This window comes from Schistocerca piceifrons, chromosome 4, assembly GCF_021461385.2.
Source record: "Schistocerca piceifrons isolate TAMUIC-IGC-003096 chromosome 4, iqSchPice1.1, whole genome shotgun sequence".
NCBI lineage: Eukaryota > Metazoa > Arthropoda > Insecta > Orthoptera > Acrididae > Schistocerca > Schistocerca piceifrons.
This window is the reverse complement of record NC_060141.1, coordinates 85,402,344-85,474,432: the sequence shown is the minus strand read 5'-3', so window position 1 is coordinate 85,474,432 and position 72,089 is coordinate 85,402,344. Positions and strand designations below refer to the sequence as shown.

Here is a 72,089-nt window from a genome sequence, read left to right as displayed (position 1 = left end):
GTGTGGATAAATCATTTACCTTCAAAAAGGACTAAAATAGAATACAGTAAATGTTGAAACAGCTTTTGACAATTATGGTCGAAACATATTTTTTTCAAAATAATGAAGGCACAGATGTCATTACAAGGAGCGAAAAATTTTCTCCAACTTGTACAGATACAAGATCCCAATCATAAGTCTCGAAGGAGATGAGAGGAAAGTAGTAGTACAGGCAAGACAGTAGCCTTTCGTTCATGTTATTAAATCTGTATATATCAAGAGCAGAAGAGCAGAAATGTAGAGGAAGAATTACCGTTAGCCGATAAAGGACTTGATACATCAAATGGGGGGAACAAAAGTAAAACACGGGTAACCGAATTTATTCCAGTCAAATCAGATGAGTTCGTGTGCATTGCACTAACAAGTGAGACACACTATTTTTGCTATTTGTAAAGCAAAATGACTGATAAAAAGCATTTTTGCAACAACAAGAAAAGATTTCCTGAATCAAGTCTTTTCTGAAAATAATTTGTCTCCAGTTAGCCATATTTTCATGTGAACCGTGAATTGTAAACAGTACATGCTAGAAATTATGTAATTTTTCTAGATATGTTCATACAGTACGATGAAGATTACGTAAGTAGATGAAGTGAGTAATGAAGAATACTCAATCGAATCCATTTACGAAACGCTTTGTTGACCTAGACTTGAATAATGTTCATTAGTCTGAAGCATTTCACCGCACGCCTTCATGGAAGAGATAGAGAACAGTGAAACGAGAGATGCACGTTTCGTCAGAGGTTTCTTCGTTCCGTTCGAGAGTAATTCATCTTGGACCCTACATTCCAATAAGATCAATGAAACATTTTACATACTCGTTTTACTCTGCGCAGTTACTGTTTACGATGTATAGGGTGTCCTTCCTAATAGTCGTCATCTGCATTTTCACTAGAGTATCGGCAAATGTTTGCAATTTCGTTTTGTGCAATGTGTATTTGCAGTGAGCCCAAATAAATACTGCTTATCGCGTCTTTCATGCGACGTCAAGGGTAGATGAAAAGCGTCGGTTAGTTTCCCGTTACTGTTTCATGCGCCGGCCAGAGTGGCCGAGCGGTTCTAGGCGCTTCAGTATATATATATATATATATATATATATATATATATATATATATATATATACCGCTTATCACAGATGTTTCATGCAAAGCCAGGCGTCGAGGGAAATAAGAAATACAGGAAGACCTCCAGATGATCGACGACTAGTGCAGAATCTTGAAGTTGACACTGACTGTAAATATAAGTCAGGCAACGTGATCTATTACTTTTCCGTCATTTTATTAGCAGCAAATGACTGTAAACAGAACGTACGGTAAAACATCTGGAAATAGCCGCTCTCATGTACCTAAAGTGAAATGAACATTTAAAACTAGTTGTAGGAAAGCGATTATGTCAGACTGAGGTTCATTGGAAGAATCTTAGGGGAACGTAGTATATCCAAGAAAGAGGTGATTTACAAAACAATAGTACACGGATTCTTCGCCAGACGGGGACTCTTACTGGACGGAGTTGTGGGGACAGATAGAGAAGATTCAACTAGGACAGACCCGCTTCGTAAAGGAATCGTTTAGTTAGCGAGAGCGGACAAGGTCAACAAGCTCCAGTGGCAGACATTGACAGGGAGCTTTACTATGCTAATTGTTGTGTTGGCAGAAGAGCCAACACCGTGTTACTAGAGGAGGCCGAAATGCACGCGTTTTAGCTCAAGCAGGCTGGCGTGAGGTCTGGAATATGACAAGGAATTAGAATTCAGAAAGCGGATGTAATTAGTTTGATACTTAACTTTAATCCATTAATGATGAACGTCGCTCTTGACGGTGCATGATTCACAATATTATCAGTTCAGAATACATTATTGAAGAATATGGCGCCTTGCTAGGTCGTAGCAAATGACGTAGCTGAAGGCTATGCTAGACTGTCGTCTCTGTAAATGAGAGCGTATGTAGACAGTGAACCATCGCTAGCAAAGTCGGCTGTCCAACTGCGGCGAGTGCTAGGGAGTCTCTCTAGACTAGACCTGCACTCACTGATAGTAGCGACACGCGGGTCCGACGTATACTAACGGACCGCGGCCGATTTAAAGGCTACCACCTAGCAAGTGTGGTGTTTGGCGGTGACATCACACTAATACCGAGTCGGTACGTTCCAAGAAGGGCCGGACAACACGTTACTTGGTCCCGCATAAGTCTCACGAAATTATCACGACGAGAAGATGAGAGAAACATTGAAGCTTATAGTATTACTCGCCCTGTCCACAAACCGAAAAGGAACAGGGTAGGGTACCCTCCGTAGGTGTAGTTAGCGATAGCACGCCGCCGGGCTTCGAACTACGAATGTCGGAAACCGCTACCCCACTGAGCCACAGCGGCTGCTTACCTTCATGTCTGCGTCTGTTGTGATGGGACTCGTGCCTTTGCCAGCGGCTGGCGGCGCTTTTATAGGCGCCGGAGAGAGCAGCCGCGGACCCCTGAATGAAAAGTGAAGGTGCACAGTCTCGCCCCCCCCCCCCCCCCCCCCCCCTCCAGCACGCACTCTCGCTCTCGGCGGGCCCCGGGCCCCGACGCCGCGGGCACTGCAGACGCGCCGGCTCACGGGTCAGCGTAGGGTCGATCCTCCTGCCCGCCGAGCACTTCTCGCCGACAGCTGGCAGTGCGCTGCTCCTACCCGAGTACCGGCGTCAGCGTGCGGTGGTCTCCGGCGCTCCCGTCAGTCGGTGGCGTCAGCCGAGACAGACCGTCACCCTACTCGCCTCGCGCAGCGTTTGCTGCCGTTTACGTCTAGCACTGTGACTGTGACCGCCGATTAAAGTTTATCATCCCGCCGACGCCGATGTTATTGCAAACGTGACACACGCACGGATACGATAAGCAGCCACCACCATATTTTCCTGAAGCAACTTGTGATGGTGGACTGACATCTGGTAAATTACTACGAAACACCGGTAAATACACAATGCTTTTTATTTCTTCTAGGCGCTGTCACAGGACACGATGTCAATCGTGTTTGTTTTGGCCGTACATTGCCCGCTCTCAGAAACTGCAGTGAAACCAGGGAAAAGAAGAGTACTTTAAAATCTTATTTTGTCTAAAACTGACATGGTGAGACCGTGGCTGTGTACAATTAACGTAGGTTAATTGTTACAAAGAAGAAGACAGCAACCAGCCACTATTAATACTGCTGTTTATTTAGGTATCGAACTGGCAAGTTCATCATCAGACGGTTGTCCTGTCCACATGATTTTCAAGATACGCTTTACATTTTCGATTTTTATTCTTCCACTGTGGCGAAGTATTTTTGATGTGTTGTTGCCGTCGAACATTCCGCGCGATTTTGTTGCGAAGTTGCAGGATTGTATTTTTCGCATATTCCAAAATATCGGGTGATCAAAAACTCAGTATAAATTTGAAAACTGAATAAATCACTGAATAATGCAGATAGAGAGGTACAAATTGACACACATGCTTGGATTGGCATGGGGTTTTGTTAGACAAAAAAAAAATACAAAAGTTCAAAAAATGTCCGACAGATGGCGCTTCATCTGATCAGAATATCAATAATTAGCATAACAAAGTAAGACCAAGAAAAGACGATGTTCTTTACAGGAAATGCTCAATATGTCCACCATCATTTCTCAGTAGTAGCTGTAGTCGAGAAATAATGTTGTGAACAGCACTGTAAAGCATGTCCGGAGTTATGGTCAGGCATTGGCGTCGGATGTTGTCTTTCAGCATCCCTAGAGATGTCGGTCGATCACGATACACTTGCGACTTCAGGTAACCCCAAAGCCAATAATCTCACAGACTGAGGTCTGGGGACCTGGGAGGCCAAGCATGACGAAAGTGGCGGCTGAGCACACGATCATCACCAAACGACGCCATCCGTCAGACATTTTGTGATTTTTTTTTATTTTGTTCTAATAAAACCCCCATGTCATTCCAAGCATGTGTGTCAATTTTTACTTCTCTATCTACATTATTCTGTGGTTTATTAAGTTTTCAAATTTATACTGACTTTCTGATCACCCGGTATATCCAGCACTTATGTAGTTTGTACATCAGCATATTGTGCAAAGCACCACAATCACACACACACACACACACACACACACACACACACACACACCAAAAAGAATTTGCTACATGTGAAGTTATCACAAAGACTGCACATTTACAAATACAACAGTGTCAGAGACGTTTTCTCTCAGTCACATCACATTGACCGTTTCTACTAGGAAGTGTCGTAAGAAATTAAACATTAATGTTTAATTTATTATCACAGGAAATAAATTCTCGATATGAGTCCGTAATCATGACGACTTTCTTACGAAGTTTCGACATTTGGCAACATCAAGCATCAAAAAGCTTTCAGCTTGAGAAATGTGCGTCAGTGTCAATATTAAATGTTTAATACTGGCAGTGACCCTTGTTTCTCCAGTTCAAAGTTTTTTCGATATGTTATAATAGCAAATGCCGAAACCGTAATAAATAAAAGCTTTTATTTAGCTACCTAGACTGTATTTTATTCATAAAATAAATACCATTTTCTTTGTGGTCAGCCTTACGGCAGGTCTTGTCATGTGGGAAGCCTCGTCAGAAAGGTCTACCGCATGCCCGTTGCCTTCTACTGATGATGATGAAATGATAATGAGGACAACACAACACCCAGACCATGAGCGGAGAAAATCTCCGACCCAGCCGGGAATCGAAACCGGGTCCCTTGGCGTGACAGACCGCCGCGCTGACCACTAATCTATCAGGGCGGACAAATAAATATAAAAGCATTCTGTATCTGCAGATCTAAGGCAGGATGAGGTAACAATGCCCACAACACGCGCTGTCGTACTACAGTATCAGATTCTGTATTGATGTAATAGGGGCGCGCTCACCGAATACAGGAAATGAGGTTCAGCACCATTTCGTTTCCCTGCTTTTAGTCTATGTTATAACTAACGCTCTGTTCACCATATCGCACCCCGACAAGACCAACGACACAACTCAGAAATGCAATGCTTGAGAACATGCACTACGAGAACAGAACTACGTGTCCATATTACTATTGACTATGTGTCCACATTACTATTACGTAGAATATAGTGAAATGTACTGCCAAAAACACTTAACAGAAATTAAAAGGAAGCTGAAGTTGTGTAGAATTATTTGTGTTAAAAACCATTCAAAAACCAAGATCGCACAAAACATTTTTTATTGAAGACGACCGGTTTCAGCAGACTTATTTTTAATCTTCAGGTCTTAAACATTTTACAGAACTAAAACATGTTCATTTTACGTTGAACCTTATTCACAAGATATCAAGAGGATAAAACGCAGCACATGATAAAGGTTTATCATCGTTAAAATATTTAAAAACACACAGCACATCGTAAATAAGGCCTTGTACGTAAACAAACTGCTCACAGAGGCTTGTTACATGATACAAATACGGTACACGCTGTACTGTATTTCTACCATGTAACAAGCTTCTATCAGCAATAAGTATACGGAATGGCCTTTAAGACCTGAAGATGATATCTATTGAAACCAGTCGTCTTGAATAAAAAGTATTTTTGCGCTCTTGGCCTTTGAATGGTTTTTAAAATTAAAACAGATCGCTCTTCAATACTCTCATCAATAAGAAATTCAATCAAATTATTTATGTCGATTTTTCTTACGTACTGTATTTTGTAGTTGTGTCACTGCTCTTGCCGAGGTGCGATTTGTTATGATAGACTTGCGGCTGTGAATTGCATTTATTTCTAATTTCACTTTCAAACAGTGGTAAATACAGAATGGAATGTAGCAATATTATGAAAAGGAAAGTTGCTACTCACCATATAGCGGATGAGTCGCAGGTAGGCCCAATGAAAAGACTGTCGCAAATAAGCTTTCGACCAGCAAGCCCTTCGTCGAACACACAAACACAGACACACACACACACACACATACACACATACACACACACGCACACACACAGTAAAACGCAATTCACACACACATGATTACAGTGTCTGGCAACTGAAGCTACACTTCATTTGCCAGTGTCTATTTTTTACGAAGGCTTGCTGGCCGAAAGCTTATTTGGGACAGTCTTTTCGTTGTCCCTATCTGCGACTCAGCATCTCCTCTACTTTTACTTTTTATCACGTGCAAGCTGCTTCAAAATTCGGAATATTTTAAAATTAAATTTCTCTCTTATATCAATTGTAGTTTCCGAAAATGTCCAACATACGACCGAAACCGGCCACTACTAGAATATGCGCCTGGAAGAAATGAAAGCAAGTATTCAGGGTGAACCGGAACTTCAGAACTCCGCCGAAAAGCTTTCAGAGGTGATAATAAGGAAAAGCAAGATAAAAAGCCTAGTAAATATGGGCTCTGAATGCATACCTTAAGCTATCGTGAAACACATCTCTTCTACTGCAACCTTTTTGCTTTCTATATTTAGAGAGGTAGCAGTACGGACCAACATAAGAAAAAAGTGATCAGTAAACATGGGCTCTGATGTCAATACCTCAAGAGTTTTGAGAACTTGTTCATTTTGGCTCCTATGAAACACATCTCTTCTACCGTACATGTGTTCATAGCTCTTAAGTTATCCACTTTAGAGCTCATGTTTACTGGAAATTCTTATTTGGATTTGTCGCTACTACATCCTCCCGATGTACGGAAAGCGAATCAGTTGCGTTAGAAGATAGGTGTCTCAAAGTATCGACGATGAACAAGTACTCATGGCTCTTAAGGTAAACATTTTCGGGCCCACATTTACTAGACACTGTTTCCTTTCTTTGGTTCACACTAAAACGTCTGAAAATTTGTCGGTGGAGCCCTTGTTCAACCTGTATAATAGAAGTCTGACACTTTTCTACAAAACGTTTCTTTCCAAACATCGGTAAACTTAGTTAAGTCGTATGTATGTTTCTATGAATAAATCTTTCAACTATTTTGTCCAAATAGCCAAATAAATGCAACCCAAAAAATGTTTCTCGTTAGCTGTTTACAAGTACTCGAAGCCACTCGTTTAATAGAAATAGATCTATAAGAAATCGTTGCATCGTGGTGCGATAATACATTTTATTTCAGGAACAAAAATGCCGCCATGATACAGTCTAAGGTCATTGATGATCTTTAGGCTGTAGCAAAAGACTCAAGCCGTTTATTATTATGTAAATATATTTGAAGGTGGGCGTAAGGATAATGAAAATTTTGCGCGTTCCATGTAACGTGTGAGACTCCTTGTCAATAAGTAAAAGATAAATTATGAGGTTGGTTACCGACTCGAATGAATGGGTGTATCATATCCGAAATGACATAAGCACACAGTGGGTACCATTCCTTGTCTCCTGACAGTGGCCCAAACGTGATTCATCGTTAGTCTTTGCCCGTTCAGGTGTTCTTATTGCCTTGATGATGAGTTACGTACCGCATCTTCTTCGGAGAAAGGAATACATCAACCACCGACGAAACCGTTGGTATTTACATATGATGTTAATGTGTTTTTACCTGAAGGAGCGTCCGTGGCGAGTTTCCAGTATGGTCTCACCTATTAATGGTAATAATACTCGTCGTAGTACGAGGCACAGAAGTGAAAAGGAGCGATATCTTAAATTCAGAGTCGAATATGTAAGTGAAGTTTCTCTTCACTTACATATTCGGTCAATCAGGATTTATTTATTACTGCAAAAATCTCGTTGTCAAAGGTTTCGAGTGTGAAATAATCTAAATGAAGCAAAATAATTGTATGATTTTATAAACCTTCTGCTTCAGGAGCTTCGGATTATTCACCTGTAGATGAACGGAAGAGACATACCCGAAATTGGTAAACAAAACAAAGGGATATAGCTTTACATGTTCACTTACTATCTTTTTTGGAAAACAGTGCATAATGAGAAACTATTTATTTTAGGCTTGATCATAACAAGGTTAATGTAATATTTTTTATGAAAATTCTGTATTTTTTCAGATATATTCAGTTTGAAAAATGTGCTGCTCACTGAGTTATCTGTAAAAAAAATTGAACAGAAACGTCATGCCTGATGATTATGTTCTACACCACGGCGAGCGAAATGTATTAAGTGGTAGACTTATTTCATTTCGTTATTTTCCGGAAGGTGTCATTGACAAAAACTTTCGAAATTGTTTGACATTATGTGTTAAGTTTGTAGCAAGTCACTGATTGCTCTCATCCTCAAATATTCGATGACTATGTCTAATTAATTTTGACCCTCTGAGTTACACAGTCTCAAGATATATTCACAGTTTCTGTCTTTAATGCTTATATGTTTTCATGAGCATAATTTAAAATTTTTAAATTCCATCAAGAATTATATGAAGTACATGAATCTGAAAGAGTTTTGTACCCATATGCCAGTAATTTTAGTCCAACAACAGTGTGCAGGTGGAAAACTACGGAAAGCATTTCTCACGCGAGGAATTGTCCACCACGGACACATATATTTTCGACAGTTGATAAGTAAACAATGATTTGTGGTTTATACTCAAATGTGGCAAAAAAGTTCTGTTTGTTGCATAAGCCGTGTGCTGCTGTAATAAATTTTAATAGTCATGTGAGGTCTTCAAATCTGACCTGAGGATAGTTCATATAGTGTCCAAGGATTTTAGTTGCGAGAGTTTCACATCCGCTTTTATTTCAGACTTCGCCTGACGAACGGGATACGTGCAAAAATGTTCTATAATTATTGTTTTAGATGCCGTTATCCAGGTAATTGTGAACCTAACATATTAACAAAAAGCATCTGTAGACGGAGGTAGCACACACAGACACACATGTATATTACTGAGATTAGAAACAAGTACAACATCTATCCCAATCGGTTCTATTCAAATGTACCACTATTAACGTAATTAATCATGAATCAAAAGTCTACTAACGTTATTTTCTGCAGAAGATGAGGATAAGGAAAGTTACTGCAGTCCAGCTTTAAAACAAGTCACTCACAGAATGTTTTTGCTATTTTTCAGAATTTAAGTATTATAATTATTTGCCTGAACTGGGTTTGGATCAAGAAATCACTTGGTGTATCATTTACAAATAAAAATTATTAGTTTTGACCGAAAGTGTAAAATTGTACAAATAATTTACTGAATCAACTCACCCGTTTGCCTTTAGTGTGTAAAGGTTGGTTCTCGCTACAAATGCTTTCTGTGATGTGTGTTTGTGAGGTGCTTTATAATGATTTCAGGTGTCTACATTAATTACATAGTTAATGATTAAAGTACAGACTTCTACCTGGTTCCGACGTCCTGTGCTGAAGTAGTTTGAAATTCTGCATCGACTGCATACAACAGAGAATTTTATGTGTGACGTGATCAAACTGATGCGCTTCAACGTAAGTCAATTACCACACACGAGTGTGACGGATTAACGGAGCGAAAATAATATTATGTTACTGTGAACTACGTGTACCGTTGTTTACCAATAAATTCTAGTGTAAAGGGCGTATACACCAAACAAAGGACTGGGCGTGTGTATTGGATTCACTCACATACATACACAGCAATAAACCTACTCACTGTGTCTGTCATGAAATCAAGAAATTAACAGCTAAATAACAGTGATGTCAGAACTATGTTTGCTTTCAGTCTTAAACCAAATGAAACATTACACATACACGTTGTGAGGAATAGACATTCCAAGCTGCAGAAGTCAGAAGGTAATTGAAATTATATCACAATGTTGAGTCGTAGGGAGATTACATTGGCACTCAATAACTAGTAACTGTACCTGCATGAAATGATTTCAGGTTGAAAGTTTGAGAGAGACAACTATCTGCTGTAGTATCCTTGTAACACAAAACTGTACGGCTATTACCATGCCTCGACTCAAAGGCTGAATTACTTTGATTAATGTGTTTCGCACTGACTGGAGCGACAGATTAGGAAAGCATTTGGGGTACACCATTTCAAGTTCTCTCATATGTAGAAACCACGCGAATGCTTTTGAAAATTTAACTTTCTTCTGCGTTCACTTCTGTCGCTGTACATGAAAATGATAAGGAATCTGTTCTTCGTAATTTGCTAATTATTTCTATATTAATTGTGTGTCCAGAGCCGCTTCTGTATCTACAGGTCACCAACTGTAATACTGGATGGGGTCATTTGCAACATGTGTCTGTGACTCGCGTTTTTACAGTACCTGTACAACGTTTCAGAAAAGGGAATGAAGAACAGGATAGGTAATATGCCTTATGAACGTGGAAAGGAGCCTCCAACACTCAATCCGGTTAGGTGACGTAGCTGACTGTTGTTCCGTTCTTCAGCCCTACGAAGGATTGAACGCCATCCTCCATTTCTGTCGTTTGGCTCCTGTTTTCTTCATTTCACCACAACTGCGACAACCGTTGTCATCAACAATCTTAGTTATATAGTGTGTGTCATGTATCTTGATCACCTAAAACAACTTTCTGTCCAGAAGCACAATAAAAAATATCTTAAACAAATGTTGTTTAGCTGCCAAGGGGACATAAATCTGCATGACTCCCTTACTTGTAACTTTATTTGTTACGAAGATATGAACACAGTACTTCTTGTTTAAGTACCACGTTATACCTTTTATTTGGTAACATATAGCGCCCTCAAGGTCTGTTTGGAAGTGTGTCACATTGTACCATTCACGTAAACATGACGTTATTATAAACACAACACAAAATTGGTGTTTACCCTCCTCGACTAGCACACGGAGCATGTAACTTGTACACTGCTGGAGTTTACAGCAAACAAATGAAAATACAAGGAAGGAAAATGCACACCGGCCATTCAGTTAACTGTCTCCATTTGAAGGTTATGTAAGTACACTGTACTCCAAGGAAGAAAAGGTAGGAATGCTGCTCATCTGTGAAGAATGCAACGGAACAGTAATTGGGATGAAGTTTACATACTATACGTGTGCGTATTGTGCAGTATGATAGTATTTTTAAATGATATTTTGTCTACAGTGGAGGTACTCATCGATTAAAAATTGCGTCATCATTACATTTATTTTATTGGGATGGTAGGCGTAATGCTGCTCAGAGAGAGGACCCCTTCATAGACTGATTTCTTGACAAGAATCTACTTTCTTGATTGATGTTTTCTCTTCTTATTGTGACACTTCAGGAAAAGGGAAATATCAACCCGTGGCACTGCAATCATTGCAGAACTCACACTCACAGATCTGCCAACTCCCTTGTCCTCGCTTCTGTAATGATTACACGTGTGAGCAGACGAGAGCTTGAATAGCAGCCTGGCACTTCTAACACTAGGGTATGTCGTATTACAACACGTCACCAGTTCAACACTTACAACGTACGCTTACACAAAAAATGGCATCGGGATGATTTTCATAATGATGTGTAGTTCTGTCAGTGGGCACAGCAGCAGATCCTTGCCAACCAGAACTTCTTCTCCGTTGCTCCTTTTACTGATGACTGTCTCTCCTCAAATAAAGCCCAGGTAAGTACAGAGAACATTGATCCAGAGAAAATCAACACTGGCTGAGACAGGTAGAACATCAAGGTCAACGAGAAGTTGACGTCTGGTGTCGAAGCTTGGTAGTACATTTATTATTGGTCTTTGTTTCGTCAATTCATTCTCACACAACTGCATTCTCGTTTCCTGACTGAACTGCCACAAAGACTCAGAATGATGATGTGGTACCAACACAATGGATGTACGTCGTGGTCTCAACCGAAACTATCCTGCCAGATGAAATGGTCGAGGAGGAGCAGAGTACCACCCTGTTCGGTCTCTTCGTTCATCTACAATTTATTCTTTGAAGATGCAAAAAAAAAAAAAAATTCTCTATAGCGACAACTGAACAGTTCAAGAGAACATGCAGGTATGTATCATGCTTCATCGTAATCCTCTACAACAAGGTACGGAGGAAGAAAAGACGAATTCTTCCCTTCTACGCGTGGGCCATTGTCACCAGTCTGAACGCTTTTGAATATTTTACCGCTTTCCCTGCTCGGAGTATGTTACAGTATCACAAAACGGTATTAAGGATTCCCCTTTCTGTTTCTTTATAAGATGAATGTTGTGTTTACGTGAATAAGTGATACGTTTTTGAAAAAGTAGTGAGGAGAGTAAGTCTATTACCGAATAAAACTAAAGATTGTTATATTTTACATGAAAATCATAAATATAATATATCAGTTGGACTGGAGTGCCAAAACTAAAAAAAATAACCTTAATATTACCAAAATGTAAGCATCTAAACTAGAAAATAGAAGTGTGGACATAAACTTGTCTAGACAATACATTCGAATAATGATTATTTTCTTATCGAAGCTTAAATTAATTTATATCGACTAAAATATCTTTTATGAGAACGTAGCTGTCTGAATCGGGATGTTTTCACCTGCACTTAGGCTGAGAGCTCATTTGTGTCAAAAGGTTGTTTCTAAAGTCTAAAACCATGTGATACAGTGCTTTTGTATCAAGCATGCTGGACACAGCTCATGGAAAATGTTCCCAAGAAACATATTATCCCTCTACAAACAAAATTATCTCTGAATGATGATAATTACTAGCACATTATACATAATTTAAAATGAAAACGGAAAGATAAAAACTTGAACGACATGGTGTAAACTGAAAAAATGATTTGCATCAATAGCGATAGCAAGTCTCAAGCATTGTTTATGTGCTGGCTAAAGGGCTTTCAACGTTGCGATCCATCTCACAGTATACAAACAACGTAATTTTCGTCTATGTTGAATACATCGCACATCTTTCATTGTAGAATATATGCCATTTAATAATAATTCGACAACATAGATCTCTTAGGAAAGATAACACAACACTACCGCCAACAAACCCAGCAACAACTATGATTTACACCCGCAACCCTGTCTTTCATAAGGCAACGCAGAACTGGTAAGGGATGCCTTTTATCGTGGCGCATATAGTCTATGAAAATAACGTAGCCTTTTGGACAAAGATCGACGATAGTTCGTACCATTGTTCCATTTTGAGTAATATTTATGAAAAAACTAAAAGTAAAAAATTCCATAAAATTATTTCTTTTGTACAGCTACAGGTATAAGTTGCAATTATTGCCATAAGTAAATATTTATGTCAGCCCTGGGTTAGAACCCAGGCCTTCAGCTTCGCATGAACAGTTTTTTACAAATGGAAAGTCTCCAGTTTTGAAAATGGCGTTTCAGGAATTGTTCAGCAAGAGTATCGTAGAACGTACCATCGTCTGACCACCTCGCAAACACCCGTATGGAGGCAAACGCACATCGAGAATTGGGAGCTCCATGCAGAAACAGCATAAATAACTGCGAGAAAACGACTACTCCGCCAGTCTGGATTGGGCTGCTGCACAGGGAACTCCATTGAATAGAGCCACCACACTGCCACATTACTGCAGGAGACGCCGTCGTTCTTATTCTATCGTCTACAAGAGCATCATCAAAGTCGAGATGATGATTGCTAGTGATGCTTCAACAAGCGAAAATAAAACTGCTGTTAAAGGAGTTAGTAATAAAGATATCTTTGAAGGGCTTGCTGTATTTGTACGAGGTTTTTTAGTATTGTAACTGATGAAACATCTAGTGACGAGCAAGACTGTTTTAGTGTTGCTGTTGATAGATGTATTTCTGTCTCTAGCATCCCAGGACTCGAAAGTTTTAATACACGTGACGTAATATGCTACCGTACTTTTGGTAAAGGTAAAATCGCAAATAAGGATTTTGGTAGGAACTATTTTGTGTCTGATATTCCTGGTAATATATATACACGGTCGCTCCGAAAAGTATCTGATGATAAAGGTAAAGGTCATGGTGCACAGAAACAACTGAAAGAGCAGAAAGCGAATAAGTCGCCTTTTTCTGATGGAACTATAATTCGGTTTCACAAAGAGTACATTACAGCACTGGTCCCTTACTTATCTTGTATGTACAGCGAATCTATCGTCCAGAACAAAGTCCCAAGCGACTGGAAAAAAGCACAGGTGAATCCTGGATATAAGAAAGGTGAAAAAACAGACAAGCAAAATTACAGACCAATATCTTTAACATCAGTTTGCTTCAGAATCCCTGAACGTATTGTCAAATCGAATATAACAAATTTTCTTGAGATGGACAAGCTTCTGTTCGCGAATCAGCACGGTTTCAGGCAGCATCGCTCGAGTGAAACTCAGCTTGTCCTTCTCTCACATGAGATACGCGAAGCATGGCTGAAGGGCAACAGGTGAATTCTATACTTCTAGATTTCCGTTAATCATTTGACACGGTGCGCACGGCCAACTGTTAACGGAGGTACAAGGATACGGAATAGGTCCCAGAGAATGTGCGTGGCTCGAAGGTTTCGTAAGTAAAAGAACCCAGTATGTTGCCCTCGATGACGTTACCAGAGATGAGGGTATCGTCAGGGATTCCCCAGGGAAGTGTAACAAGACTGCTGTTATTTTCTGTGTACATAAGTATTCTGCCGGGTAATCTGCCACTGTTTGTTGATGATGCTGTGACGTACAGAAGGAAGTCGAACTAGAGTGACCGTAGGACGGTACAAGAGGATTTAGACAAAATTTGTTGTCGGTGTAATGAACGGCAGCCAGTTGTTATTGTAGAGAACTGTAAAGTAATACAGATGAGTAGGAAAAATAAACCCATAATGTTCTAATACAGTGTGCTGCTTGACGCAGCCGCGTTGATTAAATATCTAGGGGCAAAAAAAAAAAAATGCAATATGATCTGGAATGAGCACGTAAGGACTGTATTAGGGAAGGCGAAAGGTCGACTTCGCTTTATTAAGAGAATTTCACGAAAGAGAGGTTCATCTCTGCAAAGGAGACCGTATATTGGACATCAGTGCGACCCATTGTTGAGTAATGTTCGAATATTTGAGACCCGCATCAGGTCGGATGAAAGGCAGTCATCGAAGTAATTCTGAGGAGGGCTGCTAGATTTGATACCAGTAAGTTCGAACAGCACGCGGCATGGGAATAAGTGGGGGGAAGACGACGCTCTTTTCGACGAACACTAACGAGAAAATTTAGAGAACTGGCATTTGACGCTGACTGCAGAACATTCTAACGCTACCAATGTACATTTCGTCTAAGGACCACGAACATAAGAAACGAGAAACTGGGGCTCATACGATGGCATATAGACAGACGCTATTCCCTCGCTCTGTTTGCGAGTGGAACAGGAAAGGAAATGACTTGTAGTGAAACAGGGTACCCTCCGCCACGCACCATATGGTGGCTCCAGGAGTATGTGTGTAGCTGTAGAAATCAGGGAAATCAGGGAAATCAGGGAAATCAGGGAAATCAGGGAAATCAGGGAAATCAGGGAAATCAGGGAAATCAGGGAAATCAGGGAAATCAGGGAAATCAGGGAAATCAGGGAAATCAGGGAAATCAGGGAAATCAGAGAAATCAGGGAAATCAGTTAAATCAGGGAAATCAGTTAAATCAGGGAAATCAGGGAAATCAGGGAAATCAGACAAATCAGACAAATCAGGGAAATCAGGGAAATCAGGGAAATCAGGGAAATCAGGGAAATCAGGGAAATCAGGGAAATCAGGGAAATCAGGGAAATCAGTGAAGTATGAGAAAAAAATTGATAGTAGTAACGAGTCACAATGCGCCACTTACACAATGTTCTGCTTTTTGAAATTCTTGAGTCTCATCATCAGGCAGTTCCGCAACTGATATAAAGAAGAAAGAAAAAGACGAGCTCGTCGTCATGCCGTGAAGGCCCAAGGGTTATCTACCGGCCGCCGTGTTATCCTCTACCTAGCGGCGTCTTGCGAATGCAGTGTGGAGAGGCATCTGGTCAGCACACTACTCTTCCGGCCATTTTCCAGACATTCCCGACCGTGGAGCCCCTCCGATTCCGTCAAGGAGATCCTCAACTGGCATTAAGAGGATGAGTGCAGTCCATACCAGTTCTCCCACCAAATACTTGTCAGTACCGGGAATCTAACCCACGTCCTCCGCATAACAGCCCTCAGTGCTGAACAGTCGTATGGGGATGGACATATATATGTCAATTGTGAAAAGAGCTTCCAATGCTGTGACCTTTGTGTGTGCGTGGGGGGGGGGGGGGGGGGGGGGGGGCGGGAGGCGATTTGTAATCTAAACTAATAGAAGTTTAATATATATTCTTAATCCATTTTTAAAAGATGGAATCCAATTTTTACGTGCTGATGTCTTTTTCGGATATCTGCAAATTTTTCTTTGGGAAAATTAAGTTCTTCCAAAAGAAAAAAAGAAAGAACTTGTTCTGAGGAGATGTACCTAGGAGCAAACCTTCTATGGAAATTTAAAAGCGTGGTGATAGAGAAAATCTCGTCACGGTGTATTTAATAGTCCGTTATATTATTACTCTACTACTCATTAGTAATTATAAAGTGAAATAAAATTAAGCAGAAATATTATCAAAAACCAGCTGCAAGCTAAAAGTATTTTGAAACCGAAGCTGTTCTAACCTAACACAAATTTCCTTTTTTCATGCCAGGTAAAACTGTTCAGACTTTAACGGAACTCAGTAAATTTTCTAATATCCCATCTTACATGGTGAGGTGTGGCACCTTGTATCCCTGTCGTCTAGAGCCTGTGTATCGGGAGATTGACTCATGTGTGCACAGTGGCAGATGGTGTAAAGGGGGTTCAGTCGAGTACGTAGTTCTAATCTATATCTCCTAGAGGACAGTAGCGGACAGACACATTCAAGAAAAAAGTCAAGAAAATTTTTTTTTGAATTGTTCTGTTTATTTCTTGAAGGGTTTTTCTTTATTTACGTTTGTGCAGCTTTTCATATGCCTTTAGTAGTGTGAATGATGCGTGAATGTGGTCTAAAGTAAATATGTAGATCACTGTTCTACTGTCGGACGCTGTACGAACTAGTGTGAAAAAGTTTTGAAGACAGTGTAAATGCAAACGACGCGGGATTTTGTATCATAATATGTTAAGTAAGTTTCTGGTAAAAGGAAAGCTAATTCGAGTGCAAATGAAAGCAGTGAATAATGTAAAGTATAAACAAAATGTCACAATGTTAAATATTTATTTCGGTAAAAAGTACAGTTCGAAAGTATGTTATTTGTTGATTGGTTTGTCATGAAAAGCGCGGACTAATGCAGGAGGATAATGATTTTCTGTTGACCTTAATGAAAACTGACCAAACAGAACAGAGTATTCCTCGCGCGTCTTTTCTCTTGGAGATACAGATTGCTTACAGCAGTCTAAGTCGTCGGAGTGCAACATTTCAGTGGTCAATGGTACGGTCGCGTGTAGTATAAGCTCCGAAGGAAGTTATAGTTTTCTGGGTTTAGTTGTTTAAAGTGAAGGCATAATTATTCCAGTGTTTTTTTTTTTTAGAAAGCAACGATTTTTTTAAGTAATTTTGTGTATGAGGAAAGACAGCAACTCCGCGTGGAATATTGAGCAGGGCAGTAGCTAAAAACGTGAGTGCATTAGACACTGAGAAACTTAATAATATGGCGAGCATTTTCATTTAAGAACAATTCGCGCTCAGTAGTTGTTAAGATTTCGGGAAATATGTTACCATAAGCTTGCTAATGTGAATGAAAGTGTTTGTGCATGACTGTGTTAAGATTAGCATATGCCTGGCAGTGAACGTGTACATTATCAAGGTTCAGAATATACCGAAGTTTTGCCAGTATGTCCACCTTTCATTCAAAATTAAGACCTTTTCCTGATTCTTAGAGTAGTCACCTTGTATGCAGCCTGGTGCGAGTTGCAGTACGGTAGGTTTCTGCTCGGCTTTCCTACCGGCGATCCGCTGCAACGAGTTCACAGGTCGGCGCAGGTAAAAGGATGGAAGAAGCCGCGCCGTTGCAATAGTAAAAGACCTGCTTCTGTTTCGAGGCAAAACTTGGTGCACCATCTATAAAATACTGTTTTACCATCCACGCGTTGTATAACCATTTTTCAAATGTATAGAATTTTACGATGTGGCAGTGCCTCTGTTGTTAAGAATAACGATGCAATTTTGCTTTGGACATTCATGCATAATACCGTGCGTCGAATTTCAATTAAAACGTCGTCTCGTGTTCGGGAATTAAATAGCTGTGGGCGAACACAGGTTGTGAAGCAGGAACGATGACATTTGAAAGCATGACTCTGGCCGTAAAACCTGCAGGGGTAGCCAAAGCGGTTAACGCCAACGCTCGCGTAAAGCGGTGGATCTAGGTTCGTGTGCCGGTTCGGCAGGTGTTTCCATTGTCACCAGTCTCTTGTACAGGTGATGGTTGTTCGTATTCGACGCTGCTAATACATTTCATGTATATAGAATTTTACTTGTTATAAACTGCTGTAACCGAAGATTTAACAATGCATTCCAAAAAGCTTTAAAACATTGTACACTACTGGCCATTAAAATTGCTACACCAAGAAGAAATGCAGATGGTAAACGGGTATTCGTTGGACAAATGTATTATACTAGAACTAACATGTGTTTACATTTTCACTCAATATGGGTGCATAGATCCTGAGAAATCGGTACCTAGAACAACCACCTCTGGCCGTAATAACGGCCTTGATACGACTGGGCATTGAGTCAAACAGAGCTTGGATGGCGTGTACAGGTAAAGCTGCCCATGCAGCTTCAACACGATACCAGAGTTCATCAAGAGTAGTGACTGGCGTATTGTGACGAGCCAGTTGCTCGGCCACCATTGACCAGACGTTTTCAGTTGGTAAGAGATCTGGAGAATGTGCTGGCCATGGCAGCTGTCGAACGTTTTCTGTATCCAGAAAGGCCCGTACAGGACCTGGAACATGCGGCCGTGCATTATCCTGCTGAAAAGTAGGTTTTCGCAGGCATCGAATGAAGGGTAGAGCTACAGGTCGTAACACATCTGAAATGTAACGTGCAGTGTTCAAAGTGCGGTCAATGCGAACGAGAGGTGACCAAGACGTGTAACCAATGGTACCCCATACCGTCACGCTGGGTGATACGCCAGTATGGCGACGACGAATACACGCTTCCAATGTGCGTTCACCGCGATGTCGCCAGACACGGATGCGATCTTCATGATGCTCTAAACAGAACCTGGATTCATCCGAAAAAATGACGTTTTGCCATTCGTGCACCCAGGTTCGGCGTTCAGTACACCACGGCAGGGGCACCTGTCTGTGATGCTGCGTCAAGGGTAAACGCAGCCATGGTCTCCAAGCTGATAGTCCATGCTGCTGCAAACGTTTTCGAACTGTTCGTGCAGATGGTTGTTGTCTTGCAAACGTCCCCATCTGTTGTCTAGGGGGTCGAGACGTGGCTGCACGACCTGTTACAGGCATGTGGATAAGACGCCTGTCATCTGGACTGCTAGTGATACGAGGCCATTGGGATCCAACACGGCGTTTCGTATTACCCTCGTGAACCCACCGATTCCATATTGTGCCAACAGTCATTGGATCTCGACCAACGCGAGCAGCAATGTCGCGATACGATAAACTGCAACCGTGATAGGCTACAATCCGACCTTTATCAAAGTCGGAAACGTGATGGTACGCATTTCTCCTCCTTACACGAGGCATCACAACAACGTTTCACCAGGAAACGCCGGTCAACTGCTGTTTGTGTATGAGAAATCGGTTGGAAACTTTCCTCATGTCAGCACGTTGTAGGTGTGGCCACCGGCACAACATTGTGTGAATGTTCTGGAAAGCTAATCGTCTGTATATCACAGCATCTTCTTCCTGTCGGTTAAATTGCGCGTCTGCAGCACGTCATCTTCGTGGTGTAGCAATTTTAATGGCCAGTAGTGTACATCGCTGTGCAGAATTTTCAGTATTTACAAATGCTGCATAAAACCCAACTTTATATCTATCAACAACAAAAATTGTAAAAAATGGTGGGAACTGCTAATAGTTGTTTATAGCACGCATTTCTACATGTGATTCCAAAATGAGTAACTAGACTGAAGTATAGACCACAAAATACAGACCGTTCCTAGGTGCACAGTCCTCCAGGTACAACGATCTCCCGTATATAATACTATGTGCAAGACACTATGTTTGATCACAGAGAAGTGACGGCTGTAGCATACGTATTATACGTGACAATTTATTAATTCTAAAGATTGTGACGTTAATATCACTTATTTCAACGTGATGTTGATTTTTGCTATTTATTTAGACTGAGTAGGTCGCATTGGGTATGAGGATGGGAAGGTGTTCTGCAGGTGTGCTCTCAGGGTCCTCTTTGTCCTGAGGAGGCGCTCAGTGTATCTGATTAGTGACGGCGGAAGTCCTCTGGGAGGTGTGCAGTTCTCGCAGAAGTAAGGCTGCGGCCTGCTTCATGCTTTTGTTAGCAGAGCTGGCGTCTCTCCTAGCTCTGAGCGGAAAGTTCTCTGCCACCGGGGTCATCCCCAGGGAATAACTGAGCACGACGTTTATGCCTTTTATGTTCGGGCTTAAAGTGGAAGACACCGAGGCGCCTTGTGACTAGCATGGAAAGGTCATTAGCCTTCGCTCCAAAATTTGGTGTAGCCAATTAATGAGTCTCCCTGACGCTGTGCTAGGCGCGAAGAAACCGATCGATCGATGAGACACAAGTCCACCTCGGTGCCAACCTTGCATCTGCTAAGGTGCATATTGTATGCAATGAGTGGGAAGTTTCTGCAGCACTCTCTCATTTTTTCATGAAATAAGGGAACACTTGTCTGTCACACTAGCAACACCACTGAGTCGTCCTCCCCTTATAGGGTTTTTTGAAAGTAGACCGATGTGGAGGGAGATCTATGTTTCTTCGTCATTCGATTGCTTCCCGCCGTCAGGGTTACTCTTCTCCTCGCCACTGTTTGATGATGATGATGATGGGGGCACGGTTTGCTGATTTTAGGGAAATGTACAAGTCGCAGTTTCCGCAGCACAACCCATATTCGGCGCAACTCTTTGCTTGCTTACTTTGCAACGTAACTTTTGCTGCTTAATACAGTTATAATCTGCGACATCTTGTTGTACCGCTAGCTTAGATTTCACGAGCTACTCAGGTGAGTAGATCTTGTTGCACTTTCTCCTAAGGTCTTTCACAGCGTGATTTTATAATTTGAGTTTTAGAGAACTCCGTTAATTTTTATTATTGAGATTTTATCATCTGAGATTTTATCAACGAGATTCGCCGAGAAAGCCTGCATTCTCATAGAAGTAGATCAAGTTTTACGTAGGAACCCACCTCCAGCAACTGCACGCAACGCTGCAGATCGTTAAAGTTATAGACACGGACGCCTGTAAATGTATGTATATATGTACGGTGCTTCCGTGATAACTTCATAAACTATCTAGGATGGTGGAGAAGGGTAAGGGTCCCTGTGCCGGAACAAGAGTCCGAAGTTATGAGCGAAAACCGTTGTTACCTCTGACAGCGGAATACTCGTACAGTTACTGTTGTTGTTAGGACAGCAGGGTAGGCGACATTCAGAGGTTGGACCAATATAAGAAAAAAATTTCCGGTAAACGTGGGCCATAAAATGCACACCTGAAGAGTTACAAGCACTTTTTTTATCTTTGCTACAGTCCAGTACATCTCCTGTATTGAACAAGCGCTCATAGCTCTTAAGGAATGCATTTTAGAGCCCTTGTATACTTGGCATATTTCCTTGTTTTGGTCCATACTACCCCTGAAAGTTCCCTACCTTACAATCTTCGCAACAACATTACCACTATACGTATTCCACTATCACAGGTATCAGAACAGTTTTCCTTATAACTTTCGACTTGTTCTTTTCCGGCACTGGGGCCCTTACATCAAACTGAGACATTTATCCTTCTCCATTACCCTAGAAAGTTTGTAACATTCATCATCAACTACGTTCATACATTTAGAGGCGCCGGTGCCTCTAACTTTAACGCTCTGTAGCGCCGTTGGATGACGTTCCCTATCATGGGTTCTTCTGTAAAACGTGATCTATTAAGCCTCTTTAATTCCTCTAGAAGCGTGTAACACGAATTGCGAAACACCCTGTATGTCGATGCTGCAGTGGGTATTATTATGATATTGCAGAGCCGCGGTGTTACATGTAAATACAACGCAGTGTTCCTTCGTGCATGCATCCATGTCTGAAGGAACAGGTACTAAGGCAACGACAGCCGTTAAGAAACAGATGAAATGTTTTCGCAGTTGCGAATATGGACAACCATCAGCTGTATAATGGAATGGAATGACTGTCCCGATTCTGCACATTTATTCATTGTCGTCATTCCGTTTTACACCTGATGGTTGTCCTTATTCGCAACTGCGAATAAATTTCATGTGTGTTCCTCTACATCCGTTTGTTTAAGGAGTTAGATGGCCACCACACATTGTGTTGTGTTTAGCACTCCTTTCTTTCATGTATTTTAGAACATTTGGAAGGGAATCCCGAATTTTCTGTAGACTGAGGCAATATTTTCAGCTCAAGCATCAATTCATTTTCGCTCACTGGAAAGAAATTTCCTTTTATCGGAATACTCAGTGCCCTCGCCCTCCAAATGATGTGTCCTGGCAGCGAGACTAAGCAAGATTTTTCACTCCGGCTTGGGTCCTAGACTTCAGAAAAGTTCTTGAGAATACCAAATTCACCATGTTAGCCTTTTCTTCCCTGGTCCTACCCTGTCATGTTAATGAACACTGGTCCGCAAAAAACAAATGATGATTAAAATGTTCATCTCCACGAGAATACAAATTATAAAATTTTTACAGGCCTTACATTCTGAAAGGCTGCGAATGACTTTCATCTCCTATATTCGTATGCGAGCTGTTGCGTACTTGTGTGACTCAAAGACACATTTCCGTCTGCTAGAGTAACACTAATCTTGTGTTCGGATCAGCAAAGCATGTGTCTGTGCAGTATTTTGAATGCTGAATCCAGCCACTCAATCATGTATTCGGTAGGGCAGCTTAGGGCAGCGTGATCAGCCGGACACACTCTTTTTCTTCCTCCTGGAGCTGAGAACATCCTCCTTTTTATTCCTTTATTATATTTCAGTGCCCTATCTGGGGCGGGCTGGTAGCAGCATATGCCCTGCTCTTCCGCCAAAAGACAGTAATTATACAATAGAAGACATTTAAAATTACGAAGGAGAAAGCCGGCCAGAGTGGCCGTGCGGTTCTAGGCGCTACAGTCTGGAACCGATCGACCGCTACGGTCGCAGGTTCGAATCCTGCCTCGTGCATGGATGTGTGTGATGTCCTTAGGTTAGTTAGGTTTAATTAGTTCTAAGTTCTAGGTGACTGATGACCTCAGAAGATAAGTCGCATAGTGCTCAGAGCCATTTTGAACAAAGGAGAAAATACAATGTACATACAAATAAAAAGGGGGAACACTACGGAAGAGAACAGACAAATAGGGGGCAAGTGTAAAACGGATATTAAAAACCGTATAAAAGTAGTGCACACACAAAAAACACACACGAGGACAAGTAAAGAACACAAGGCGAAGTATGGCTCAAATGGCTCTGAGCACTATGGGACTTAACAGTTATGGTCATCAGTCCCCTAGAACTTAGAACTACTTAAACCTAACTAACCTAAGGACATCACACACATCCACGCCCGAGGCAGGATTCGAACCTGCGACCGTAGCAGTCGCACGGTTCCGGACTGCGCGCCTAGAACCGCGAGACCACCGCGGCCGGCGGCGAAGTATGACCAGAGTATAAAAGTATCGACAGACGGCGTAGCACGTAGCTGACAGTAACACTACGTACATGTCCAGGACACAATTAACCCTAGGACGCCCAAGCCTTTTTTTCGAACTTTGATACCTAACGGGTGGGGGGGGGGGGGGGTTGGCTAGCCGACAGATATTAAATAAGTTTACTGACGAAAAATTACAATTTTCAAAGTGGTTTATGTATTTTCACTAAGGCATCGGTTTAATAATGTTTTTAATTGTTATAAATATTGGATTGAGTGAACAAAAAATTGACATATTACAATAAAAAATACAGATGTGTTCATATACAATAGACTACTCTAAGTCCTCAACTTCAAGGCAAGAGACCCACTTCACCATTTTTTCTGAATGTGTGTTACACCCATGTTTATAACACGGTCCACAATACTGTTTTGGTTTACTTAGATTGCTGTACTTCTGCTTCTTTCTTTTAACTTTTCTTACACAAATATGGCACCGACCTTTCCCTGCAGGAGTTTGACGTGCTTCTGTTGTCACTTCTTTGATTTTATTTTGTAGAATAGTCTCCATTGATTGAAGAATTTGGTTAGATAACCCTTTTGCATTGGCACTTTTTTCTTCTACCTGCAATTTCACTAGTTCCATCCCAGCTTGCAGAAGATAAAGTTTCCGTTTGTTGTGTTTCTTCTCATTCCATCTTGGATGTTGGTGGAAGAATATGGTGGTTGCACTGACGGCACAAATGTCGATGAGAGAGTAAAATACAGATAGAGGCATCTCTTTGTTCCCTTCTTGCAGGTGTACATACGCGCCATTTGATCAATGGTATCAATTCCACCTTTAGTGGAATTATAACATGCATTTATCTCGCTTTTATTCTTCCCTCCTCCAACTGTGCCTTTATTTTGGTGCATTGTTGACAACATCAGTTAGTTTTTACTTGGTTTCGTTTAAACTGTGTAGGACACCAAAGTTACTGGAGGCCTACGTGTTGGGAACTGCACTAACTCACTGCAAGTTTACAAGATAAATAACAGCTGACTGACATCAACAATCACTTCCTCTGAAAGTAAACCGATTGTTGTGAATATCAAGAATACCAACCAACAAGAAACTAACTTGCATTGTTGTAGAGATGAGAAATACGAAATCCTACTAAGGGAATTTTTCTATATGATGGAAGACTAGGGGGGAGGGGGGAGTTTGTTGGGCGCATAAGAAGTTTATTTATTTTTTTCTTTCAAAACAGGAATTTTCTATAAAATACACTCCTGGAAATGGAAAAAAGAACACATTGACACCGGTGTGTCAGACCCACCATACTTGCTCCGGACACTGCGAGAGGGCTGTACAAGCAATGATCACACGCACGGCACAGCGGACACACCAGGAACCGCGGTGTTGGCCGTCGAATGGCGCTAGCTGCGCAGCATTTGTGCACCGCCGCCGTCAGTGTCAGCCAGTTTGCCGTGGCATACGGAGCTCCATCGCAGTCTTTAACACTGGTAGCATGCCGCGACAGCGTGGACGTGAACCGTATGTGCAGTTGACGGACTTTGAGCGAGGGCGTATAGTGGGCATGCGGGAGGCCGGGTGGACGTACCGCCGAATTGCTCAACACGTGGGGCATGAGGTCTCCACAGTACATCGATGTTGTCGCCAGTGGTCGGCGGAAGGTGCACGTGCCCATCGACCTGGGACCGGATCGCAGCGACGCACGGATGCACGCCAAGACCGTAGGATCCTACGCAGTGCCGTAGGGGACCGCACCGCCACTTCCCAGCAAATTAGGGACACTGTTGCTCCTGGGGTATCGGCGAGGACCATTCACAACCGTCTCCATGAAGCTGGGCTACGGTCCCGCACACCGTTAGGCCGTCTTCCGCTCACGCCCCAACATCGTGCAGCCCGCCTCCAGTGGTATCGCGACAGGCGTGAATGGAGGGACGAATGGAGACGTGTCGTCTTCAGCGATGAGAGTCGCTTCTGCCTTGGTGCCAATGATGGTCGTATGCGTGTTTGGCGCCGTGCAGGTGAGCGCCACAATCAGGACTGCATACGACCGAGGCACACAGGGCCAACACCCGGCATCATGGTGTGGGGAGCGATCTCCTACACTGGCCGTACACCACTGGTGATCGTCGAGGGGACACTGAATAGTGCACGGTACATCCAAACCGTCATCGAACCCATCGTTCTACCATTCCTAGACGGGCAAGGGAACTTGCTGTTCCAACAGGACAATGCACGTCCGCATGTATCCCGTGCCACCCAATGTGCTCCAGATGGTGTAAGTCAACTACCCTGGCCAGCAAGATCTCCGGATCTGTCCCCCATTGTGCATGTTTGGGACTGGATGAAGCGTCGTCTCACGCGGTCTGCACGTCCAGCACGAACGCTGGTCCAACTGAGGCGCCAGGTGGAAATGGCATGGCAAGCCGTTCCACAGGACTACATCCAGCATCTCTACGATCGTCTCCATGGGAGAATAGCAGCCTGCATCGCTGCGAAAGGTGGATATACACTGTACTAGTGCCGACATTGTGCATGCTCTGTTGCCTGTGTCTATGTGCCTGTGGTTCTGTCAGTGTGATCATGTGATGTATGTGACCCCAGGAATGTGTCAATAAAGTTTCCCCTTCCAGGGACAATGAATTCACGGTGTTCTTATTTCAATTTCCAGGAGTGTATATTGACACTAACATTTCATAAAATAGCCAACAAACAATAACTCAAAGGCAATATGTAGTATGAAAGTTACTTGGGCAAAAGCAAGGGACATAAAAAAATTATGGGTTCAACGAACCAACGAACCCCCACTCAGGCATCTTTGGGTTAAAAGCACAGCTCTTGATGCATGGGATAACTGCACAAATACAACACTGACATAGCACACTGATGATGATGAGCAAACTGAGAGGATCTGCCAGGGTTATGATGGTGAGGGATGAAGGGAAGAAGGGAGGCAGGGGAGGACAGTGGGGAGATATGTGGGGGCGTGGCAAAGAGGACTGGAGAGGGAAGGACATGGGAGGGAAACTGTCGAGAACAGGGTGCAGGGTCTCAGGGGGAAGGAGAAAATTCCGCTCTGGGAGGAGGAGGGGAGAGGAAAAGGAGGGCCGTGGGCTGGATGAGGTGCTGGAAATTGGCCTGATGAAGGAGGTGGAGGGTGTGGAGGCGGAGAGAGGGACAGATACAGCGATAGATACGTGGCAACAGGCGTGGGGTGGAGAGGAAGGGAGAAAGCTGGGGGTGGGGGGAATCAAGCCTGCAGACAGTGTAAAGGATATGGAGATGTTGGAGGAAAAGTAGGAGATGGGGGAAGGGGATGAGATTATATAGGAGTCGTGTGGGGAAAGCAAAGCGGAGATGGAAGGCAAGGTGGAGAGCGTGGCATTCTAGGATTTGGAGGGCCTTATAAAAGGTGGGGGGGCGGTGGGGGAGAGATCCAGGCAATGCTGACATAACAGGGGATAGGATGGATGAGGGATTTGTAGGTATGGAGGATGGCGGAAGGATGCAATCCCGATGTCCGGCCAGACAGGAGTCTCAGGAGGTGGAGGTGGGATTGGGCTTTCTGCTGGATGGTGAGGAGATGAGGGCTCCAGGTGAGGTGATAGTAGAGGGTGAGGCCAAGGTATCTCAGGGTGGGGGTGAGCTGAATGGGATGACCATAAATGGTGAGGTATAAATTGTGGAGATGGAGAAGCAGGTAGTGTGGCCTGTGATGACTGTCTGGGTTTTGGAGTGGTGAACTGGTCAAGGTGGGTTTGGAGAGTGGTTTGGGGCCATTGAAGGGTGGGATAGAGGGCCAGGAAGGCGGTGTCATCTGCATACTGGAGGAGGTCGACGGGAGGGGCTGGCTTGAGCATATCAGTGGTGTACAGGAGATAGAGGAGAGGACAGAGCCCTGGGGGATGCCAGCAGTGGGATTAAAGATACAGGATTTGGTGTCATGGAGGGTGATATAGAAAGGACAGCATGAGAGGGGAAGGAGGCAAACATACAGGCAAAATTAATAGGCAGGGTGTAGGTTTGGAGTTTAAAGAGGAGACTGGGATGCCATACATGGTCGAGGGAAACAAAAATGGCAGAGTGACGGGAGTTAAGCTGGAGGGAGAGAAGGTGGACGAGGTTAAGGAGTTGGTCTTCGGCGGAGAAGGAGGGTCGAAAGCCACACTGAGAAAGTGGGAAGAGATGGTGTTGATTAAGGTGCTGATGGATACGACGGGAGAGGATGGATTCGAAGACCTTACTGAAGGCAGAGGTGAGGCAGATGGGATGATAGAAAGAGGCGATGGAAGGGGATTTGTAGTGTTTAAGGAATAAGAGGACGTGGGGAGTCTTCCACAGGTCAGGGTAGAAACTGATAGAGAGGATGGCGTTGTATGAATTGGCAAGGACAGGAGAAGGGGCATTCTCTGAGATGGCGGTAGGTGACACAGTCGTGACCAGGGGCCATATTGCGTTTTGGCTGGAGGATAAGTTTAATGTCTTGAGCTGTGATGGGAGTGTTGATGTCGAATGGGGCTAGTGCTGGAGACTAGGAGCAACTGGCGCGACCGAGGTATCGGCATGTCCATGACAGTTGGGAAAAGAGAATAATCAAAGTGAGGATCATCAGAGATGGAGAAGACCTAAGAAAGGTGGGAAGTGAAGTGGTTGGCCTTTCTGAGGTTGTGGGAACGGGGCGGTCGTTATGGAGAAGGGGGTAATGAGGTGCAAAATGGGAACCAGTAGGGTGATGGAACGCGGACCAGTACTTGGAGGACTTGATAGGTAGGGTGGCGTTGAGTCGTGTACAGGTCTGGCGCCAGTCCCAGCGTTTCTTTGATGTGATAAGGTTCCGTACGTGTCTCTGTATTTGCCGGTGGCGTTGGAGTGTATCCCTGTCACGAGTACACAGAAAGGAGCGATAGAGGCGGCGGGTTTCGAGTAGGAGGAGGAGGACAGAGTGGGACGGGGGGCTGGTGAATGGTTTTAGTAGGAAACATCCTTCACCTGCTGTCGAACTGTAAGGAACAGACATTTTTGTTATGATATTAAGACTGGCACACTGAAAGTATATACCACAGTATTATTGCTGAGACGAAAGTATCTTTACGCTACACTCACGTAATTATACGAGGAGTGTTCAGTAAGTAATGCAAATTTTTCCTCCACAATTTCGTTGAAATAATGGGGAATTTACTGTGGGACCCCGTGAAATATTCCTGCTTCAAGCCCTAAGTTCCGATAGGTAGCGGCGCTATACATGACCTTCAAAATGGCATCTGTAACCGAGGTATGTTCCAAGCAGAGAGCTGTCATCCAGTTTTACTTTTTTGGCAGAAAACCAGAGCATCGCAGATATTCATGGGCAGCTGCAGAAAATCTACGCAGACTTAGCAGTGAACAAAGACATGGTGCAGAGTTTGGCGAGCACAAAAAGCAACAATATCTCACAAACCTGTCCAATCTCCGCTTGCCGACCGGTCGCACCCAGCTGTGGCTCCTGCAACGTTGGAGCACGCACACACTCTCATTTGGGGTGATAGGCGGACCACAACCAAACAGCTCGCTGCGTAACGGGATGTGTCTGTTGGCAGTGCCAACGCGCTCGTCCACTTGTTGGGAAACTCAAAGACGTGGGCCCGATGGGTTCCTCGCCAACTAACAGAAGATCATAAAGAGAAACGAAGGAGCATCTGAGCAGAATTGCTTGCACGTTACGAGGCTGATCGTTAGTTTTTCTCAAACATCGGCATAGGCGATGAAACATGGACTCGTCAGTTAGAACCGGAAACAAAACGGCAATCAATGGATTGGCGACACACCACCTCTCCTCCCAACAAAAACTTCCAAGTCGCACCCTCAGCTTGTATAATCATAGCTGGGACTCTGACGTAGTTATTCTGTTTGATGTCCTCCCTCGTGGTGCAACTATCGACTTTGAAGTGTATTGTGCCACCCTAAGAGAATTCAAGAAACGACTTCAGGGCGTTCGTTGCCACTAAAATCCAAACGAATTTCTCCTTCTCCGTGACAATACAAGGCCTCATGCAAATATGCGCACTCGAGAGAAGCGCAGAAAACGTCGTTGTACTGTTCGTCCTCATCCATCCAAGAGCACGGATCTCGTGCCTTCCAACTTCCATCTGTTTAGTCCAATGAAGAATGTGGGATGATGGGAAGGTTGTTGACGCAGCAAGAAGGTGACTCCGACGTCGATCAGTAGAGTGATAACAAACGGGCATACATGCCGTCCCAGAAAGGTGGCGTTAGGCTGCCGTATTGAACGGAGATTACGTTGGAAATAGGGTGTTGTAGTCAAAATGTAGGAAATAATATGGTGTATTGGAATCTTGAATGAAACCAAACTGGTTTCAGAAAAAAAACTGTTGCATTGCTTATTGAACGCCCCTTGTATGTAACTTGATTTTTCTTGTTTTATTTATGGAATTTGTTTTGCAATTGTATATTTGTGTCTTCAATGTTAGCTCTATGTTAGGATATGTGTGGATCAGCATCTGATATTTACTGTGCCATCCGAGCAAGCCAGTTATTAATTACATTACTGTTACATTCAGTAAATAATATTACAGGAATTATTATGAAGATGAAATTACTTTTCGGTCTTTTGTAAAAGTCTGGCTCTGTACAGCTACGTGGTTCGTTAGAAGACGTTTGTCCCTGATATTCATGAGCTTTTGAGTCTACGTTCTGAAAAATGAATTTATTTAAATTGAACGCTCCGAATTCCTTTCCTCATGAAGTCATTTTTCGTCCTTCTGGTCTTTAACGCTCATCCGCACATGTGCTCATTTTAGTTTTGTTTAAGAAAGTGTCACGTTCATGTGCAATGTATCTGAAATATATTAGAAGTGCTTTCAGAGGAAGCAGCTCTTCTTAAGCTGCCTTCAGCAGCAACATTATTTCCTGATTCTATATGAAATTTTCAGTCAACCAAGGTGGGTGCATGTTGCAGTGATCCTCAAGACACATGCTGCCACGTGGATACTTTGTGACTTTGCTTTCAAATGAGTCACTTTCCATTAGTTAGTTATTTGGAAATATTGTGTACAGTTTCCTCTCCATTGCACGTATCACTTCTATCATGAGTGACACTAACACTGGTTTAGTCGACGATTTTGGTTACAATATACCTTAATTTAACTTATGTTGAATGTCATTTTCGTATTCCGTTCCATTTCGAAAATTGAATCACTACTCCTTATTTCACTAAAATTAGATTGTGCTATTCTTCATTCACGGTTCAAATTTCATGCTAAGATGAATATTTTTCGAGGCATTAAGATTGGAGACATGTTATATACTATGTAGTGGTTGGTTAAGAACATAAGTTACCCAGGATTGTTTTGATTATCTTTTGATCAAGTATTTGTAAGCACACTACCCACCTTCCCTCCATCAGTAATCTTAATTATACTGTGTAAAAGGACGCCTTCAGTTTGATCCTATTTTCAAACTATACATGCTGAAACTTTGGTAAAAAATATTGTTAGATAGGAATAACATACGTACATTTGACACAAGATGGTTACCGTTGAGAGTATGATTAATGGACTGAAGTACTGCCACAAATGTTATTTATCTATCACAACTGAAAATTTGTTCCGAAGCATATTTCGAACTAAATAGTATACCGACAGCAACATTTCACTCAATACTGTCATTTTTGCAACTTGTAAGTGCACGCGACGAACTAGAGTGGGGAATTTTTAGTGGTTTGAGTTAGGACCAATAGTTTTCTGACGACGAAGAAAACCCCGTTATTTATTATTACATTTTATGCCATGACAAGGTTCCTGAAACGTGCCTGGACACCCAGTTAGCTGGCTTGTGCAGAATTCACAGTCTCGCCGTAATGGAAGCACTGGAATCACCATCAAAGCTTTTGTATGGTGCCTCTCTCCAGTCCGACCAAGATTGTTCTGTCGTATACTGCTAACTTCGAGAACTGATCACAGTTCGTTGCTGAACTGCGTGGTGTACGTAAATTCCAGCTTTCCCATAGGGTACTTAATTGTAACGAGATGTTAGTCGCCTGGATTTTGGCTTGATTTCTACCGAAAATGTTGACAGTTTGACAGATGAGTCATCGTCCTGTGACGGGTGAATAGGTATTTTCTAAAATACTCATGAAAGCGAATTTGAAAACTCTTTGCGTCGTCACTAAATCTTCTGAACATAGAATCTCGCTGTATGTATAACGAACCACCTAACCACGGTGATAGTGACGTCTATGGAGAGAGAATCGCACGCAAGGTGGACCACGGTAAGGCTGCGGTTCGCTGTTAATGTCCTGCTTCTACGGCAGTGGCAGAAGAAAGTAGCCAAGACAAGGATATACACGATACTCAGTCATGCTATCGCACTGCACACTATACAAGAGAAATAAACAGCGCTTCTCGCTGCAGTTTATTCTTTTTTTTTTTTTTTTGTATTTCGAGACTTAAAGAGACACGAACACATCACCAACTTATCGAAACTTTGAGAAATTGTAGAGGTCGAACAAAGAACAAATCTGCAATTGAATATGGTTGCTAGTCTTCAAAAGCTGCGTGCTTTTACGCTTTAGGCCCACTAATTCTGTATATTTCTGATAGGATAAAAAAAATTGTTTTAGAACATGCATAAAAACTCTGTTCTAGTGGACGATATCAATACGAACGTTCTTTCCTGAAGTCTCTTAAATCGTGTCCTCTCTAATAAATGTGAAATTTAGAGACTGATCATCATCATCATCATTTAAGACTGATTATGCCTTTCAGCGTTCAGTCTGGAGCATAGCCCCCTTTATACAGTTCCTCCATGATCCCCTATTCAGTGCTAACATTGGTGCCTCTTCTGATGTTAGACCTATTACTTCAAAATCATCCTTAACCGAATCCAGGTACCTTCTCCTCGGTCTGCCCCGACTCCTCCCTGATTGTTGCCAGCATCATATTTAAAGTACCAGGGAAGCAGGTTGCTAGCCTTACTTTCCCCGAGTCCCATTGTGTTTTACCCCTAACGGCTGAGGGACTAACCGGTGGATTTGGTAGTCTTTGCCGTATGAGCACAAAGGTGACCACGACTCAGAATATGTCCAAGATGCCCAACCTTATTCCAAAGTAACTGGTATCCCGACTGTCGGGATCACTTACTTGGCCACTCATACGTTGCCCGTGGTTCATGAACTAGGACATGACTACAGGAACACACACCATGAGACTGATGACATTTTTTAAATTTTTAATAGGCAATCACTGTCATTGCTTTCACAAATATGTCTGCGTGTATCTTTTTCTAGGATATAGTTATTGTAATTAGTCATTAATCCTATTCTTTAGGCTTGCCAGTGATTTGAGAAGTAGCGCGTCTCAATCGTCAAAAAATGTGATGTCTTTTTTTACAGTTGATACCTCTTTATTCAACTAAACCACTTGAGTTTTGGCCCGCTGAATAACTGGGCGAATATTTTCATCTTGTGTGGGTGTACTTAGCTTGAAAGATGAAATGTAGGCTCAGGGACAAACAATGCAATAGCTTTAAATTAGTGCTTTTGAATTGTGTGTGGCTATACAAGTATTTTAGCTTTCAAATAATTTCCCAAATCACGTGCTTAGGAGGGAAGTTAAGCAATGGTTCAGTTCACATTCAGAAAACTGGTGATATTAGAAAACAACTTTCTGTTTCCCCTAATACAAATGATTTCGTTTTGACTGAGGTGCTATATACATGAGGAGTGCCACAAGTCATTGCGCTGCTCCGTTACTTCTCTCACGGCGTCCCTATGACTTATCACTAAACATTGCAAGCGATTCAAAACTTTTCGATTTTCCGTGACACAAGGGTCACTGTGAAAGGAATGGAATATGATATCAGTGGGGTATTCGATAACACGAATTTATTGATTACAGAACACAGATTGGGGTTAGACTATAAGAAAACGCGGCGCAAACAGTTTCTGTCGCGGAATATTTTTAGAAGCTAAATTTTATTTTCATGAGGTGATCAAAAAATCAGCAGAGTCTAACATTTTAGATTCTTAGGAGGGAAGTTGGATGAGCAACTCTCTTGGAAGAACAACTTTCACAAGTTGTGTATGAACTAAAGATTGTCCCCCATACTATAAGAAACGCTTTCCTTTGGCTCTGCAACAAAAAATTTACACTCCTGGAAATTGAAATAAGAACACCTTGAATTCATTGTCCCAGGAAGGGGAAACTTTATTGACACATTCCTGGGGTCAGATACATCACATGATCACACTGATAGAACCACAGGCACATAGACACAGGCAACAGAGCATGCACAATGTCGGCACTAGTACAGTGTATATCCACCTTTCGCAGCAATGCAGGCTGCTATTCTCCCATGGAGACGATCGTAGAGATGCTGGATGTAGTCCTGTGGAATGGCTTGCCATGCCATTTCCACCTGGCGCCTCAGTTGGACCAGCGTTCGTGCTGGACGTGCAGACCGCGTGAGACGAAGCTTCATCCAGTCCCAAACATGCTCAATGGGGGACAGATCCGGAGATCTTGCTGGCCAGGGTAGTTGACTTACACCTTCTAGAGCACGTTGGGTGGCACGGGATACATGCGGACGTGCATTGTCCTGTTGGAACAGCAAGTTCCCTTGCCGGTCTAGGAATGGTAGAACGATGGGTTCGATGACGGTTTGGATGTACCGTGCACTATTCAGTGTCCCCTCGACGATCACCAGTGGTGTACGGCCAGTGTAGGAGATCGCTCCCCACACCATGATGCCGGGTGTTGGCCCTGTGTGCCTCGGTCGTATGCAGTCCTGATTGTTGCGCTCACCTGCACGGCGCCAAACACGCATACGACCATCATTGGCACCAAGGCAGAAGCGACTCTCATCGCTGAAGACGACACATCTCCATTCGTCCCTCCATTCACGCCTGTCGCGACACCACTGGAGGCGGGCTGCACGATGTTGGGGCATGAGCGGAAGACGGCCTAGCGGTGAGCAGGACCGTAGCCCAGCTTCATGGAGACGGTTGCGAATGGTCCTCGCCGATACCCCAGGCGCAACAGTGTCCCTAATTTGCTGGGAAGTGGCGGTGTGGTCCCCTACGGCACTGCGTAGGATCCTACGGTCTTGGCGTGCATCCGCGCGTCGCTGCGGTCCGGTCCCAGGTCGACGGGCACGTGCACCTTCCGCCGACCACTGGCGACAACATCGATGTACTGTGGAGACCTCACGCCCCACGTGTTGAGCAATTCGGCGGTACGTCCACCCGGCCTCCCGCATGCCCACTATACGCCTTCGCTCAAAGTCCGTCAACTGCACATACGGTTCACGTCCACGCTGTCGCGGCATGCTACCAGTGTTAAAGACTGTGATGGAGCTCCGTATGCCACGGCAAACTGGCTGACACTGACGGCGGCGGTGCACAAATGCTGCGCAGCTAGCGCCATTCGACGGCCAACACCGCGGTTCCTGGTGTGTCCGCTGTGCCGTGCGTGTGATCATTGCTTGTACAGCCCTCTCGCAGTGTCCGGAGCAAGTATGGTGGGTCTGACACACCGGTGTCAATGTGTTCTTTTTTCCATTTCCAGGAGTGTATTTGCGTTTCATATTTTCCCTGTGTTCTAACGTATATTATCACGTTTTGGAAAACTGTGTGAATTCACAGAGAATTCATTCATAATTGACTGCGATGTCGGTTCACAAACTCTGTGCACCCCATTGCTCAAGTATATCTGGATTCTATCCCTGCCAACTCGACGCATGTACTACCCCGTTAGATTTGTTATTAACCATATTAATCACTATAATATGATTAATAATAATATCGAGGGCTACATCAGACTATTCTTAAGATTAAAGACTGCAACAACAACAATAACAATATTAACTCATTCAAAACAACTTTCACCATCGGTCATCAACACTTGAGGGTAAACGATTTTCTCTTATGACACTGCTTTAACCTTTGCACAGAAAGATTCACACTGTCCTGCAAGTTTAATTTGAAATTGACATCCTGCAAGACTGGATTTTAAAATCTAAATTGCTTTTGATTCTCTTCTTTCATTCGTTACAGGAAAGAATTTAAGGGCTCGCACTGTGGTGTGCTTTTTAGTTTCAAATTTTTTTTGGTTGCTGTCTGTGAATAACTTAGTGACGTGTTTCACGTCCAAGTAGATTTTCCGCATGTGGTCCCACACCAACTAATGACTTAAATTAAAATCAAATTACACGGTGTGGTAAAAATCCTTTGTGTTTAGTTTCGAGGTGAGCTTTCCAACATATTCATAAACAGCTCAGTCAAATTAGCGTCCAGTACTTGTGAAACATGGGGAAAAGTTCTTCGGTGAAATCAAAAAGGCACGTAATTTATAAATTGTGCAATTCTGAGTTCAGTAGATTTTCGTGACAGCCACTTATAAACGGACTGTCTGGTTGAACAAATGACTCAACCCTTCTAACAAGAGGAAAATTGTTCTTCATCTTCAATTGGTGAGGGACAAAGCGTAGCTGAAACAGAGATACATCTACTTTCTGAGTCTCAATGTAGGCCAACATCGGATTTTGCTGTGTTAAACATCTGACGATCTAATGTTCTTCGTTTGTACGAGGTGTACCACAATTAACTGCAGAAACTGACACTTATGAAAGTAAATCCAAACGATAATACACATAAAAAAAGATAATACTTTAGCACCTAACATACTGCAATTGTCTCTACAAGGAGGTGCTGCACATGCCAGCCTAGCATGTAATATTACACACTTATCAACTGTGAGTGTTGATCACTATGACTGTGACGAATAAGGGTTTTCAGAAATGACTACAACCAGTCGCATTACGTGATGTTACAATTTTTATTATCCCCTTGAAACTCATCAGATGGTGTAGTTCATTGAATTAAGGATGTCGTTGTGCAGCTATGACTAATCAGATAACAACAGAACAAGTAAGCATCGTTTGTGGCGAGGTACGGGGTCTTACTTACATCTTAAAATCATAAGGTCGACTTGATGGGTTCCTTGCACTTATTTTACTCCATAACGTTGCACCTGGTCCTCAAATGACTATGGAAAACAATATTTATGTCACTTAACGTTAATTACGCTACACTACACACACTTTCCCATAAGTAACAGCTTGCACACATTTCAGAGCTCATAAACAAACCTGGGTAAGGTCTAAGGTGATCTTCAAAGAGCATTGGAGTTGCTGCCCGATAAAAAAAAGTGAAGGATGCAGAACGTGAGGAAGAAAAATTGAAATTCACGGCTTCAAAGGGAACGTGATATTCTTTCAGTGATTACAAACTCGAGTCAAATATAAATGAAGTATGAGCCCACTTATCAACATGATATTGCACCCCCTCCGGACGCATGTACTGATTCGGTTTTTGAAGTGTCACAAAGCCGTTGTATCCTCTTCTGAGACAAGCTGGCCCTCAACTTCTGTATCTGATGTTTGATATCATTGATGCTGGCATTTGACGTCCTAGTGGTACCACACACGTTCCGTCAGTGAGGGGTGAGGGGCTCTTGTTGACCACGAGTGTACTTCACCATCACACAGACAGTCCATAGAGATACGTACCATATGCAGAACAGCATTGTCCTGCCACAGTGTACTGTCACACGAGAGGTAACACGTGTGGAAGCAAGGTGTGCACCATTCACCGTCGTGCCAACATATTTCCCTCAGTCACTGCCAACCGTGACTTGAAGTAAAACCTGGTGGCTCCTGATTCGATGACACAGCTGTTCGTCTTTTGGTGCTAACGGCACCCTACACAACAGTACGTGCTGCCTGCCATTTACATCACATTATAAACAGCTGCGTTTGGAATCGTCCCGTGACCAGGAAGCACGGCTTTCTGACGAATGTCGTCGCATTGTGTTCAGCGAGGAACCGCAGTTCTTCGAACCATGGAAGGCCATCGTAGTCGAACATGGCGGCGTATTGGGAGAGGTGCCATTCTTCTGTAGTCTAGGAGACATATCGATTTTACTCTTGGCGTCATGGTATCAAGAGGCATCAGGTTTGACGTCACGTCACAGTTGGTAGTAACTGAGGGAATTATGTCGGCATAACGGTACGTTGCCGGCCGTTGTGGCCGAGCGGTTTTAGGCGCTTCAGTCTGGAACCGCGCTGCTGCTACGGTCACAGGTTTGAATCCTGCCTAGGGCATGGATGTGAGTGATGTCCTTAGGTTAGTTAGAATTAGGTAGTTCTAAGTTCTAGGGGACTGATGACCTCAGATGTTAAGTTCCATAGTGCTCAGTCATTTTAACGGTACATTACTGACGTTTTGTGTCATCATATGTTACTGCGCGTACGACAGCATCCTGTCATGTGTCTCTATGAAATGTACGAGTGATATTGAGGTACTCCCACGGCCAGGAAGATACCACATGTGTGTGGGACCAGCTCTGACGTCAACTCCGTCCGGGCGCCCTTGTTGTGCCATTTCTCTGGCGCGTTGCGTATCCGGCATTATCGTTAGCGACTTGTATTTCTTTTTCCGTCTGGTACGGCCTGCGCAGGCGCTGAAGCGGCTGCTGCCCTCTGGAGCGTTTATCGCGGGGGGCCGCGCGCGCTCGGCTCGGCAGTTGGATTCGCACCGAGCTGGTGGTATTTTGCCTTCCGCCCCGGCACGGTGGTGTGGTCTCGTTGTTGGCGGGCCTCGTTGATTTTTGCATTGGGCAGTGTGGCGTGTTGATGATGTGGTGTAGTGGACAACTGATAGATTCCCGTACGAGATCGCTCGAGGTTCTCAGCCTCTGAAAAGGGTGCCACGATATCGCTTGGGTTTCCGCACCCAGGAGTTGTAAGGACTGCAGGGCAGGTTTTCTGTGTATTGCTCTGTCCGGTCTGCGTGGCGGGGTTCGTTTCACCTTACTTCACATTACTTCAGCTGTTGTTTATGTTTTCTGCGTGATTCTGTTTTAGCCGGAGTCTGGGCGTCGAGTTTCCTGCTGGTATGTACCCGGTCGTCGCCCTTGTTTTCCCGCCCGTTTGGGGGGGGGGGGGGGGGGGAGGGGGAAGGCGTATCTTTTGGTGGGAATTATTTAGCAGTGTGTGTTTTGCGTGGACCCGGTGTGCTCACGCGCCCTGATTCTGAGTTGAAATTACTGTGGTCAGGCTGGCTCGGTTGCTGGAGAGTGTGTTATTGCTTTTCTGGCTTCCTGGGGATTGCCCGCGCGCCTGTTCCGTTTGTGATGTGGCAACAGTCTGATATTTTTATTTGTGCTTGTTAAGTTGCTAGCAATTGATTTTAGCCTTGTGCTTACTTATTTTATGTAAATTGCTGGGCATTGTCATTTGTCTGTTCTTTTACCTTTATTTATTTGTAGTGTCAATTAAGCCTAAGACGATGTCCAAGGTCTTAGCAATTGATTTTAGCCTCGTGTTGTCTTAATGCTATTTAAATTCTTGGGCATTGGCATTTGCTTGTTCTTTTACTCTTATTTATTTGTTGTGCCAGTTAGCCCTAAGATTACGTCAGACCTTGGTATCTGTCAATCATATTTTGGCTACTGGCGCTCAGGTGCAATATTGCCGGGTCTATCCCGGATTTGTCATTAATTGAGAGCCTTTTTTATAGTGTATTTTTTGTAGTAGCTTTGGCAAGTGCACTTGTGTATGGTATTTATTGTGTTTACCCCTCCCCCCCCTTCTTACTCCTTCGTGTAAACTGATTTTGGCAAGATTGCTAGGTGGCCTGTGTTATTACCTATGTAAGTTTGCCCGCTGCTGTAGTCGTAACATGTTTTGACCGGCAAGCGGCCCATGTTGGCGAAAGTTTTGCGCTGTTGATGTTGGGCCTTGCCGTACATATATTTAGTCATGTACGTGTTGTTGTGTTAAGGATTTTAGGGCATTTTTGACTGAGATACCTGTTGAAAATTTTATCACTCTTTTAAAGAAAGTATAGGAAGGAGTAACTTCAACTGAAAATTTAATTGTAAATTATACATTTGTTCTTCACATTTAAAAATTTAACTGTATTAGGTGAAAGTATGTAGTTTACTGTACAACGACTATTTGTTAATGTATCAAATTGTAAACAGTTTTGAAGTTTCTCTGTTTACCTGTGGTATATAACATGTTTATTACCTCACATTGTAAGCAGCTTGATTTGTTTGTGTCACTGTAATTTGTAAGCCACAGTGTAATTTATTACAATTAATTGATTGTTTCGGGGAAATAAACCTTGAATTGTATGTCCCATTTTCATTAGCCGAAACCCATCCAAATTGTCCGCTCACTTATCCAGAATATCAAGGACAAGTTGCAACGGTGAAATGATAATTAAATCAAGACCCTAAGCTGTCGACAGGCGTTGATATACATAAACGGGGACAGTTGAAAATGTGTGCCCCGACCAAAACTCGAACCCGGGATCTCCTGTCGCAAGGAAGAGATACCATCTTCATATCCACTGACCTTCTTCTTCTGTGCGGATGCACACGCATTGCCCGAACTCTTACGGGACTCGGTAAGATTTTCTTCCGCGAGTAATTAGTGTAATGAGAAGGGGCACTACGAATGTAGTGTGTGGACATTAAGTTGGTAATGTGGGTTTCACGGAGACCGTACAAGGGATAAATCCCTGCAGTCGCACTATCCTCTGTGCCCTCGGTGGTTCAGATGGGTAGAGCGTCTGCTATGTAAGCAGAAGATCAAATGTTCGAGTCCCGGTCAGGGCACACATTTTCAACCGTCCCCTGTCGACAGCTTAGGCTCCTGATTTAATTTTCATTTCATTCTATAGAGCTGCACAGTCACTGACGGTATCTGTTCTTTCGTATAGTTACAACGGTTGTTGCCCATATTGCTTCTGTAGAGTATACAATCACTTTTGACACAGTTTCGAACCAAATCAATAGACGTATCCAAGTCAGTTTGGGTGTAAGGTCATGTTGATAAGAGGGCTCACACAGCAAAGTCCTTTGTAAATTTTATTCCTTACTGTAATTACTAATATCACATACTATCTCAAAACGAGAAGTTTAATTTTGCTTCATCCTCCATCTCTAGGTGCTTCAATTTCTTTTTGGCAAGCAGTGTACACTGATGTGAGAAAAGTCATGACAGGGATATGCACATATACAAGATGTCGGTAACATCGCGTACACAAGGTATAAAAGGGCAGTGCAAGAGCGGAGTTGCCATTTGTGCTCAGATGATTCACCTGAAAAGGTTTTCTACGTGATTATGCCAGCATGGCAAGAATTAATAGAGTTTGAATGCGGAATGGTAGTTGGAGCTAAAAGCATGGACAATTCCATTTCGAAAATCGTTAGGGAATTCAGTATTCGGAGATCAGAAGTATCAAGAGTGTGACGAGATTACGACATTTCAGGCATTATCTATCACCACGGACAACTCAGTGGACGACGGACATCACCTAACAACCGAGGGCAGCGGCGTTTGCATATAGTTTCTAACACACCATCAAGTCTGCGTGAAATTTTTAATTTATTTGTTTATTTATTTATTGAGTCATCAGCCTTCTGACTGGTTTGATGCGGCCCACCATGAATTCCTCTCCTGTGCCAACATCTTCTTCCCAGAGTAGCACTTGCAATCATCTGTTGGATGTTTTCCAATCTCTGTCTTCCTCTACAGTTTTTAACCTCTGCAACTCTAGTACCATGTAAATCATTCCCTCATGTCTCAACAGACGTCCAGTCATCCCGCCCTTTCTCCTTGTTAGCGTTTTCCACATATTCCTTTCCTCTCCGATTCTGCGCAGTACCTCCTCCTTCCTTACCTTATCAGTCCACCTAATTTTCAACATTCGTCTGTAACACCGCATCACAAATGCTTATATTCTCTTCTGTTCCGGTTTTATGCGCAAAAGAACCCGAGGACTCAATGTGGGACGTAAGATGAACGTACCTATTTGGACAGTGCGGTGAAAATTAGCGTTAATGAGCTGTGGCAGCAAACCATGGCCTGGTCCCAAAAATCCCGACTACGAATGGTAAGAGCTGATGGTAGAGTTCGGGTGTGGCGCTGACCCCAAGAAGCCATAGATCCAAGTTGTCAACAAGGCACTGTGCAAACTGATGGTGTCTCCACAATAGTGTGGGTTCAGTTCACATAGGATGAACTGCACGCCGACTGGAAATGGTTAGCCGGCCGGGGTGGCCAAGCGATTCTAGGCGCTGCAGTCTGGAGCCGCGCGACCGCTACAGTCGCAGGTTGGAATCCTGCCTCGTGCACGGATGTGTGTGATGTCCTTAGGTTAGTTAGGTTTAAGTAGTTCTAAGTTCTAGGGGACTGATGACCTTAGAAGTTAAGTCCCATAGTGCTCAAAGCCATTTTAACCATTTTTTTTTTTTTGGAAATGGTTATGTTCAGCTACTGCATCCATTCATGGACTTCATGTTCCCAAACAATGATGGAATTTTTGTGGTTATCAATACGCCATGTCACCGAGCCACAACAGTTCGCTGTTGGTTCTAAGAATCTTTTGGACAGTTCGAATGAATGATTCGGCCGCCCAGGTTGCCGCCTGTCATGAGTCCCACGGAACATTTATGGTACGAAATCGCGAGGGATGGCTACACAGGCAGGCACTTCCAACGATTTGCTGAAACCAGGCCATCTCGAATTGCTTCACTAAGCCGTGCAAATGGAACTCCGACACGATATTAGGGCGTACACGATGACTATTCTCACGTTACTACACTACTGGCCATTAAAATTGCTACACCACGAAGATGACGTGCTACAGACGCGAAATTTAACCGACAGGAAGAACATGCTGTGATATGTAAATAATTAGCTTTTCAGAGCATTCACACAAGGTTGGCACCATTGGCGACACCTACAACGTACTGACATGAGGAAAGTTTCCAACTGATTTTTCATACACAAACAGCAGTTGACCGGCATTGCCTGGTGAAACGTTATTATGATGCCTCGTGTAAGGAGGAGATATGTGTACCATCAAGTTTCCGACATTTATATAGGTCGGATTATAGCCTAGCGGGATTGCGGTTTATTGTATCGCGACATTGCTGCTCGTGTTGGTCGAGAGCCTATTACTGTTAGCAGAATATGGAATCGGTGGGTTCACGAGGGTAATACGGATCGTGCAGCGACGTCTCGATCCCTGAGTAAGCATATGGGGACGTTTGCAAGACAACAACAATCTGCACGAACAGTTCGACGACGTTTGCAGCAGCATGGACTATCAGCTCGGAGACCATGGCTGCGGTTACCCTTGGCGGTGCATCACAGAGAGGAGCGCCTCCGATGGTGTACTCAAGGATGAACCTGGGTGCACGTATATCAAAACTTGATTTTTTGGGATTAATCCAGGTTCTGTTCACAGCATCATGATGGTCGCATCCGTATTTGGTGACATCGTGGTGGAAGCCTCACCCGGCGTGATGGTATGGGGTGCCATTGGTTACACGTCCCGGTCACCTCTTATTCGCATTGACGGCACTTTGAACTGTGGACGTTACATTTCAGATGTGTTACGACCCGTGGCTCTACCCTTCATTCGATCCCTGCGAAATCCTACATTTCAGCAGGACAATGCACGACCGCATGTTGGAGGTACTGGACGGGCCTTTCTGGATACAGAAAATGTTCGACTGCTGCCCTGGCCAGCACATTCTCCAGATCTCTCACCAACTGAAAACGTCTGGTCAGTAGTGGCCGAGCAACTGACTCGTCACAATACGCCAGTCACTACTCTTGATGAACTGTTGTATCGTGTTGAAGCTGCGTGGGGAGCTGTACTTGTACACGCCATTCTAGCTATCTTTGACTCAATGCCCAGGCGTATCAAGGCCGTTATTACGGTCAGAGGTGGTTGTTCTGAGTACTGATTTCTCAGGATCTATGCACCCAAATTGCGTGAAAATGTAATCACATGTCAGTTCTAGTATATTTGTCCAATGAATACCCGTTTATCATCTGCATTTCTTCTTGGTGTAGCAATTTTAGTGGCCAGTAATATATATATAGCACATACGCACGAACTCAGAAATCGGCTCCCTAGTTGTTACTTTTACAGCGGCTGACGTAGCGAAAGCGTCGGTTCTCTTCCAGTCAGCAGGCTGCGTCCCAGGAGAGGGCGTCTTGACGCCGGTCGCGTCTGCTGCCGTTAGCCGTGTCGACGCCGCCGTCAGGCTGCGTTCAACTGTCTGAGAGAGACGGGCGTCCTGTCACACCCCTCAAAGCTACCGCCTCCCGCCGTGTAAACAGCGTAACGCGCGCGGCAGGGGAAGACACACAGCGGGCCGCAAATATTTTTTTCCGCCGAGTCTCCGCAAAGGAACACCCTCTTCCGAGGTCGGTTCTGATGATTTGTGAAAAGGTTATCCGGCCAGACGGTAAGAAAATTTAACGTATAAGTTCAGAGTTCAATTACAATAATAGTATAAGTATTCCAGGCGACTGCTCATCTCCGGTAACGTGATTAAGTTTTTTTCAGTGTACACTGAACCGGCGTATAATGAAAAAAAACTAGTAGTACCTGTTTACCTGATCTGTTAGAACAATATACAGAAGAGTGCCAATCCAGTTTGAGGATCTCTTAGATGACGATCAGTTTATCCAAACGAAACAGAGAATCAGTTGTGACACTTAATTGATAATTGAGTCAGTAATGAAGAAGAAGCATGTTCATATGGTTTGTCGACCTGAAGAAAGCTTTCGACGGTTCAAAATGGTGCATAATGTTCGAAATTCTCAGGAAAATAGGTGTGATCTCTGGGGAAACAGGGGTAATATACAGCAGGTGCAAGAACCAAGAGGGAAAAGTAGGGAAGCGTTGTTGTTTTTGTGGTCTTCAGTGCTGAGACTGGTTTGATGCAGCTCTCCATGCTACTCTATCCTGTGCAAGCTTCTTCATCTCCTAGTACCTACTGCAACCTACATCCTTCTGAATCTGCTTAGTGTATTCATCTCTTGGTCTCCCTCTACGATGTTACCCTCCACGCTGCCCTCCAATACTAAATTGGTGATCCCTTGATGCCTCAGAACATGTCCTACCAACCGATCCCTTCTTCTGGTCAAGCTGTGCCACAAACTTCTCTTCTCCCCAATCCTATTCAATACTTCCTCATTCCATTATCCTTGTTTTGCTTTTGTTGATGTTCATCTTATATCCTCCTTTCAAGACGCTATCCATTCCATTCAACTGCTCTTCCAAGTCCTTTGCTGTCTCTGACAGAATTACAATGTCATCGGCGAGCCTTAAAGTGCTCGCCGAAGTGGCCGCGCGGTTCTGGCGCTGCAGTCTGGAACCGCGAGACCGCTACGGTCGCAGATTCGAATCCTGCCTCGGGCATCGATGTGTGTGATGTCCTTAGGTTAGTTAGGTTTAACTAGTTCTAAGTTCTAGGGGACTAATGACCTCAGCAGTTGAGTCCCATAGTGCTCAGAGCCATTTGAACCATTTTTTTTTTTTTAACCTTCAAGTTTTTATTTCTTCTCCATGGATTTTAATACCTACTCCGAATTTTTCTTTTGTTTCCTTTACTGCTTGCTCAATATACAGATTGAATAACATCGGGGAGAGGCTACAACCCTGTCTTACTCCCTTCCCAACAACTGCTTCCCTTTCATGTCCCTCGACTCTTATAACTGCCATCTGCTTTCTGTACAAATTGTAAATAGCCTTTCGCTCCCTGTATTTTACCCCTCGCACCTTTAGAATTTGAAAGAGAGTATTCCAGTCAACATTGTCAAAAGCTTTCTCTAAATCTAAAAATGCTAGAAACGTAGGTTAGCCTTTCCTTAATCTTTCTTCTAAGATAAGTCGTAAGGTCAGTACTGCCTCACGTGTTCCAGTATTTCTACGGAATCCAAACTGATCTTCCCCGAGGTCGGCTTCTACTAGTTTTTCCATTCGTCTGTAAAGAATTCGTGTTAGTATTTTGCAGCTGTGGCTTATTAAACTGATTGTTCGGTAATTTTCACAACTGTCAACACCTGCTTTCTTTGGGATTGGGATTATTATATTCTTCTTGAAATCTGAGGGTATTTCGCCTGTCTCATACATGTTGCTCACCAGATGGTAGAGTTTTGTCAGGACTGGCTCTCCCAAGGCCGTCAGTAGTTCCAATGGAATGTTGTCTACTCCGGGGGCCTTGTTTCGACTCAGGTCTTTCAGTGCTCTGTCAAACTCTTCATGCAGTATCGTATTTCCCATTTCATCTTCATCTACATCCTGTTCCATTTCCACAATACTGTCCTCAAGTACATCGCCCTTGTATAGACCCTCTACATACTCCTTCCACCTTTCTGCTTTCCCTTCTTTGCTTAGAACTGGGTTTCCATCTGAGCTCTTGATGTTCATACAAGTGGTTCTCTTATCTCCAAAGGTCTCTTTAATTTTCCTGTAGGCAGTATCTATCTTACCCCTAGTGACATAAGCCTCTACATCTTTACATTTGTCCTCTAGAAGCGTTATATGTATCTTATTGTACGATCTATAAAATTCACAGTTAAGGGATTCGTTGAAGATATTGTTATCCGCAGTGAATTGCAGGATCTGTTAAATAGCATGAACAGTCTGATGAATACAGTATATCGATCACATCGACTCAGAGTACACCTAAGAAAGACGAAATTATTGAGTAGCAGAAATTAGTTGAGCGATCAACTTAACATAAAAGTGTGGGACCACGGAGTAGAGGAAGTGAAGAAATTCTGCTGACTTGGGGGCAAATTAATAAATGAAGGATGGAGCGTAGAAGACAAATAGAGTATGACAGGGCAAACAGGACTTTTCTGGCCAATAGATGTCTAGTGGTATCACCCGTGGTCATTAATTTGTGGAAGAAATTTCTTGGAATGTACGTTTAGAGCACATTGTTGTATTCAAGTGAGGAGTGGACTGTGGTAAAAGTCGAAAAGGAGAGAATCGAAGCATTTGAGTTGTAGTCCTATAGAACGATGTGAAAACTTCGGTAGACCGATACAATAATAAATGAGGAGATTCTACGGAGAATCGACAAGCAGAGAATCATTTAGAAAACGTTGAGAAAAAGAAGGGACAGGGTATGTGTAAATACAAATAAAAATAGCTTCCGCGGTACGAGAGGGAGCTAGAGACAATAAGGCTATAGGCGAAGATTTGGAATGTATCGAACAAATAATGAAGGACTTGGGGTGCAACTGCTACTCTGAGATGAAGAAGCTGGCAGAGTACATGGGGAAAACGCAAATATGGGAAAAACGCAAATACGGGAAAAACGCAAATACGGGAAAAACGCAAATATGGGAAAAACGCATCTGATCAGTCACAAGACTGATTAAAAACAGAATTTTTTTCCGTGGGAGGGGGGGGGGGGGCGATGGTACGTAACGGGATGACAGAGAGATTCTTAACTGCACTGGAGTGCGGCGCGAGCACATGCTTTGTTGTTTGTTCTCTGAGTCACTGATATAAAAATGTACGTCAATATAACATATTAATTAAAGGTGCGATCATACCTGGAAGCTGAAATCAATATAACTAAGTAAAATAAGATCCAGATTTCGAAGTTCGGGGAATTCTCATCCGTTATTCGACGTATCTATCTAATTTCCTCTGTAGCACCGCATTTCGGAAGCTTCTATTCTCTCCTTCCCTGTACTGCATTTAGTTGACGTTTTATTTCTGTACGAGGTTACATATCAGTCAAATATTTTCAGAAAGCAATTCCTAGCACTTAAACCGATATTATAGTCAATAATTTCTCTTCCTCAGAAATTCTTTTATTGCTATAGACAGTCTGCACTTTACGTCCTCTAGTGCGACCACCCTCTTCTACTTTAATGCTCATGTAGCAGAACGTATCCACTAGTTTCTCATTTCCCAGTAGTAGCATTACCAACTAATTTATTTCGATGTGACTCTGTTACTCTGGTTTTACTTTTGATGATGTTCGTCTTAGAATATTTTATTTCTTCTCTGTGTACTTCAATTCGATTTCCTTATTTGCCCTTGGTTGCCCTTACTGCTAGCTCAGTGTATAGCCTCAATAACATCAGGCATAGCCTACAGCCGCGTCTCACTCCCTTGCTTAATTGCTTCTTCCCTTCCACGTCCATTACCTCTCAGTAATAACCTTTCGTTCTCCGTATTTTATCATTGATACCTTAAAATCTTCGACCAGCACAGTCTAGCAAACACTGACGAAACTTTCACTAAACCACAAATTCTATAAATGTAAGTTTCCCTTTCTTTAATCTGTCTTCTGGAATAAGCTGTAGTCTCACTACTGCCTCGCATGTTCCTGCATTTCTACGGAAACCAAAATGATCTTCTGCGAGGTTGGCATCTCGCTGTTTTCTAATTCTTCTATAATAATTTGGGTCAATATTTTGTAACCATGGATTACTAACCGACAGTTCAATACTATTCACACCTGTCAGCACCTGCCTCCTTGGGAATCCGAAGCAATACATTCTTCCTGAAGTATGAGGGTATTTTGCCGTTTCGTAGATTCTGCACACGAGTTGGAATAATTTTATCGTGATTGGCTATCACAAGGATTTTGAATAACTCTGAGACAATGTGTATTCCAGGATCTTGTTTGCATTTAGATCTTTCAGTCCTCTGTCAAATACTTCTGGCAGTCTTTGTAACCCAAATCTCATCTTCATCTATACACCCTCTTCTTTCTATAACGTTGTCCTCAAGTTTATTTGCCCTATATAGACCCTCTAACAGCTCCTTCCACCTTCTCCGTTTGTACCGTAGCCATTCCTGCTTAGCTTGTTTGAACTTCCTGCCAGTATTATTTTATAGATGTTTAAATGGCTTCATTTTTATATTTTCTGTACTCGTAAATTAAATTCAATGCCTTTTGTACATTAAAGGGACTTCTATTAACCCTGACTTTTTCCCAATATAATGCTCTCCTGACTTCGTTATCCGTTAAAGCTTTTCTGGTGTATACCGTTCCTCGTTGTAGTCCAACGTTGTCTAAAGCTCACTCTGAACTATAGACAGCCTCTCGCTCTTTCCTTTTGTACAGGTACTATCCCATTAATCTTCTATCTTTTTTCCAATTTCTTCAGTTTTTAATCTGACTTTCAGAAACAGAAACTTATTCCCAGATTCCGCAAGTGCCCCTAAAATGCCACATATTTTCGAAAAGTCGGTGTCACCATTATATAATCAGTTTGAAAGTCTCCAGTGTACCCATATGTCTTCCACATATGCATGGCGGTTATAATTAAACTTTATTTCGGTTGTTCCAATGTGATACATATACCTTTGTGAACTTATCGTTTCTGAGAACGCATGCTGTTACAGCGTGATTACCTGTAAATACTACATTAATGCAATAAATGCTCAAAATTATGTACGTCAACCTCAGTGCATTTGGCAATACGTGTAACGACATTCCTCTAAACAGTTTGCCTTCCGTAATGTTCGCACATGCATCGATAATGCGCTGACGCATGTCGTCAGGCGTTGTCGGTTGATCACGATAGCAAACATCATTCAACATTCCCCACAGAAAGAAATCCGGGGACGTGAGATCCAGTGAACGTGCGGGCCATGGTATGGTGCTTCGACGACCAATCCACCTGTCATGAAATATGCTACTCAATATCGCTTCAACCGCACGCGAGCTATGGTTCAAATGGCTCTGAGCACTATGGGACTTAACTTCTGAGTTCATCAGTCCCCTAGGACTTAGAACTACTTAAACCTAACGAACCTAAGGACATCACACACATCCATGCCCGAGGCAGGATTCGAACCTGTGACCGTAGCGGTCACGCAGTTCCAGACTGTAGCCCCTAGAACCGCTCGGCCATCTCGGCCAGCACGCGAGCTATGTTCCGGACATCCATCATGTTGGAAGTACATGACCATTCTGACATGCAGTGAAACATCTTGTAGTAACATCGGTGGAACATTACGTAGGAAATCAGCATACACTGCACCATTTAGAGTGCCATCGATAAAATTGGGGCCAATTATCCTTCCTCCCATAATGCCGCACCGTACGTTAACCCGTCAAGGTCGCTGATGTTCCACTTCTCGAAGCCATCGTGGACTTTCCGTTGTCTAATAGTGCATATTATGCTGGTTTACGTTATCGCTGTTGGTGAATGACGCTTCATCGCTAAATGGAACGCGTGCGAAAAATCTGTCATCATCCCGTAATTTCTCTTTCGCCCAGTGGCAGAACTGTACACGACGTTCCAAGTCGTAGCCATGCAATTCCTGGTGCATAGAAATATGGTACGAGTGTAATCGATGTTGATGTAGCATTCAAAACACCGACGTTTTTTGATTGCAGATTCTCACGCAATTTCTCTGCTATTGATGTGCGGATTAGATGCGACAGCAGCTAAAACACCTACTTGGGCATCACCATTTGTTGCAGGTCGTGGTTGACGTTTCACATGTGGCTGAACACTTCCTGTTTCCTTAAATAACGTAACTATCCGGCGAACGGTCCGGACACTTGGGTGATGTCGTCCAGGATACCGAGCAGCATGCATCGCACACGCCGGTTGGGCATTTTGATCACAATAGCCATACATCAACACGATATCGACCTTTTCCGCAATTGGTAAAAGGCCCATTTTAACACGGGTAATGTATCACGAAGCAAATACCGTCTGCACTGGGGGAATGTTACGTGATACCACGTAATTATAAGTTTGTGACTATTACAGCGCCATCTATCACAAAGCGAAAAAAGTGATCCAACTAAAACACTCATATTTCTATACGTATTGCACGAATATGTAATTAAAAATTGGGATTCCTATTTTAAAAAAAAACGCAGTTGATATCCGTTTAACCTATGACAGCGCCATCTAGCGGCCCAACCATAGCGCAATCTGGTTTCCACTTTCAAGCTAGACCAGTTTCGTTCTTTGTAGTATTTTCGTTTGATGCTTATTTCGTGAGATATTTGGACCGGGCACTATCAATGGACCACCCTGTAGAGAATCCTTTTCCCCTCTCTCTGTTTAAAAGAGGAACAGGGTACCCTTCGACACGCACTGTACGGTGGCTTGCGGAGTATGTATGTAGATGCAGGTGTAAGTGTAGATACATGCCATTCTTCAGATCGGGAAGAGTCCGGTTACGTTTCTGATAGAACAATCTTTCAGATATCCCCAAAACCAGAAGCCACATGGGCGTATATTGGGGATCTGGAGGGCCACACTTCTAAAAATATCCTAGAGATGACGCGGTCTTTACTGAAAGTTTCTCGAAGTAAATTTTCACTTGGCAAGCGATTTGTGGTGACTCCCCAAGTTGCACGCAAATTGTGGCGTGGGCACAGATGTATTCTTCCAAAGCTGGAATCACGTGCTGCACAAGCAGGTCCTTATAACCTGTGCACCTGACAAGTGCACTCTTCGAAGAATAACGAACTGAGAATGAAGGAGCTTGTGAAACCACATCACACAGTCACGTAGCTGAGTACTGTTGATTTTCCTGCACAGCATGTGGCAGAGTAGGATCCCACATGCGACAGTGTTGTGAATTCAAGGCACTGTGTAGTGTAAAATGTGCCTCGTCTGTCCAAAGAATGTTTCCCAGGCACATGTCATCCATTTCCATTGGTGCCAAACAACGACGGGCAAAGTCACGACGTTGTAGCCTACCATCTGGTACACGTTCTGGATCTTGTAGGGATACCAGTGTAGAACGCGCCGTAAAATCTTTTGAACTGTTCCAGTGACAGCTCGATCCGTGACTGCAGAATTTGAGGCATGTGCTCCATGGTCGTCTATAGCAACAGAAAATTCATCAACTAGGGGATGGGTGTTGCGGTGTGAAGTCAAGGGCCAATACGCCGGGCGGGAACGAGAGAGCACAAAGGGCTGTGAAGAAGACGTCAGCCAATTGCACGCTGATCGACCCATCTCCAGGACGACAACGCGACAACAGCGGCCTCTATGTGAAAAGTACATAAGTGCCGCGCCCAACTACCCTCAGCCCAGTTCTACAGTAGCTTAAAGGCTAGTGACGTGTGTAGCAGCAACTTAGGAATTGTTATACTGAAGAGATTTTTATTTGTCTATCTCCCTTTGCTTGTGACACATCTGTGTATTTCCCTAAGTTAAGCATTGTCAGGTACTTTTCGTAATAGGACCCTTTAATAGAATTTATTTGAATTGCTGGATTAGCGATCCGAGAAAGCAGGTTTCCTAGACACCCCACATTCAACGACTAGGCAGGACCCAACATTTGACGACGAGTATTAAGAAGAACCCAGTGCCTGTCTGCCAAGGATTTTCTTTTGTGTTTTTGCTGGCACCTTAATTTTACTGCGTCTTTACGTTGCCGAGGTGTGATTACCTGCTTTAACAGTACCTCTTTTAGTGTTTTTGCTATTCAGTGTTTGCAGGTTGGCGTTGCGGAAATTCTTTATTTGTATGCTTATATTTATTGCTTGCGTTGTCTGTACATTGTATTTCTCTCATCCATTTTATTATTCCAACCCACCTCTCCCGCCGGCCGGAGTGGCTGACGGTTCTAGGTGCTTCAGTCTGGAAACGCGCGACCGCTACGTTCGCAGGTTTGAATCCTGCCTCGGGCATGGATGTGTGTGATGTCCTTAGGTTAGTCAGGTTTAAGTAGTTCTAAGTTCTAGGGGACTGATGAACTCAGATGTTAAGTCTCATAGTGCTCAGAGCCATTTGAACCAGCCGGCCGGAGTGGCCGAGCGGTTAAAGGCGCTACAGTCTGGAACCGCACGACCGCTCCGGTCGCAGGTTCGAATCCTGCCTCGGGCATGGATGTGTGTGACGTTCTTAGGTTAGTTAGGTTTAAGTAGGGGGACTTATGACCACAGCAGTTCAGTCCCATAGTGCTCAGAGCCATTTTTGGACCACCTCTCCCAGTCCTGCTCATGGCCTCAGCTGCAAGCGACCGATGTTTCAGTTTCAGACCCAGCAAGCTGCCTCACTGCTAAACGTGATACAGCAGCTCCTGATGAGTCGAGCCACTAATACAGTGCAAAAAACAATAACTGTAGCTCCGAGTGCCATACCGCCATTTCGCCAGTTTAATGACAAAGACAAGGAATGTCTTGAGTAGCTGCAACCGTTAGAAGCCCACGTAATTGCTCACAGTGTACCAGGTACTGTGAAACATTACTTTTTGTCAACGATAGGAAGCGCAGTGTATATCCTCATTCAGAAATTATTCCCTAACGTCAATCCAAGTGCCCGCATCTCGTGGTCGTGCGGTAGCGTTCTCGCTTCCCACGCCCGGGTTCCCGGGTTCGATTCCCGGCGGGGTCAGGGATTTTCTCTGCCTCGTGATGGTTGGGTGTTGTGTGATGTCCTTAGGTTAGTTAGGTTTAAGTAGTTCTAAGTTCTAGGGGACTGATGACCATAGATGTTAAGTCCCATAGTGCTCAGAGCCATTTGAACCATTTCAATCCAAGTAAACTTTCCTATGATGAGTTTGTAGATTCGCTAACTAACTGTTAAGACCAACTAGCGAATGTGGTAGCAGCTAGGTACCAATTCTTTAATTGTAAGCAAAGGTCAGAAGGAACTTACCGCGAGTGGGCAACAGCTTTCCGGCTATGACGAGGAAAAACAAATTAATATGTGCTTGTGGTGCTTTACATTCAGATATTGTGTACTATGTAACTGATGTCAAATTTAGAGAAAAGATTTTGAAATAGTAAGATCCATCATTTCAGTACATAGTGCAAATACTGGATCAGTACGATTCAGGGGCCATGTCGGCCGATAAATTTCAGCAGCCACCAATCAGTCCGGTTCAGTCGGCCCTTGCTTACGATTGGCCCAGTAGGCAGTGACAGCATGCGTGCGCCACGCACCATATCAATTCTCCATGCTTTGCAAACAGCTCTCTAAACAGGTGAATGGAATTGAGTCATGCCCTAGGTGCTACTCACGGCACAAACGCCAAGACTGCGCATCCTAATGACAAGCACAGTGTTACACTTGTGGCAATAAAGGTCACATACAATCCGTATGTTTTCAACGGAACAAAAATTTCTGCCCACTCACAAAAATTTCGGCACAAGGCTAACATAATCAATGCATGTATTCAAAGCCTGCTGGAGGCATTAGCAATACTATCAAGTGAAGGTTTCCTTAGTGCTACGCCAGTCCAACAAGCTTTCTGTTCACTTGTATATTAGTGGAAAACCTGAGAAATTTCATTTGGATATGGATGCCTCTTTTACATTGCTAAATTGTAACACAAATGAACTGTTAGGCTCCCCATGCCTGCCTGAAACTAGCAAACACCTGACAGCTTATAATGGACAAGACATTCCCATCCTCGGAAATGGTTCTTTGCTGCCATGTATCACTTGTATACGCAAACTGTGACTTTCTATGTGCTACAATCACGCGATTGTGAGATATTTGGCCTTGATTCATTTGATTCCTTCGGCTTTTACATTCAGGAAAATGTGTTGTCAGTGACTGTACAGTGATAAAGACAGTGTAGCTAGCTTGCTGAAAGACTTCTCTGAACTCTTTTATGAAGGGTTAGGCAAGGATAACAATTTCGTTGCACATATTACTATGAAAAACGATGCTCAGCTGAAATTTTGCCGGGCCACAATTGTTCCCATTGCATTACAGGACAAAGCAGCCGCTGGTTTAACAGAATTGCAAGATGGCGGAGCTATTGCGCCCATACAAGCTAATCAGTGAGCAAGTCCACTGTTTTTGCTCCCCAAACATTCAGATAGCATTCGCCTCTGTGTTGACTTTAGGTCTACCATCAACCCGCAAACTTTGATTAAGATTTGTCCATTGTCACGCCCAGAGGATCTCATGGACAAACTAGGCGCTGGTCGCTACCTTTCAAAAATTGATTTGCGTGACTCATATCTTAAAATAATACTTGATGAAGATTCTCAAAACGTTTAAATATTTGCGTTTGCCTTTTGGCAATGCTTCCGCACTCGCCATTTTCCAATCGCATTTAGAATAGCTGAATGCTCAAGTACAAAACTATTCAAACTATTTGGGCGATACTGTCGTAGCAGGTCGTACACCTTAAGGAAAAACTGCAAATTTGCGTGGTTTGTTTCGTGTGTTATCGGATGCAGGACTAAAGTTAGACTGGACAAGTGTGATTTTCTTAAACCTCAGTTGTAGTATCTTGCTCATCTCATAAAGATTCAAGGTGTACATCCGCTTCAGTCACATTTGCTAGCCTTGCGAGACTTGCCAGTTCCTCGCAGTGTCACAGGATTTCAGTCTGTCGTAGGGAAAATGAACTATTGTATTCGATTAATACCGAATGCTGTACAAATAGCATCTGCATTGCATCGCTTGCGTCGCAAGAACGTTCCCTTTGTTTCGACAGATAAGTGCCCAGAAGCTTTTCAAAACCTTAAAGATGCAATGCTCAGTAACAGATGCTTGGTTCACTTTGATCCTGAAAAATCAATTTTGCTGCAAGCTGAAGCTTCCTCTTACAGAATCGGTGCCGTGCTTTCACACAAAATTGTTGATAAAGACAGGCCTATTGTTTTCTCATCAAAAGTGTTGTCCAAAGCTCAGTGTGACTATTCACAAACAGAGAAAGAGGCATTGGCTATTGTGTGTGGCGTCACCAAATGAAACCACTATTTGAATGGCAGAAAATTCTACTTAGCAACGGATGGCAAGCCATTGCAGTCCTTGTTTCATCCGACGAAGCCAGTTCGTGCACGAACTGCCCAAAAATTGCAAAGATGGACTTTGTTGTTGTTTCAATACCAGTACGAGATTGTGTATTGTCCGACAGCTCAACATGGTGATGCGGGCGCATCCGACTGGCCCTGATACCGATTTCACGCTTCTGCTGCATCTTGTTATCACATCGATGCTAAGGATTCTGAATTGTTTCCATCTTTTCCTCTGAATTACAGGAAAATTGCACAGGCAACGGAAGTTGATTCAGTTTTGAACGTTTTGCTAAACTACATTCGCAAATCTCGGCATCGCACATTGCATAGCATAAAGACCTCTGTAGTGCGCCAATACTCCGCAGAGGTGTGGTTCTTGCTCAAAACGACACTGGACAGTCACGTGCGTTGATCCCCAAATGTCCAAATGTGCGGAAAATCAGTCCGCTCCGCCGAAAATATTCTCTGCTTGGCTTAAGTCGCAATCACCATGGCAACGTGTGCACACAGACTTTGCGGCACGTTTTCGGAACACTCTTTGGGTGATTGTGGTAGACTCTTGTAGCAAGTTTCCTTTTGTTGTGCCAATGAACTCGAAGACATCACGTAGCAAAATTCAGCCGTTGGCCTCTAATTTTTGCCTCGATTGTTTGCCTGAAGTCATAGTGTCAGACAATGCCCCTCAGCTCACGTCCAAGGAATCTGAAACATTCTCTGAACGCAGTGGCATGTAGCATCTCACTAGTGCACCGTTCCATCCACAGTCAAACGGCGAAGCGGAACGTTTTGTCAGAACATTCAAGCAGCAGATGGCCAAACTCCACCCCGCACACACCAGGGAAGCATTGCAACTGTTTTTCGCCTCCTGTCGTTCGCATCCACGAGATGGACCTTCGCCGGTGGAATTGCTTCACGGCCGCCACCTGCTCCACCCTCCTCAGCAACCGGCGCCGAAGGAAGGCCGCAAGTATCGCCTCGCGCAGCAAGATATTGTGTTTTACAGGGCTTTTAGCTGCAGCAGACAGTGGGCGCGAGGCGAGATCGTTCGTCGACTTGTCGCAAGTATGTATCACGTTTCAGGCCCAGACGGATTGCAGCGCGGACATTACAATCAAATTCGCCACAGTCATGTGCTCGGTGGCTCTTCTGTGTGTCTTCCCGCAGATTCACGGATGCCGAGGACAGCGCGGCGACAGCAGCCACCATAGGGTTTCATTACAACACCGCGCGACGACACCGTGGAGGCGGACACTTCTGCACCTTGTTACTTGCCTCAGGAGGAGGACGCGTATCCTTCCGATTGTTTTCCAGAGGACCTTTCCGGCAGAGCGAAGGCCGGACGGTGGGGTACGACTGGAAGCAGCATCCACGTTCCTGAATGAGATTTTCACTCTGCAGCGGAGTGTGCGCTGATATGAAACTTCCTGTCAGATTAAAACTGTTTGTCGGACCGAGATTCGAACTCGGGACCTTTGCCTTTCGCGGGCAAGTGCTCTACCAACTGAGCTACCCAAGCACGACTCACGCCCCGTCCTCACAGCTGTACTTCCGCCACGCTCCTGCTTCCCCTCCCCTCCTGGTACGACAACGGCCCGTCGATTTGAGGGAAGGAATGTAATGGCGTAAAGTTAAGCGCTGGCACGCCACTCGGGAACGAGGGAGAAAGGACTGTGAAGAAGACGTCAGCCAATTGCAAGCTGATCGACCCCTCTCCAGGACGACAAAACGACAGCAGCGGCCTCTATGTGAAGAAGACATAAGCGCCTCCCTTACTGGCTGCGGTTCAGTTCTACAGCTGCCAGAAGACTAGTGACTTGTATACAAGCGACTTAGGAATTGTTATACTGAAGAAATTTCTTATCTGTCTGTCGCCCTTTGCTTGCGACGCATCAGTCTATTTCTGTAAGTTAAGTATTGTCACGTACTTTTCGTGATAAAACTCATTAATACGATATGTCTGAATTGTTTGTCCAGCTATCCGAAAAGTACGTTTCCTAGACACGACACCCCATATTCGACGACTAGGCAGGATTAGCAATGGGAATCTTTTCTCTACGTGCTGCACCACCTAATTGAAATTTTTCTTCAAATATCTTGATTAGATTCCCTAGCCCATTTATTGACATGAGATCTTTCTTCAGCTGTTTCTGTCGGCGTTTTCCTGCAGTGCAGCACTGTTATTGCTGCTCCCGGCGGAGGTTCGAGTCCTCCCTCGGACATGGGTGTGTGTGTGTTTGTCCTTAGGATTAATTAGGTTAAGTAGTGTGTAAGCTTAGGAACTGATGACCTTAGCAGTTAAGTCCCATAAGATTTCACACAAATTTGAACTTTTTTTTGTTATTGCTGCCGTGCTGATAATACGACTTTAGCAGCAGTTCACGGTCTTTCGCCTATGCGTTTCTTACGGAAAACTAACCTTCTTAACCCTTTACACCAACAATCACTCCCCAAAATAAATCAATACGCCTCGCCATCGACAAACAGCTCACCGATGTCAAACCAGAAACTTTTATACTCTGGTTACTTACAGTGCCATATTGTCACCTGGTGTCAGAAAGTGGAACTAGTTTTCTTGAACATACGTGGCGAACGCACTGGCTTATGAACATGCCAACGACGTTTCGGTGTCCAGCAATGTATACAACTTGCACTGCAGCAGTCGGAACACCGGCTCCCGAACTTACCTTTCGATCTAACGAACGGATCGCTATCAACAATGTCACATGCCCTCACTTCATGAGACACTGCGGAGGTGTTTTGAATTTAATCCAGGACATCGGTACCGGCCAAATACTGATATTAAAATATCTCATCCACCACCAGGATTCGAACCGGCGTATCTTCAAGCCAAGCGCCACCGCACAAGCGTGAGTTTGCGAGCCACTGCTACGAAAGCGGGTACCGAAACACACAGAGGAGGAGTCGGAAATGAGTTTCTCAATGGGAGCCATTCACATTTGTCAGTGTTTTATACCACTGACACGTTCAACAAGAAATTACTGTAATAAATTTATATCGAATATGCCTTGGTAATACGATATATGTTAACCATTAACTGTATTTTATAATATTTTAAGTCATTAGTCCCTTGACTACTACATTTCTCTAGCTTTCCTTCTAATCTACTGATATTTTTATGCCAACGTAAGGACTACACTCAATATCCTATACAATTATGTTGGCCTTAGCCTAGCCCTAGTACATTCTCGCCTCTACTGTCTCTTCTAGTGACAACTTATAGGTAACTAAACGTGGATGCCGTGGCACATTCCCCGCTACCCTATCCCTTCTTCCGATAAGTGTCTTCCCTAAAAAAATTTTCCTCAATTATATTTCTTCACTACGTATTTTACCTGTTCACTTAATTGTTAATATTCTTTGACAGTACCAGATTCCTACCGTTTCCTGTTCACTGGAGTAACATGCCACAGTGGTAACAGACTGGGGTCACACTTTGGAGGATGACGGATCAAGTGCCGGTCTGACCATCCAGATGCATTTCTTCCGTTTCTCTTCAACTGTACACGTTCACTAAAATCTTTCTGATTCGCAAATCAACATCTGACAACAGTACTTGGTTTTTATTGAAAGAAGCTTTCTGCGCACACCGCCGATCTACCTCTGATACCTTCATTGCTTCGGCCATCTTGTGTATTCGTCCTTTCTTGACAGGAGCACTCCTTTACTACTTCCACTGCTAAATTATTTTCAATTTTCACCTCTCCTCTCTTCTCCACAGTATCACATTCGTCTTTGCTTTGCTTACACTGAAACTATATTCTGTTTCACACTATCCCAGTCGTAGGTTACCTGTCCGTCTAGTCTTGAGGCACTGTACCTTACAACGTGCCGATTTTCTTTCCGGACGTTTTACAAAAAATTTTCTTGTTTACACCCCCCCCCCCCCCCCCCCCGGCAACATAACGAAAGGAATAAAGTTCATCGCCTACAACATTCTGTTCGTTCTTATTCTTTTTCCTATCTTTTACCTACTAACTTCACGGGGTGGGCACGTTAATTATTGGACTTGGAAATGTTAGTGATAGAAGACAGCTTCATGCTCTCCATCTCGCCATCTTTATCTTTTCAAGAACGTAGTAAAACTTCAGCATCACTGTTCTGTTCATCAGTCCAGAGACTGGTTTGATCTTCATTCTACTCTGTCCTGTGCAAGCCCCTTCATCTCCGAATAACTACTGCAGCCTACATCCTACTGAACCTGCTTAGCGTATTCATCTCTTGGTCTCCCTCTGCGATTTTCATCCTCCACGCTTCCTTCCAAAACTAAATTAGTGACCCCTTGATGCCTCAAACGTCTCCTACCATCCGTTGCGCAAAAAATCCCTCTTGTACCCAAATCTATTCAGTACTTCCTCATTAGTTACGTGATCCACCCATCTAATCTACAGCATTCTTCTGTAGCAGCACACTTCGGAAGCTTCTATTCTCTTCTTGTCTAAGTTTCACTTCTATAAATGCCTATACTCCATGCAAATACTTTCAGAAAAGACTTCCTCTCACTTAAATCTGTACCTCATGTTAACAACTCTCTCTTCTTCACAAACTCTTTCCATGCCGTAGCTAATCTACATTGTATATATCATCCCCAATTCGACAGTCATCAGTTATTTTGCTTCCCAAATAGAAAAACACATTTACTACTTTAAGTGTTTCATTTCATAATCTAATTCCCTCAGCATCAATTTAATTCGACTACACTCCATTATCCTCGTTTTGCTTTCGTTGGTGTTCATCTTCTATCCTCCTTTGAAGACACTGTCCATTCTATACAGCTGCTTTTCCAGGTCCTTTGCTCTCTCTGACAGAATTACGATGTAGTCAGCAAACATCAAAGTTTGTATTTCTTCTCCATGGATTTTAATTTCTACTCCAAATTTTCCCTTTTTTTTCTTTACTGCTTGCTCGATGTGCAGATTGAATAACATCGGAGAGCTACAACCCTGCCTCACTCCCTTCTCAACCACCGGTTCCCTTTCGTACCCATCGACTCTTATAACTGCCGTCTGGTTTCTGTACAAATTGTAAATAGCCTTTCACTCTTTCTATCTTACCCCTGAAACCTTTAGAATTCGAAAGAAAGTATTCCAGTCAACATTGTCAAAAGCTTTCTCTAAGTCTACAAATGCTTTAAACGAAGGTTTGCTTTCCTTAATCTATATTCTATGAGAAGTCGCAGGTCAGTATCCCCTCGGGCGTTGCTATATTTCTTCGGAATCCAAACTGATCTTCCCCGAGGTCGGCTTCTACGAATCTTTACATTCATCTGTAAAGGATTCTTGTTAGTATTTTGCAGCCACGACTTATTAGACTGGTCGTTCGGTAGTTTTCACACCTTTCAGCACCTGGAATTTTAATTATTATATTCTTCTTGAAGTCTGAGGATCTTTCACCTGCCTCATACATCTTGCTCACCAGATGTAAGAGTTTTGTCATGGCTGGCTCTCCTAAGGTTATCAGTAGCTTTAATGGAATTTTATCTATACTTGGGGGCCTTGTTTCGACTTACGTTTTTCAGTTCTATGTCAAAAATCTTCTCGCTGTTTCGTATCTCCCTTCCTTTCTTCGTCTACATCCTCTTCCATTTCCATAATATTGCCATGTAGAGACCCTCTATTCACTCCTTCCATCATTCTGCTTTCCCTTCTTTGCTTAGGACTCGTTTTCTATATTCATACAGCTGGTTCTCTTTTCTCCAAAAGCCTGTGTAATTTTACTGTAGGCCGTACCTATCCTACCCCTAATGATACATGCTTCTACATCCTTATTTGTCCTCTAGCCATCCCTGCTTAGTCATTTTGCACTTCCTGTCGATATTATTTTTGAGACGTTCGTATTCCTTTTCTCCTGCTTCGTTTACTGCATATTTATGTTTTCTCCTTTCATCAGTTACATTCAGTATCTCTTCTGTTACTGATACATTTCTACTAGCCCTCGTCTTTTTACCTTCTTGATCGTCTGCTGCCTTCACTATTTCTTCTCACAAAGCTACCCATTCTTCTTCTATTGCATCTTTTTCCACTGTTCTTGTAAATCGTTCCCTAATGCTCTCTTGAAACTCTCTACAGCCTCTGGTTCTTTCAGTTTATCCAGTTTCCGTCCCCTTAAATTCCTGCCTTTTTGCTGTTTCTTCAGTTTTAGTGTACAGTTCATAACCAATACATTGTGGCAGATTCCACGTCTGCCCATGTAAATATCTTACAATTTAAAACTTGATTCCTAAATCTCTGTAATACAGTTATATGATCTACCTGAAACCTTCCACTGTCTCAAAGCATCTTACATGTATACACATTCTTTTATGATTCTTAAACCAAATGTTAGCTTTGATTAAGTTATGGTCTGTGCAAAATTCTACCAGGCGGCTTCGTCTTTCATTCTGCTACTACTTTCCCCTTCTCTTCCTTTTCCTATTATCGAATTCCAGTCCCCCATGACTATTGAATTTTCGTCTTCCTTAACTATCAGAATAATGTCTTTCATCGCATCATACATTTCTTCAGTCTCTTCATCATATGCGGAGCTAGTTGGCATGTAAACTTGTACTTCTGTGGTAGGCGTTATCTTGGTGTCTATCTCAGCTACAACAGTGCTTTCACTATGCTGTTCGTTGCAGCTTATCCGCATTCCTATTCTTTATTCGTTACTAAACCTACTCGTGCATTACCACCATTTGATTTTTTATTTATAAACCTGTATTCGCCTGATCAGAAGTCTTGTTCCTCCTGCCACCGAACTTCACTAATTCCCACTATATCTAACTTTAACCTATCCATTTACCTTTTTAAATTTCCTAACCTAGCTGCCCGATCCACGGAACGCCAGATTTGCTTCTGGTGATAACGTTGTCCTCCTGAGTAGTCCCCACATGGAGATCCGAGTGGGGGACTAATTTACCTCCGAAATATTTCACCCAAGAGGATGTCATCATCATTTAGCCACACAGTAAAGATGCATGTCCTCGGGGAAATTTACGGCTGTAGTTTCCCCTTGCTTTCAGCCGTTCACAGTACCAGCACAGGAAGGCCGTTTTGGTTAATGTTACAAGTCTAGATCAGTCAGTAATCCAGTCTGTTACCCCTGTTAATTCCGGAAAGGGTGCTGCCCTTCTTCAGGACCCCACGTTTGTCTGGCCTCTCAGCAGATACCCCTCCGTTGTGGTTTCACCCATGGTGTGGCTATCCGTATCGCTAAGGCACGCAAGCCTCCCATCAATGGCAAGTTCCATGGTTCGGGGGGGGCGGTTCAGCATCAGGCATGACATTTGGATTTATTAACTCTTTATTAATATCTCTACTCGGAATACATTTTAGAGACAGTACCTGTACATACCACTGAATGTATCTGTAAAATTATGTCGTTTACAACACATAGTTGACGAGATATCAAGTGAAAAACTAGCTTTCTAAAACACAGCACTAATTGCCCAGGTAATACTAATCCATTGTTTGACAATGAGACCACTTGTGGACTTCAGAGTAACTTTAAAGCTAATTTTAAGCGTTTCCCAATTTTTTTTTAGCTTAACACCCCAAAAATAAATGAAAGGAAAACAATTGTTCGTGTGGTGAAACTTCTAACAGCAAACATGAAGTTTTAAATTATCGTTTATTGGATGCTAACACAGACACTACCCACGCATACCACTGAAGATATCCACAAAATTATATTTTCAGAGAAATGTAAATAGTATTGGAAGGTATTCCTCGTAATACTCTACAACATTTGGCGTACAATTACCGATTTTAAAAAGCAGTAAGCAACAGTAACATTATAATTGACACTGTAATTCTTTTATGCACTTTTCACTACTACCATCAGAATCTCTAGGTCACGTACGTTAAGAATATTTTTTTGTTTTCAAGAATAGAGTTTGTTCTTTTTTTAGCCGTTGTTAATTTATTACAGATGGAATTAAATGCGTTTGTATTTTTTTACATGCTTACCACGTAAGTTAAAAAGTGATACCGTAATAATCCCATACAATAAAATTGTTAGACTGCAGTTTAACGATTTTGAAATTATAACTTACTTTTACTATAATCTAACCTACACTGAAAGGGTTTCATAGTACTCACTAGTTGGCAAAATAATCTGACATGAATGTGTAAAGGGATTATCACATTTCTGAAGGATCAGTTTTAGTTTTGACCATTTCGTTAATCTATGGTTAAATAATTTGGAACTACCAAGCCCAACGTAAATAGGGTTTTGGTCTTGATCCATAAGAGTGGTAAGTGCTTAACGCCAAATACTTAACACATTAACTCTTGTTATCAGTCGTTTGAAGTTGTTTTATGCGTCTTAGTTCGAGTCTTTAAAAAAAGTGATGGTTACTGGTTCTGTGCTAAGTAGGCTGTCATTTCCTCTCATTTAAGTCGCATTTCTATCCAGCCACAATGACTACCCCGTTTGCGAACCTTATTATTGATATCTATTGTCATAGCACTTTTGTTCCTCTTCCGATATTTTCTTCTTCATTTCCTCTTCTGCGTACAAGCTGCAATGTTTTATTTTTTTGTTTTTACTCGAACTTGGGGTTCGTAGACACTGTAGATTCTTCTTCTGTTTCTGTATTTCAGCCTGAATATTCAAGGATTGTGAAAATCTTTTTCTACCTTAAATTTTCCACATCAACGAACATCTCTTCCTCCAGTATGTCTTCAAATTTCCTTCAGCCTCCTCTGTATAATTTACTAGTCAGTATGGAAACTGTGAGTGTCAGACTATCCCTCCCGTAGTTTTCACATTCATCCGCAAATGCTTTCGTTGGTAATGCAATGGTAATACTTTTCTGAACTGACGATTATGAAGCTTAATCATACATTTTATAGTTATCAGGCACTAATTCTAAAAACCTTTCAGTTCCTACATCTCCAGAGAAGTTAGGAATTGTGTATCATTAATAGTTTTCAGGCAGTTTTAAAGAATTCGGTCTCGATCGTACAATGCTGTCTGTTGTTAGTTATGACTGGAGAATTTCTGGAATTAAAGCCACCAGATTCTCGAAAATCCAGTCATAGGTTAGAGTGTAGAAGGAAAAGATGATACGTTGCAGTCGATTATGATCGTTTCAGATTTGTGTCGTGTATAAAGCTAGCGTAAATGTACGAGCGTGAAAAACATTTCTGCTGAAAAGCATTGTCAACCCACACCATACTGTAGCATTAATCGATAAGGTAGTTTTATAGTATGGTACATGATCCGTCCTTTACCGTAGACGCTAGCGTTCATCACAGAATGTTTGAGCGTGATCAACTAAACTGTTGATATAAAGATGTTATACAGTTTGCCTCTATCCTTATGGTAACTACGCTCAATGTACGATGCGCTCAGCAGATTCGATGTACAATAATCCCTGATTGCTAGTTACCTAAATGTCATGCCTGATAGGTACGGAGTCCGAAAGTTGGAACACTACTCCGTTGAACTATCGTCGTGAGTGCCATTTGATTCACAGATATGTGACATTTTCTCAAAATCGAACAAATTTAAACCTTCCAATCGTCTTCGTATTACTGACGTCACGTGTTTGTCCCATTCCATATCGCTCCGTAGTATTACTCCCTAAATATTTAGGTAATGTCACGAGCTACAAAGGTTTACCACGATTCAATAGCTCCCCTGGCAGCCCAACGCCCTCGTCTTGGCGTTTACCGAAATTCCAAAGTGGTGTTGGGCTAGGGAAATGATCAATAGCTGTATTTCGCCGTATGACTTGTGACACACAGACGAATACGCCCTATTGACATGTCAAAAATTTAGTTGCATTAACTCCTTAAGATCACACTTTTTTAAATACTGTGGCAAATGCCTTTCCACTGTCTAACGACGTACATGTACGTGGAGAAAGAAAGAAAAACGCCATTTGTGGCGTTCTGTGCAATCCACAGTCATGGCCCTTTTTGAATTCGCACATATTGACGTTTTACGACTTTGTACAATTACAGTCAACTAAGTAAACTATTTTAGAACCTAGCCAATCATCAAAAACGCACACATAATTAATAGCACTTCCACATAGCACCATGACATAAATCCACTGTGTTTGAAATGCGTTTGTAAAGAAGTATATTAATAAGATTACAATGTTCACTGAAAATTTGGTTCCTCTTTAATTTATCGTGAATTGTTTTATTTCGCGTGTCTCCTTTATCGCTTACTGCCTATCACATTCAGCTGTCTAAGGGTATTACGAATGCAGTTACTAATTATGGCGCAAGCAAGTAGCAATTAATGGCGAAACGATTATAAACCGATTCATAAAAGTTAGAATAGCTATCGCATTGTCATCATGGGTAGAGTAATTGTACAATAAGAAAATTATGTGGATGCTGTATCAGACCTTGTTGTTCATTCCTGTTAGTTGGAAAATCAATGCGCTGCGTTGTGTCCACGCTGCGCGCTTTCTATGCAGTTTTACTGGTCAGTAACTGACGCAATTAACAAGTAATGTGTTATAATTGCTATGCCATACCTCTGCCAGAGCATAATTTGTGTCTGTCAGCGTAGTTTTCAGCAACGTCAAACACGCTCAAAATCTCAACCTTATTAAAAGTACAATTTCAGAGCGCAGTCCGGTTTAACTGTCATTTATTGCTCTCGTATAAAACCAGTAACGTAATGTTATTTCGCCTCACACGATCAACTGTGAGGTAAGGCGTCGTATTACTGTACATAGATTTCCGCACGTACTCAGTTTGGTATCGGAAGCTGTTGCCAATAAAATCTATGAGGATCTTATAAAAAGTCCTTACAGCGCCAAACCGAATATTAATTAAAAAAACAGAAATGCTGAAATGTGCAACAGTCTTGTACGCAAAAGATAATTGAGGAGTTCATTACAAAAAACAGCCCTTGTCAATCTTTTTTGCTTTCATGATCTCAGCAGCGCATTTGCAGTAGCCATCCCCGAGGCTCACCATTAGCATTAATCAAACAGTAAGTGACCTTGTCCTGAATTACTGTAGCTCAAAGGTAGGGTGGTTCTACAAAACCAATCCTTGTCAAAATTTTTCCAACAAAATGGGCATCTGTCTTTTGACAAGGGTCGTTTATGTGCGAAAGTTGGCGATAATGCAATATGAATCTTTATTGTCCCCTTCCTAAAAATTGTCGTGTTCGTTATCTGGTCCTGGCTTGCGTTAAGGGTTAGTGTCTGTTATTCTGTAATGAACTACGAATATAATGTCCAGGTACCTAAAAACAAGAGACGTAGAGAATGAAAGGCAAAATTAATAAAAAGAAGTTAATTGCTGAGAAGCGATTAAACCAGGTTGAGAAAAATGTTCTCATCACAAGTAAGTTTTCCCATTCGCTCTGGTCGACAGGAACGTATGTAGGTCAACTGATATCCATTCGCAGTATTTGCTAGTACAAAATACCACCACGTTTCTTGTAAAGAGCTGCTGAACGAGCAGAACAACTTTTGTCAGAGTTCTATAGAATGACGTCAAGACTCCTACCTTCCCGGTCTTGTCACAGTTTTTAGTGTGAAACAACGCTGATGCTACTTCAACAAGGCTTAATGTGTGCAGAGAAGTATTCACACCTTTCTATGCAATTTCTCGATGTCGAACAGGCACTGCACAGCAACGTCCTATATCGAAACACAGTTCTACAAAGGATTTAAGGAGACAGAACAGTAACAGACCTAGTGCAGAACTTATAGCACTAACGCGTATATCTCTTCCCTAACAACTGAACCCTTCGTCCTGTCACGGGAAAAGCCACATATGTAACCAACGCACCGTTAAACACGCTAATGTTACCCTCTGAGAGGATTTAGAAATCTGACCGTGCGTGCGTCTAATGGAAAAGGGCATCCGACTATAATTTCGAATTTCGTGAAATTAACAGAAAAACCAATCTTTGGATTTAACAAAAGTGGTAAAATTATAAATGAACGAAAAAATTAACTGTCGCCGGCCCAATTAAGCACATTAATTTGGAAATATATATATTTGAGAAAACTGAATATTGGTTATTGACGTTACTTTCGTTGAGATTTTCCTCTGAATAGCAAACAGGGTACAAAATGGCACAGTGCACTCTGTACTGTGTGTAGCAACAGTCACCAATAACATACAGACCAGTAAATTATGGGGAGAAAATTTACACCAAGCTGATACTAATGACAGCCACTCTCAAGAGCATCACTTAATCAAATACTGAAACGTCACTGCACGAAATGCAGAGATAAATTTGGACATGAGGGGCTTCTACCTTGACTGACATGAAAAACACAAAGATGAATAACATCATAAATACCCTGCTTAAGCTCGTCTACGTATAGCAGTTTTCCTCCGTAACAGTAATAGGTCGATTTATTCCTAATAGGTGTAGAATATGATGGGGACCCATAAACTACGAATAGTATACTTCACTACTCAAAGCTGTTTGTTATTATAATAGTAAAGACTAACTCTAAAAGCTAATCATTCACTTCACTTGGAGTAGTTCATAAATTACTTTGCAAGACAATAAAATACAACACTGCGTTTAATTAACTTCAAAAAAGAAACCTTTCTTGATGGGTACCAAAAATACATTTTCTTTAAAATTATGCATAATTTTCCTTCTAACAATACTATCGCAATTCTGTTCGTTAAAGATTTACATGTACTTGAACTTTAATTACCTGTGAAGCAGGTATTCTTGGCAATATTTTATTTACACAATCTTGCACTGTAATCCTACAAAACTATATTTTATAAGAAACTAAGGATAACTTAGCAAAGGCCTATCTAACTTAACTTTTGTGGTTTTAGCTCTAACTTTTACTACATCTTTTACTTTAGACAAAAAATTACTTTTAAACACATGAATACAAGAACTGTTCATTTAAATCAGGATACTCGATTTTAGTAGCACTTAGATGAGGACCATTCGTAGGTTCGTGATCAGGATTGAAAGTATGGTTCTGCACACGAATTTACGTTTTATGTGATTATTAACGAAACAACACACAAATTAACTGGTCCATGCCCATATACATTAATTAACTGAATGTATGAAGTTTGTGAAGCAGTGGCGAAGATTGGTGGCAGGCAAAATGGCGGCTAACTGTACTCATGGCTCTTGATGTACGAATGCTCCATAAATTCTCTTCTTAGATATTAGAGCCATTCTGTTATGACATGAACACCAAATAATATCCAGATCCACATCCGAGGCAAATCCTTTATAATGCAGCTTCCAATTGCCTCTCTTAACACTGTCAAAGTGTACCGTGCTACGACTAGCCATATACAGCATGTAGTTCACACCAAGGAACCGCGCAGTTCAACCGCCAAACCCACCTTTTACATCGCGCCATGCCAATTCTATTGCGGAGGGACTTTCCTGCAGGGTTTGCATGTTGGAAATACAAGTGCCCTAAGTATGAACCAGCTTTTAACAAACATTTTCGTTTTATAAACATATTTATATTATAATAATTTAGCATTTCAACATATTCTTTTGCTTTTCTCATATATACATTACAAAACTGTAATTTTCTTACTCTTTCTGAGTTTAAACAACACAGAATACAAACTTCATAAACTGTAGATACAGAGTTACATAATTTAAACCCACTTCTAATCAATGTAAGTGTTACAAACTATGCTGAGAAATGTCGAATGATTTGAATGTATCATCTGGATATCGTCTGTCTGTCTACCGGTAATGCATTGAAGAAACAGATAAAGATATTTAGTTTTAGTGACTATGCTGGCTGAACCGATTGTGAAGAAGGGAGAAAATCGAATGACTTATTGGCTAAATAGACGCTCCAAGCAAGAGATAGTGATAGTTACATATCAAACCTTCCTGTATTCAGCTCACAACAGTTGCCCTGTTCTATGCAACATAGCAGTAGAATTGTGTTTTTGTCGTTCATAATGTTTTCAGCTACGAAGCAGCTGAAAAGAGGGAGCAGAACAAAGCTACCTCTTACTTATTCTATTAAACAAAAAACAGGCAAATTTGGGAATATCGTATTTCAACTCGAAGCGATAGTCACACAATAAATTTCGTCATAATGTACTTCCTGTGTATGCTGGTGGATAGCATGAAAATGTTGAACAGAATAACTTACCTCATTCACGTGAGATGTCATTTTTTATGTTAATTGAAGGAGGACGGGGGAAAAAGGAATAGGAAGGGACTATTCATATCAGCTCCATCAGTACACTGTGCAACATCATTGCCGATGACTGAAAATGTGTCCCGGACTGGGATCCGAACGGGGGACGTGCCCAAAAGAGCAGACACCACGCATTAATACACTACTGGCCATTAAAATTGCTACACCACCAAGATGACGTGCTACAGATGCGAAATTTGAACGACAGGAAGAAGATGCTGTGATATGCAAATGATTAGCTTTTCAGAGCATTTACATAAGGTTGGCGCCGGTGGCGACACCTACAACGTGCTGACATGGGGAATGTTTCCAACCGATTTCTCATACGCAAACAGCAGTTGACCGGCGTTGCCTGGTGAAAAGTTGTTGCGATGCCTCGTGTAAGGAGGAGAAATGCGTACCATCACGTTTCCGACTTTGATAAAGGTCGGATTGTAGCCTATCGCGACTTTGCTGTTCGCGCTGTTCGAGATCCAATGACCGTTAGCAGAATATGGAATCGGTGGGTTCAGGAGGGTAATACGGAACGCCTTGCTGGATCCCAACTGCCTCGTATCACTAGCAGTCGAGATGACAGGCATCTTATTCCCATGGCTGTAACGGATCGTGCAGCCACGTCTCGATCCCGGAGTCAACAGATGCAGACCTTTGCAAGACAACAACCATCTGCAGGCACAGTTGGACGACGTTTGCAGCAGCATGGACTATCTACTCGGAGACCATGGCTGCGGTTACCCTTGACGATGCATCACAGACCTGAGCGCCTGCGATGGTGTAGTCAACGACGAACCTGGGTGCACGAATGGCAAAACGTCATTTTTTCGGATGATGGTCGCATCCGTATTTGGCGACATCGCGGTGAATGCACATTGGAAGCGTGTATTTGTCATCGCCATACTGGCGTGTCACACGGCGTGACGGTATGGGGTGTCATTGGTTATACGTCTCGGTCACCTCTTGTTCGCATTGACGCCACTTTGAACAGTGGACGTTACATTTTGGATGTGTTACGTCCCATGGTTCTACCCTTCATTCAATCCCTGCGAAACAATACATTTCACCAGGATAATATACGAACGCATGTTGCAGGTCCTGTACGGGCCTCTCTGGATACAGAAAATGTTCGACTGCTGCCGTGGCCAGCACATTCTCCAGATCTCTCACTAATTGAAAACGTCTGATCAATGGTGGCCGAGCAAGTGACTCGTCACAATACGCCAGTCACTACTCTTGATGAACTGTGGTATCGTGTTGAAGCTGTACCTGTACACTCTATCCAAGCTCTGTCTGATTCAATGCCCAGGCGTATCAAGGCCGTTATTACGGACAGAGGTGGTTGTTCTGGGTACTGATTTCTCAGGATCTATGCACCCAAATTGCGTGAAAATGCAATCACATGACAGTTCTAGTACAATATATTTGTCCAATGAATACCCGTTTATCATCAGCATTTCTTCTTAGTGTAGCAATTTTAATGGCCAGGAGTTTATAACTGATTCGCCTCGATAGGTAACGAACCCACTGTATTCCGTCCGGATTCACAGTTACGTCCGACCTCCTGCGGGAATCTCGAAGTAGCGACCATGGAGGACATGGACAGGGACTGTGGGCAGGTGGCACTGGATGGGAATGTGGTTAGGCCTAGACGGTCCACACAATGGCGACGAACACTGTGTGCTGGTGGTGCACTGGCTAACACAGCTTCCTGGGTTCGAACCTCGATCTGTCACACATTTTCATTCTTCGCTGCTGATGCCGCACAACATACGGATGCATCTGTCGTCAGTAGTCCTTTCACGTTTTTTCTCCCTCCTCTTTCTTATATTTACGTGTCCGAAAGAACAGACACCGTGCACTCACATAAATCATTTTTTGTTTTTTATCCAGAGGTTACGATATCTTGTTGATTTCATGTGAGAAATGGAATTAAGTCATTGCAGTTCCTAATGAGTGAATAAAAGTCATTACTTCTTCTCTACAACATGCTGCACCTTTCATCATCTGCAAGGTAGACCAGTCACTGACATTCAACACGAGTGAAGGTATTGATCACTATTTCAAATCACCTGCAAAGAAAATATAAGATTTGTTCCCACAACAGAATATGAGAAGGTGATGTTCGATAGTGCGGTGGAAATTAAACAATACGGACGTTTTGAGCTCTCCGTAAAATTCTGTACAAGATTATGGTGTGGAAAATACTCGAGGAGGATGTGATGTAACACGCTCTGGTCGACAGCGACTGAGAAACGTAAACAGGAGTTGCTACAAGCGAGGGTCCCGTCGTGTGTCAGGTACAGTACGAGAGATTTCGGGCTACCACAAGCCGACACGTGGCTCAAGGAATTTCCAGGCCACCGGAGGCTAGTCTACTCGTTCAAAACTCGTTATACGGAGGTATGACCAGCTGGCCGCCTTTAGGGGCCATCGTTCTCTGCTCTTATTTTCTTTCCCTTTAGAGTTATTTCAATCTCCTACCCCATGTGGGCCGGAGGGGGAGGGAGGGGGGGAGGGGGGGGGGGAAGCGGTCGCTGCCGACTGCAAAACATTCCGCTCTTCACACAATAAATTCAAAAAATATAATAAAGACGAAAACAAATATTATTAATAAGCGTAAAGTTTACACATGTTTTTAAAAACCATAACAGGATGAATTTTGCTAGCGTTTACATAAAATCGTTGAGACTTTCTTTTCCAAAAAAATTATAGGACTAAAAGACAAAT

The 72,089-nt window shown here is 42.9% G+C and overlaps 1 protein-coding gene and 1 non-coding gene across 2 annotated transcripts in view; both read right to left on the bottom strand.

Annotated features, from left to right (window-relative positions):
- LOC124796328 (acanthoscurrin-2-like) overlaps window positions 1–2,431 on the bottom strand; it is a 13,048-nt gene extending 10,617 nt beyond the window's left edge. The window contains exon 1 of the mRNA XM_047260458.1: window positions 2,413–2,431. Within this exon, the coding sequence (XP_047116414.1) occupies window positions 2,413–2,418 (6 nt within the window). The 5' untranslated portion in view covers window positions 2,419–2,431. The remainder of the gene's footprint in view (window positions 1–2,412) is intronic.
- Window positions 2,432–56,661: 54,230 nt separating this feature from the next.
- Trnas-cga lies at window positions 56,662–56,736 on the bottom strand. Its single transcript has one exon. It is a non-coding gene; the product is annotated as a tRNA-Ser (tRNA).
- Between the last annotated feature and the right edge of the window lie 15,353 nt (window positions 56,737–72,089).